At 40.2% G+C, this 72,089-nt stretch overlaps 1 protein-coding gene across 1 annotated transcript; it reads left to right on the plus strand.

The window, feature by feature from the left end:
* The first annotated feature begins 33,316 nt into the window (after positions 1–33,316).
* Positions 33,317–39,349, plus strand: DBX1 (developing brain homeobox 1). Its single transcript, XM_027852524.1, has 4 exons — positions 33,317–33,686; positions 34,465–34,566; positions 36,616–36,818; positions 38,969–39,349. Exons 1-4 carry the CDS (start codon positions 33,317–33,319, stop codon positions 39,347–39,349), a joined length of 1,056 nt encoding a protein of 351 aa, XP_027708325.1.
* The last annotated feature ends 32,740 nt before the right edge of the window (positions 39,350–72,089 follow it).

Raw genomic sequence — 72,089 nt, forward strand, 5'->3', positions numbered from 1 at the left:
AGAGTATAAAAAGTGGATTACAAATAGAGGCAACTTTAATTATGGGGGGAGATAATGCCATATTTAGAAGGAATAGAAGTATTTTGTTTTCTGTGGGTCCCAATCCATACATATTAGCTGAGAAGAAATAAACTATGCCTACTCAAATGTACCACATTTCAAGAAAGAAGGATAGAGTAAGATAGACAGATGTCTGTATTCCAAAATTCTGTGATTTTGAGATACAGGTATATATGTGTGTGTATTTATGCATAGATAGTATTATGTAATTTAGTATCATTAGTTTTGAGAAAACTGAGTTTTCCTTTTAAGAGAGGAATTTCTATAAAGAAATCAAATAAAAACAAAACAAAACAAAATGAAATAAAATGAAAAGCAAGTCTTTTTACTTGCTTTGTAAATGTCGATGAGGGTAAGTGTGAAAAATAAATGCTAATATTCACTACATACTACTCATTGACTAGATTCACATTTTTATTTTTATTTTTATTTTTTATGTCTCTTCATGAAATTTCTCCTAGGAAATTCTTGGCAATTTGACAGTCAATTTGGGAAGGAAGGAGAGACTAAAGGGTATTTTTTTTGGCCTAGATAACACTATTTTTCTCATCCCTCACTTAAAAATACACTCATATAGGACTACACCTTTCACCAATCACATCTTGTGCTAATCACCTACCTACTCTAATTAGGCCTTCACAAAATCAGCGCTTAATGTCGTTCACTACTTTTGGACTAACCTAATCTGGAAATCAAGGGACTTCGGAGGCTTTTCACCCTCAACAAAAGTCAGCAGGCATCCTGGCTAATATAATACCTAAAATCTACCAAGCACTCGGCAGAATAATTCACACCCCTGCTCCCTGAAACCCTTTGAAGCAAACAAACAGAAAAAGCTAAAAGAAGATTAAGATTTTGATCTCCATTTAAACATGTTAACAGTAACCCTATATTATTCCAGATTTTACCCAGCTGTTTAGGATCTTTAGTGAATTTGAACAAGAAAGCAAACCTGTTATAAGGATTAGGGGGGGGTGGTATAAAGGTTCAGAAAGGAGTCAGATCCTTTTCTCTCCTATATCTTTACCATGGCTTCTTTCTTAGCAGAGTTTCAGGACTCAGCCCATATTGATCTTCCCTTTCTCACTTTATTTCACCCATAAATATCTGACTTTCTTATAAGGTCCCTTGTGCTGGGTCTCTCCTATCTTGGACACTATCAACATCACGACAGGACACAATTGGTTCCTTTTAAGTGTGCACATGGCATCAGGGGTTTCATTTTGAACCTATTCATATTAATCCATGTTGAGCACAATGAAAGAGGGTTTATTTCTACGTCACCCCTTGGTGAAGAAGAAATGAGAAAAGAAAAGACCAAATGTCACTAAAACATTGGGGAAAGTTGCATGAATCAAGCAAAAAAAAAAAAAAAGGGGGAATAACTATGTTCAGTTCACCAAAGCTAATGCTTTGAGAGGTTAACAGACAGGGCAAAAAAAAAAGGGCCTGATGAAGAAGTTGGAGCTAACCTGCAGAGTGAGAGTTCAAACAGGTTTACCCCTTGGGGAAACAAGTATAAGGGGAAAAAACAGTGAAAAAAAAAGAGTAAGGAGAAATACGTAGCCCTGAATTCTCTCATGTTTATGCCTAAAAATGAATTTGTTGTTACATTCAGATTCAATTCATCTCTGCTTGCAGTAACCCGTAACATGATAACAAAAACAATAACTGATAGTATTTGTATGGTACTTCAAGGTTTGCAAAGCACTTTATGAATATTAGCTAATTTTATCCTCATAACAACCCTGAAAAGTAGGTGCTATTATTATATCCCCATTTCACAGATGAAGAAACTGAGGCAGACAGTGATTAAATGACTTGTCCAGGGTCATATAGCTAGTAAGAATCTGAGGCAAGATTTGAACTCAGGTCTTGGTTCCAGGTCTAGCCCTGCACCCTCTAGGACCACGCTGTTTAGTTGTCATTGAGTCGTTTATTTCAGTCATGTATGACTCTTTGCGACCTCATTTGGGTTTGTTTGTTTTGTTTTGCCATTTCCTTCTCCAGCTCACTTTACAGATGAGGAAACTGAGGCAAACAGAGTGAAGTGACTTGCCCAGTGTCACACAGCTAGTGTCTGAGGTCAGATTTAAACTTGGGAAGATGAATCTTCCTAACTCTGGGCCCAGCACTCTATCCACTGCACCACCCAGCTGCCCTAGCTGGTACAGTGGAATTATAACTGGTTTGAAGTGGAAGACCTGAGTTCACATCCTGCCTCAGGCTCAGGCAAGTCACAACCTGTGGGACTCAGTTTTCTCATCTGCAAAGGAGGGGTTAGCCTGGGATGCCCTCCTAACTCCATATCTGAGATCTTATGCCTAAGCTCCATTAAGAGGTTATTCCAAGAGATCAATTTATTTGTCCATGGGTTCATAAGAAATTTTCATAATAATTCATTTATATATGTATATATATATATGTATATGTATATATATATGTATGTATGTATGTGGTCAGTTTGGTCTTACAGATAGAGTGCTGGACTTGGAATCGGGAAGACTGTGCTTTTCAAAGGTGCCTATGACACTTAGTAGCTTTGTGACTTCCCATTTTCAAGTATTAAGGCATATTCAGAGAGACAGTATATCACAGTGGGTAGAGTAGGATGACATGGGTTTGAGTCCTTCTGACACATACTGGTTGTATGATCATGGAAGTGTTGCATTCGTGTAAGTACCTCATGGGAGAGGAAGTTCTCTTGACCAATACAGCTTGATACCTTAGAATCTAATCTAGAGAACTGAGACGTTAAGTGCTTTGCCCACGTAAGGCTTTGTAAGCCTTAATACTTGAAAATGGGAAGGATTCACGATTTTTTTTTTATTGTGCAGAACTCCTAGCATGGGAAATCCTTCCACGTCTGGCCACACTTAACAATCTGTGACTTAGTGAATACATTCTATGGAGTTATTCAGAGTCACAAAGCTAATAATAATGTCATAGGAACTTTTGAACAGGAGGGTCTTCCTGATTCCAAGCCCAGCACTCTATCCATTATCTATCTATCTATCTATCTACATATGTATGTATGTATGTATGTATGTATGTATGTATGTATAAACTCACAGGACCAAAAAAAGGGGGGATGGGAGGGAACCTGGAAAAGTAGATGGAGAAGGCAAAATTATTTTGATCATGAAAGGTTTGATCATGTCCTTTCCTCAATGCTGGATCACTTTCTGCAACAAGTTATCAGTATTTGTAAACACCAGCAATGCCTTCACATAATATATAATATAGCTTCAAGGCTGATTATATCCATATGCCCATCCATAACTTGGTCATGATACCGGTGTTAAGGTTAAGGACACTATTTATCTGCATGATGACTGAAGCCTGCCTAGAGGCAGCTACGTGGTTCAGTGGGTAGACAGCGGGGCTTGGAGTCAGGAAGACCTGAAGGCAAATCCCATCTCAGATCCTTACTAGTTGTGCGACCTTGGGCAAGTCTAATTAACCTCTGTTTGCCTCAGTTTTTTCAGCTATAAAATGGGGATAATAATAGCCCTACCTCCCCAGACTGTTGTAAGGATCAAATGAGATCACATTTGTGAAACACTTAGAGAAGAGTATCCTAGTACATAGTGATGTTGTTTAGTCATTTCAGTTGCGTCTGACCCCATTTAGGGTTTTCTTGGCGGAGATACTAGAGTGGTTTGCCATTTCCTTCTTGAGCTCATTTTACAGACGAGGAAACTGAGGCACAATGGGTTAAGTGACTTGCCCAGGATCACACAAGCTAGTAAGTGTCTGAGGCCAGATTTGAACTTACGAAGATGAGTCTTCTTGACTCCAGGCTTGACACTCTATCACTGGGCCACCTAGCTAAGGCAACCATCTTGGTACATAGTGGACACTTAATCCTTCTTTCTTTCCTTTTTTCCTGCCTTCCTTCTTCCAACTTCATGGTCTTTTGGCTTTGGCAATATTACAAATTGTACATGAAAAATCACATCCACAAAGTGATATATATTTCATCTTGAAAACAAAGCATGTATTATCAAAAACACAAAATTAAAATGTATACTTTGCAGCAATTTAAGCTTAAGCCAGACATCTGAATCTATCAGATACTTTCTTCACATAATGAATTCAGCTCCCAAAAAATCCAAACTATGTTCACAAAGAAAACCCACACAGAGATCAAGGAGCTAAGGCTGTTCTAGGACTCCCACTGGGTTATTCCCAAAGTCTGGGACAAGTTACCCAGGAAGCCTTTGGGATTATGCACACCCAGCCCCAAACTCCCTTTTTAGTACTCTACTAGTTTCCTTTTCCCTCCTCACAGTTAACCTTCTGGCCTGAGACACTTCTATTTCTAGTTTCTCCCCAGTAGGGGAGATCTTTAAGTCCATTTAAAGTTATATCTTGGGATTCCAACAGAGGAGTAGAAAGGAGAAGGCGAAGAGAGTCGGGAAGGAAACAAAGTCTCCTAAACAGCTGTAGTAGATTGAGTAAATCATCCCCACCTTAATATTTCTATTGGTATTCATCTCCTCTCCCTTTTTTATTGTAGTCTCCAGATCCTTAGCAGCAAGCCAAAATATGAAAGTTGGAGATAGGGAGATATAGGATTTCCCCAAAGCCTGCACTCCATGGATTATTTATGTACAAAACACTCAAGTATTTCAGGCTAAATGCCTTTGCAATGCAATGATATAAGCAGAAATTAAACCAAACGCCCTTGGCAAAGGCAGTTTCTGCTTGACCTTCCTGGGCTTCCTTTCTGAGAGGAGCCCCTCTACAGGGTTGGTCTAAATAATACGTGATTGTGTAATTGATGTAATATCTGATCTATTTATCAAACCCACAAGAGCTGAGAACTGCAAGGAACCTCCATGATCATCGCATAAGCTAACTCCCACCAAAAGCAGGAAGTCCCTTTCCAATGTCTCTGACAAAGAGACATCCAGTACCTCCCCTGGATGACTTCTGGGAATGAGGAATTTACAACCTGACGCAGCAGGGAATGGTGGACAGAGTGAGCCGGACTCAGAGTCAGTAAGTTCTGGCATCTAATCCTGTGAGTTTCTTTTGAAAACATTTTGAGTTCCACATTCTCTTCCTCCCCTCCTTGAGAAGGCAAGCTATTTGATATCGATTACACATGTAACATCATGCAAAACATATTTCCGTATTAGCCATGTTGCAAGAGAAAACAGACAAAAAAAAAAAAAGAAAAACAGAGAAAGTAAAAAAAAAAAAGCTTCCATCTGCATTCAGAGTTCGTCATTCAGGGATCTTTGGAATTGTCTTGGTCATCGTCTTGATTAGAGTAGCTAAGTCTTTCACAGTTGATCACTACAATATTGTTTAATCCTGTGAGTTTCAATCCTGATTCTGACACTTAGAAGTGGTATCATCAATGACAAGTAGCTTAATGTCTTTGAGCCTCAGTCTCCTCATCTGAAAAATGGGCATCACACCTACTTCCACAGGATTGTGAGGCTCCAATGAGCTAATGTATGGTATATAAAATACTCTGCAAACTGTGGAGCAGTTTATTATTACTTCTAGAAGCACACTATTCCATTTTGGGACAATACTAATTGTTGATATGTTCAGCAAACCAAACTTCCAAAAGGGCATCATTTGGATTAGAGATGGCCTTAGGAAAACAGAATCATCTAGGGTAGATTTTGTAATTTTTTTCTTGGGGGAGGAGTAGAAGAAGGGAGAAGAATCACTGACCTGTGATTTCACTGGCAGAGGGAACTCCAGAAAGAAAACTCTCTCTATCAAAGCACAGCAGCAACTGTCTGGCAATGTCTAGTCTTCGATAGTTGCCTGGGCATGGAAACTTTCAGTGACTTGTCTAGGGTCATAAAGCCAGTGTGTATCAGAGGCTAAATTTGAATTCTGGTCTTTCAGATTTCCAAGACAGCTTTCTATCCATTACGCAACACTAACTCTGCACACTTTAAAAATAAAACCATTTTTGTCTTGTTTTTCATGTTCTCCCTGGCATCAAACAAATATTGTTTAGTTGAGGAAAAGACTAAAGGCCGAGTGAACCCAGTAGCGCTGGTGGAAATTTTCTTCAAGTGCAGATCTGATGAGCTGACTCCCTATTCAACCAAGCCCAGTGACTTCCTTTGACTCTAGTATAAAATATAAACTGAAGCCCTGAACAACTTGATTCCAACCTATTTTTCCAAACTCAATGGACATTACTCCTGCTCCCACTACCATGTTTGCCAGCCCAAATAAACTTCTCTTTGTTCCTCACACACTGATAAGAACACTCCATCTCCCATCTCTATGACTGCACTGGCCATACCACATGCCTGGAATGCACTCCCTCCTCCCCTCCACCTCATAAAGTCCCTCTCTCTTGGCTTTTGAGATTCAGCTTGAACACTGTCTTCTACATGAAGTCTTTCCTTACTCCCCTCCAACTTTCCCTTGGGCTTTCCCTGCCAAACTACTTCGTATATATTTGTGTTTTTTCATCTTATGTTTATTCTATATATGTTTTTATATGTACTTCTTGTCCTCCCATTAGAATATAAGCTCCTTAGGAATAGAGACTGATTTTTTTCCTGGTACTCATATCTCCATCACCTAACACTGTGCCTGTATATTAGGCAGGCACTTAATAAATACTTGTTGATTGGGAATAACATGCTTCTCTCCTTTCAGAGTCTTACTGAGCAGGTAAGCATTTCAGAAAATAATATCTCTCTGGATGGAAGGACTAATTTGAATGTAAGATCAATACAATTAGCATAGATAGGGTTTTCCTGTCCTTCCAGATCATTTCCATTGGAATATTGGGAAATGCTCCAGCCCTGAGATCAGACCCCATCCCCTACATTTCAGCTAATTTATATACTCTCTGATGAAGGTCATATAGATATCATGCACAACTTCTATCAGCTTTGTTGATTCCTTAGCGGGAGAATGTTCAAGGCCATTGAGGGCTATTCATTCTTGGCAGATTGATTTCTCCAGGAACTTTGTCATAGTAACTGACGATTCACTGCCACCCAAGTGCATCTGAGGGCACAATGCTAACATAAATATTGTTGGCAATTCTGAGCATATCCCATTGTGGACACAGGGGTTCTTTACTTCTGCTGCTCGGTTTTCTATAGCTCAGTGCAGAAGACCATTTCCTTTGGAATCATAGGACTCATTTAGTGGACAGGCTGACTTCTGAGTCCTCTAGTTGGGTACAGAATGAAATGAAAAGATTTCAAATAAGTTTTAATCTGAAACATTAAAATCCTGATGGGAACCAGGTGTAGCCCAAGGAAGAGCAGAGGCTACCTCTCAGGCTTTTTAGGATGTGGAAACTGTGGAACAGCAAACTTTCTACACCTTAAAAATCACAGCACGCACTAACCACCCTTAACCCCCATCGAGCCCTCCTGTGGCTTATTTGGAAGGGATTGTCCTGGCCAAGCTTAGGAGACAAGTGGGTGTCCTTACTGATAGCAGCTATACCCACCCTGGAAGGGTTTATCCCCAAGAAGATTTTCTTTCAGCTTTTTCGGGTTGCAGAAGTCAGGTTTCTTGTTGGACTTGAAAAATTTAATTCAATCCCAATAACCTCAGCAAACATTTATTGTCTATTAGAAGGGAGGCCCACTAACCTTTCTAGAACTCTGCACAAGGTTCAGGGGATAGAACAACAAAAACAAATGCAAAAACCAGAGCAATCCCTGCTCTGGAGAAGCTTTCATTCTACCTGAAAATCGAGACAATCACATTAATTTCTCTAGTTAAGAGTCAATGGAAGCTGATGCCACCATGGGAATGTTAACTTCTGGTGGACAGAGAATGTTTGATTTATGCCATTACATCCCCAGGGCTTAGTACACAGGGATAGGCCTGGGCCAGTGACTTCATCATTAAGGTAGGCAGTTTCTGGTAAAGAAATTCTTCTATTAATGAAGATCATGGGCACCTTATCTGTAACATAAGGTCTTAGAGAACTGACTGGGATATTGAGAAGTTAAATGACTTATCCAGGGTCACAGAGCCAGTATACCTCAAAGACAAAAATAAAATTCAGGTCTTAACTACTTTGAGGCCAGCTCTCTATCTCCCCATGCTGCCTCTTCCTAGGACATAGACAGTAGTTAACAAATGTTTATTGAATTGAATTGGAAGTTAGCCCAGTGCAGGGGTGGGGAACCTGGGCCCTGGAGGCCACATGTGACTCTCTAGGTCCTCAAGTGCAGTGCTTTGACTGAATCCAAACTTCACAGAACAAATCCCCTTAATAAAAGGATTTGTTCTATAAAATTTGGACTCAGTCAAAAGGCCACACCCAAGGACCTAGAAGGCTATATGTGGCCTCCAGGCCAGAGGTTCCCCAGTGGTTTCACATAATGAAGAAAAAAAAGTTAACAGAGATAAAGAAGGAGTCATCTAAAATAGTTAACCTGTTACACGGGGATAGGTATCTGGGTTCTAGTCCTTGATCTTACTACTAATTTTGCTGTGTGTCCTGGAATGTTTGTATCCCAAATGCTTGGCACATCATAGGTGTGGTTGTTGAGTTGTTGACTGACCTCAGACAAGTATTTTAACCTTGTGAGACCTCTGTGAATAACAGAATGATCTCTTATTTCTTTGGGCTTGGGAAATTTAAGGTACTCCCTCTACCACCAGAGACTCATCTACAACCACCAGAAACTCATCTATAATTTAATAGATTAAGTCTTTAATCTAACAGATTAAGTCTTTGATTTAAGAGTTTTCTGAGGGACATAGATACTACTTGTTCAAGGTCATACAACCACTTAAAGTATCACTATCAGGAATCCAGGTCTTCTTGACTCTAAACTCAGCCTTCTAACCACTACACATGCTGTCTGTTTCATCTACAAAATAGAGAAAATTATATTTGCTCTAGCTGCAAAAAATGGCATACTACCAATCCCCACATCTCAAATTCATGATGATAAGGAGTCAATGTACAACTAGGTAGCACAGTGGGCCTGGAGTCAGAAAGAAACATTTTCCTGAGTTCAAATTCAGCCTCAGACATTAGCTGTATGACCCTGGGCAAGTCACTTAACCCTGTCTGCCTCAGTTTCTTTATCTATAAAATGAGCTAGAGAAGGAAATGGTAAACCACTCTAGTATGTTTGCCAAGAAAACCCTCAAATAGGGTCATGAAAAGTCAGATACAATTGAAAAATGACTCAACAACAAAACTGATAAACTAAAGAGTATTCAGAGGAAAGCAAACAGGGATGTTTGACCAAAGAAATAGAGAAAAGAACTGTGAAAGAAACAAGAGGTTTAGACAAAAGATAAGGAAGAAGAATTAGCTGCTTAGACAAGAAGTGCAAAACCTTACCCAAGTAACAGAATCCTTAAAAATTAGAATGGACAACCACAAGTTAATGACTCCATAAGAAAAATAAATGTTCAGTCAAAAAACTTAAAAAGTAGAAGAAAATATTAAAAATCACCTAGAAAACTAGTCAAGGAGAAAACATATATAAGAATCAACAAACTACCTGCCAAGACAAAAAAAAAAAAAAAAGAAAGAGCCTGGATATCATATTTCAAGAAATCATGGCTGGGCTTGGTGGTACATGCCTGTAATTCCTGCTTCTAGGGAGGGTGAGGCTAGTGGATCACTTGAGCTCTGGACTTCTAAACTATAACAGTGCTAAATCAGATTTGGTCCCAACACCAAGTCCTGCAGTGAGCTCCCAGTAACAAGGGGCCCCCAGCTGCCTAAGGAGGGGCAAGCCAGCCCAGATAAATGGATCAGGTCAAAGCCTCAATGCCAATCAGCAGTGAGGTGAACCTGTGCATAGTCACTATACTTCCAGCCTGGGCAAGATAGAGACCCAGTCTCAATTAAAGAAAAAAGTCATGAATGAAAATTGCTCAAAACTGGACTTCTAGGTCAAGTGAGAATCAAGATGGCAGACTACACCAATCCCCACATCTCAAATTATGAACCAACAATAAAGCCACTTTAGCTGTCACCACGGTCTGGGACACTCAGAATCTAAAAGAAGGTAAAAGCAAACAAACAAAAAACAAAAACCTAGAAACTGATGCTCATTGATCCTGAGTTTACTCAGTACCCCTCCTCTACTTCCCATGATATTGACAGAGAGACTGCACTAGCAGACCCAAGGATGCAACACAGGATTACATGCTCCTCAGTCTTCCCTCCCTTTTTCTAGTACTGTGGAGACCCCAACTTCAGGCTACAGAAATTTGCTTAGGCTTCAACACAGCAAAAATAATGAACAGAATAGAAAACCTTGAATCTGTAATGGCGAGCCTCATCAAAGAAACAAAAGAGAAAACAATAGACTGGGAATGCAAATACACTGAAGTGAAAGACAACCTAGAAGAGAAGCAAAAAACAATAACACTAAAGGAAAATATATTCACTATGCAAGCAAAACATATTGAGCTCAAAGACAGGATGTGTGCAGAGACAACCTAAGGATCATAGGCCTCCCAGAAGAACATGACGGGGCAGAAAACCTTAACAGCATAATGAAGGAAATAATAGAAGAGAACTGCCCATAACTTCTAAATATAGAAAGTGAAATTCCAAATGAAAGAATTCACAGATCACTTCCAGAAAAAATCCAAGACTGTAAACTCCAAGACATGTAGTGGTGAAATTTAACAATTCTGTTCAGAAACAGCAAATTCTGCATACCTTCCGGAGAAAAACCTTCAAATACAAAGGAAAAGACATTCAGATAATACAAGACTATTCTGCACTCACTAGAAAAAGGAGAAGAGAAAAGTATAATGTCTTCTGTAACCCAGAGTGACCTATCCTGCAAATCTGAGCTTAATTTTACAAGACAAAAGATGGATGTTCAATAATAAAGAAGAGTTGAAACATTTATAGAAAGAAAACCAGAAATGAAGAGATTATTTGCCTTTCAAATACCACAAACAACAGAAATTCAAGAGGAATGTATAAATGCATCAGGCAAGGACAGTAATAGCAAAAGAGTGACAAGAGAGAGAGAAACCAGTAAGAGATGTCTTTCTAAATGGACTCAAGGAAACAGAAGTGAAGGCAGAAATCTGGTAGAGGTAACAATGAAGGGGAAGACAGGAGGCATTACAGACAAAACCTGGTGATGACCTTACTTTTTTTTGTGGGACTACATTACAATATGGGAGAGTGCATAAAGGGAGTAGGGGAAGAACAAAATAGAGAAGTGTGAGTGATGTGCCAGGGTCAAATCGAGAGTAGTAATAAGGGGAAGGTGACCTTTGTGGTCTCAGAAAAAGACAAGCCCACAGGACAGTGGATGAGGAAGAAAACTGAAAAGGGGTAAAAAAGAATGAGTCCTTACTCTAGAGATGAGAAGGAGTTTCACTAATGAATGTTCCTATGGGTGAAGAGAGAAGTTTGGTGAAGGGAGATGAGGATCTTATACTTGATAAGGCCTGGTGATTAAGTGCTTGAAAAATCTACTTCTCCTGGGAGGGGAGCATTGGAACTTTTGGGGACAAGTGGCACCTGAAGGAATGGGAGAACATGTACACAGGGAGGAGATTTCCAGGCAAATGTAGGAGGGGGAAAAAAAAAGGTCAACAAGAGATGGTATAGATAAGTGGTGGGTTTCATAATCAGAGAGATGGTAAGGGAGAGACTTTAACACGAGGCAGTGTCCTCTCTGATACCTACAATAATTGGCATTGTCCTGGAAGTGAGACACAATGGAAAAGAGGAATCCATGAGGTGAGCCCTACAAGGCAGTGGCAGAAAGTGTCTAGAGGGGAAAGCCTAGAAGGAATACCTTGGAATCTTTGATTGCATAAAGAATACAGATAATTTTAGGGATCATGAATCAGAGAATAAGGGTTTAGAGAAAGAATTAGAAGATTGATAATGAAGAGAGTGAGAGAAATTCTTTTTGGAAAGGGATGCAAAAAAACAACAAGTTTAAAAACTAAGGAACAGAACTAGCTGAAGGAAAAAAGAAGGAAAGGGGTAATATCAAATGAGAAGGGATCAGTTAATGGAAAGAGAGGCAGTAGGAATGGCACCACCTTAAAAAAGATTAAAGTAACTGCAGGAACATAATATTGTGTTTACAACAGAAGAGGAAACTTAAAACTGAAAAACTGCTACACAAATAACATTAATGGATCTAGGATAAGAAGGGAAGTGATCAAATGGTAAAAAAAAAAAAATTAATCAAATTTCTCTGATGCGGATTTGGTATCCAAGACATAAAACACTACATGTGTATATGTATATATAACTAATAGCCACTCCCCAATAGATAAATAAACAAACAGTTCTCAAAAGAACTGCGAAGTATTCACACTATGAAAAAATGCTCCAAATCACAGTTAAGAGAAATGCAAATCAAAACAACTCACACCCTGAAATTTGTGCCCCCCCCCAAAAAAAGACCAAAAAATGGCAACAGTCAATGTTGGAGGAGTTGTGGGAAAATAGGCATACTAATACATTACTGGTAGAGCTGTGAAATAGTACAACCGTTCTGGAAAGCAATTTGGAATTATGAAAACAAAGTGACTAAAATGTCCATATCCTTTGAACCTGAGATTCCATTACTCAGCTTATATCCTAAGGAAGCCATCAATAAGAAAAAAGCCCCCTGTATACTCCAAAATATTTATAGCAGCACTTTTTGTGATAGCTAAGAATTGGAAACAAATTAGATGCTCATCAATTGGGAAATGGATAAACAAATTGTGGTACATGAATGTAATGGAATATTACTTTGCTGTAAGAAAGGATATGTGTGTTCAATATGGAGAAGCATGGAAATATTTATATGAACTGATGTAGAATGAAGTAAGCAGAGCTAAGAAAATATACACAATAACTATAACAATGTAAAAGAAAAGAATGACATACCAAAAAAATAAGTAAATTTAACAACATTTAAAAGATTAAACTGGACTCAATTCAAAAAATATGAGAAGACACCCTCAACCTATCCCTTTGTAGAGAGGGAAGGTCCACAGGTGTTACACATTGCACATGTTTTCATACTTTTTCAATGTATTTGTCAGTTGCATTGACTTTTTTACCTTCTCTTTAAAAAAATACTGTTTGTCACATGAGATGGATCTTGGGGAGGGGGGAATATATGAGATACTATGGTGAATATAAGAAACAGAAAATAGCCATAAAAACTTTTTTTAAAATAAACATAAAAAGGAGAAGAAGGCTTAGGACAGAGTCTTGGGATATATCCAGAGTTAGGGACTGATATGGATGATGAATAAGCATAGTAAAATGGGAAGGAGAGGTCATATAAAAGTCTGGATGGAAAAACCAGCATTCTATTAGCATAGCAACCAGTTCCCTCTACAAAGTGTTTGCCAAATAGTCTCTGCCTGGAATCCTCTCCTCAGCAAAGTCCACTCAAAGTATTTATATAAGAATTTAAAATAAATGATTCTTCAAAGAAAAAAAAAACTACTCAGAATGATTAGAACCAGAAGAGAAAATGAAAATACAGAGAATACACCAGTCACTTTCTGAAAGAAACAACAAAATGAAAACTTCCAAGAACATTAAAGCTGAAATTCAGAGCTCCTAGGTCAAAGAAAAATATATTATAAGCAGCCAGGAAGAAAAGATCCAAGTACCAAGGAGCCACAATCAGAATCATATAAGATTTGACAACTACCAATATAAAGGAAAAGAGAGCTTGAAATATGATATTCTAAAAGGCAAAAGATAAAGTTTTATGGTTAGATATAACTTTTCCAAACAAAAATTGAATATATTAAGGGGAAAGTAGACTTTTAATGAAATACAAGATTTCCAAGCATTCATGATACAAAGACCAGAATAGAAAGTATGAAGTTCAAACATTATTAAAAGGCACATGTGTTTGAGCAACTGGAAGGGAGTATCCATGGATGAAGTGTTTATAATCTAATAGGGGAGAAGAACCAAGTGTCCCCTCAGAAACCTGATGTCATCAAGAGTCATCAAGAATTAAATAAGACAAATGACCAAGATGATATTTTTAGAAAAGAAGTGGAAGGGGAAAAGTTATAAAGTAGAGAAGAAAAGGGGGAAAAGGAGGTGACAGTTTAGTGATAAAGTTGGAAACCAGGTTGCAAGGGTTGAGAAAAGAGTGAGAGAAGTGGAGGTAACAAATATAGACATTTTTTCCTAGGAATCTGAGAAAGAAGAGACATATGACTAGAGAGATAACAGGGGACAGTAACGTTCAGGGAAAGTTTCAGGATAGGAGGAGGCTTTGGCAGATTTGCAGGCAGGAAATATCAGTAAATACTGAGAGAATGAAGCAAAAGGAGGGAGAGAAGAGATTACTGTGAAGGTAATTTCCTCAAGAAGACAGAAGGGGGTGAGATCAAGAGTAGATATAGATTTGCTGAACTTGAAAAGGAGTAACACCTTTTAATAAGAGTCTGGAATATAGGAGCAGAGGAGGATTATGTGAAGGAGTAGTGAAATAGAGAGAAGGAGTGAAGATGGGGCTCAAGAGTAAGGTCTCCATTGTTGAAACAGTCCTCAGCTGTGAATGTGGAGGCATGGGTGGTATGGCAGAGAAGGCTTGAGGAGGGAAAAGAAGTTGGGAACAATAGCTGTGAAGACTGGGATAAAGAATAACTTAGGGAGGAATAAAGGCATTTCCTTGCTGCAGGAAGGGCCCAGTTGAGAATAGATAACATAACTCTCTCGTGGACCTAGTGGGCATGCTCACTTAACTTGCTCTAGTTCTGTTTTATAGGGAATTTTTCCCCTTTTGAAGGCTTGCCTAAAGGTACTGGGTGAATGTACAGCTGATTATTCAGATGTTAAAGGTATCTCTAATGCTTCCCAGAAGGTGACTAGGGATAATTGATCAGCTAGATCTGGGGGAAGTCAAGAATTGTATGCAGGCATGTATTTTCCACTATTCTCATGTTTTCATTTCCTCCTAGAAAAGAAAGAAAGAGAGAGAGAGAGAGAGAGAAAGAAAGAAAGAAAGAAAGATCCTGCCTTGCATTTCATGGACAGGAGAGAGAAAGTCATGCCAAACTGTAAAATCTGTGGACTGCCAAAGAAAGTGATACAGCCTTCACGTGGGCCTCTCTATGCTATAACTGCGACAATGAAAGGGCAGACTCAAACACGAAAGCTACCTTCCAGGACTTTAGGGAGTTAGGACTAAAGGACAAGTCAAAGCTGGAGAGCAGATTCAGAGGTGGCTGGACTGGCAGTTTCAGCTAGTAAGATGGGGATTTACTCCTATAATATTTTTGCCCCAGGAGATTAAAGGCCCTGGAACTCTGAAAAAAGGCACCAAACTACTAATTTTTGCCCCTACATTCCTTTTACCATCTGCGGAACATAGAAAGAGGTTGGGAAGAAGGTTCAAGAATTGGAAAATGGAGGAGGGGGTATAATCTGGCTGGACATTCTGCAGAGTTTTAGTTCTCAACAAGTGTCTTAATCTTTTTCTTTACAATATAGAAATGTGTACACAGATACCATGGTACTGCTTGTGCAAGGACATGAAATACAGAGATCTGGTCATATTAAAGGGATTTTCCCAGACACTTGGTGGTGGGGAACCATCTAGACATTTCCATAATTAAGAGCAATTTTCAACTACCAGTTAAGGCCAGGAGGGGGGAAGAAAGAGAGAGCAAAGAAGTCTAAGAGTTATCAGGTAAGTACCTTTGAAAGCCTGAGCTCACTGACTACCTGCTGCACAGTGCTGTTGGCCCAAGGTTGTGCCACCTGGTGGCATATATATACACACACGTGTGTGTGTGTGTGTGTGTGTGTGTGTGTGTGTATATATGTGTGTCTGCGTGTGTGTTATGTATATGTGTATGTATATATATGTATTTATGTATACATGCATATGTGTATGTAGAATCAAGGAATGTGTATGCAAGAAATGTAGAGTATGTGTGTGTCTCTGTGTGTGTATATATATATACACACACAGACACACACACACACACAGATTATCATTTCCTATCAAATTAATTAATTGACAGCCTGCTTCTCTGGGGATTGCAGAAAGCAAAAGAGCCCAGTGAGAATGAATATAGCTTTGACTGAACCATGAAATATATACTTACCACCTGAACTACTTGTCACATTCAAAATGGCATTTGCATTTTCTATTTAATGAATGCTAATCACATTGTCTGTTTACTCTTTGGGTTTATGAGCTATGAAGATAAACTCTTAAAGAAGTTTGCTGATGAATTATTTCCAAATGATTTTATTTCCCTCCTGAAAGACTGTCCAGTGAAAGTGATCACAAACCAAAGAATCCTAAACTAGTTACTACCTGGTAGAAGTGAGTACGTCCCTTTCCTCTGCCCTCATCACTTCCCTTCCCTTCTCAGGATGCCAGTGCCCTTGAAGTGTTGGACTTAAGGTAAATAAACATTTAACAAACTTACAATTATTATTTTGCCCAACACCAGTACCTCATTAGCAATTCCTATTATTTTTCCAAATTTTACTCAAGTTCTGGAAGATCTGAGGGATAGGGGCTACTGTGTCAAAGAAAGAGAGGTGATCTTTCTATTCACCCGACCATGGTAAAAGAGGGAGGTGATTAGCTAAAAAATAAAATCATAATTAAAATAGAAAGGAAAGCACCAGATTAATGAGTAAGAATTCTTGGCGTATGCAGCAATACAACTCAAACCTGAAATGTAGTTGAACTGACTAAATTATGGAAATACAACATATATTTTACATACCGGAGCTCACAAAAACTCAACAAGTTTATCATTCAATTAAAGAGCAAATTATTAAACAAATGGCTCTTTCCTGGTCAATTCTTTTTTGATACTTCCAAGATATTAAATTTCACTGATGTGAGTGATTCCTCCACCAAAACAAATCAATGTAGATATCTTCACAAGTTGCTGTGACCAAAAAAATTCATCACTTGATAGCCAACTTTTTGGCTATATGCCTGTCTATAAGGAGGCTGGTTCTCATATAATAGACCTATTCCCTGAGTTTTAATCTATGCAGCATCTTAGCACCTGTTAGAAATAACCCTACAGGGAAATATCTTTGAAATCCAGGGTCACCTGTGCAGCATAATAAAACAGAAAGGGCCCTGGATATAGTCAGAGGACCTATATACAAATTCAAACTCTGCCACTAACTACCTGAAATAAGGGTAGGTGGAAAGTATTTGTTCAAAGATCAGCAGATAGAGAAACAGAAGACTACCTGGGAATAAAGGAAATAGATTAGATGAAATGTTTGGAAGACAGGTCACACTGAGGAATGATACAGCTATCACAAGAACAGCAATTATCCACACACCTGCTGATACTCTCGTGACCAAAACCTCTTGATTTGCTTTAATGAAAATTCCACCTTTCAAAAGGGCGGACTTTCCATAAGTTAGTTCAGTTACATTTCAGGGTTGCTTGCATTGTATATGCTGGTGCCAGCCAAAAGAAATTCTATTCTGGATCTGATTCTTCCCAATAAGAAGGAACTGGCTGCTGAGTAGAGGAGAGGTGAATTAGAGTGGGTTAGAAGATGATAGAAAACCTAGAGGGAAATAACAACTCCCTCTTAGAATTTTTAACAGATGAAAGGCAATCTAGGTATAGTTTAACGAGCACCCAAGATTTTTAGAAAGTAAATTTTAAAAGGTTCAGAAGAAAAACTAAAATTCTCCAGGAGAAGTAAACATCGGTTTCAGAAATGCTTACGAATGAAATTTTAAAGACACAAAGGAAAAGTATGAGAATGAGTAATGAGAAGGGAAAATAGGATTTTGGTTAAGAAACCAAGGTGAAAACACAAGGTATTCACTAATAAACTGGATTTTTAATCAAATGATGGAAGCAAGGACAGGTAACAGAGCATAAATATAAGGACATGGGATGATCTTATAAACACAATTGTCAAAAGTACTTAAAGCTCAGAATGAGCTGTAGCTGATGAGGGAAGCTAAGGGCAACAAAGGCGAGTTTTAAAAAATATAATGGGGAAAATGAGGCTCAGAGAAGGAATAGGACCTTTGCTCTTGGATGGATAAGACAATAACTGATGACAGAGAGAGAGAGACAGAGAGACAGATAATTAGAGAGAGGGAGAAAGAGAATTTGAGAGAGAATTTGAGAGACAGAGAGAGAAAGAGAAATAGAGAGAATTAGAGGAAGAGAGAGAAAGAGAAGGGACGGAACAATGAGAGAGAGAGCGAGAGAGAGAGAGAGAGAGAGAGAGAGAGAGAGAGAGAGAGAGAGAGAGAGAATATTGCTCTTCAATTGTTATTTTGCTCCTATTTCGTCTACCAGGCAGAATGATCTTTGCACGGGAAATAACAGAACCAAAATGACTATGGCTAACAGGGTACTGATAACCCAAATTAGTTAGGAGATAACAATAGCACCTAATTGCCCTTGATGCATTCAAATCACCTGGCCCAGATGAACTTCCTCCTGAGATGCTGAAAAAACTGATAGATGTGGTTATTGAGCTGCTGTCAGTGATATTTGAGATACCACGGAAAGGGGCAGCTAGGTGGCACTGTGGATAGAACATGGGCCCTGGAGTCAGGGGACCCGAGTTCAAATCTGGCCTTAGACCAGACACTTGACACTTATTAGCTGTGTGATCCTGGGCAAGTCACTTAGCCCTAATTACCTCACCCCCCCCCAAAAAAAAGAGATACTATGGAAAGCAGGAGAAGAATGTAGTTTGTGCGAGGAAATACTATGAAATCAGGCGAAACAGCAAAATAATTTAATTATTTCCTGGAAATAGGAACTGAGCGGCTATAATTCAAAGACTGTTCTAAATAACTAGAACTGAAACATTCAGTCCATTCAATTACCAAGATATATGAGTGCAACATTTTCCCTTTCTGAGCCATCCTAAGACTTGGAGATAAGAATGGTTTTTACATTTTTTAAAAAATATAATAAAACATTATTTAAAATTCTGGAAAATAAAAACATTCTTAGCTCTCAGGCAGCACAAAACCAGGCATTTGGACTTGACCCATAAGAGGTAGTGTTCTGATCCCTAGTCTATTTGGCCATGTCCTGATAAGTCAGAATAATGAATCCCCTGAAAGTGGTCACATTTTTGCAATTAGAACTGCCTATTTCTATTGATCTGAAGCCAACTATTTTATATAATTACATAATTATTCATGTAACTGTAACGTTGAATAGTGAAAATTCAATTACATGTGGTCAGTTGAGGGGATTCATTTATTTGCACTAATTGGGACCTTGGCTCAACTAGTCACTACTGCTTAGGCAACTAGCTAGTGGCATATTGGCTAGAGTAGAGTGCTGGACTTCCGAGTCAGAAAAGACCTGAGTTCAAGATCCGACCTTATTGACATTATCAATAAGTCTTTATCAAGTGCTCACTATGTGCTATGCTAAGATACTATCTGTGACCCTGAGCAAGTCACTTTATCTCTGTCAGCCTCAGTTTCCTCATCTGTAAAATGGGGATAACAGCAACTACCTCATAGCATTATGAAGACTGAATGAGAAAACACGTGCACAACAGTTTCCAAACCTTAAAACACTATGTAAATTCTAGCTATATTGTTATTATTACTGTTACTTATTATTGTTGTTATTAATATCTATACATGTATAGCACTCATGCCAAGTCACTCCAGCCTTCCGTGGGATTGTCTGCAGTGTTGCCAGAACATGACTCAAAGGGGTGAGGATTGAGATGGTGCTACACAGGTTTCACCCGTCCTATACTCATGCAGGGGATTTTTTTGAACCCAACTAAAAATTTGGGTTCCAATTCTTTCTACTAAATTTTACTTTATTAGTCAAGTCAACAAGTGCATACTAAGGGGCTGTACTAAGCAATGAGGATTCAAAGAAAGGTAAGAACAGTCCCTAGCCTCAAGGAGCTTACAATCTACTGGGTGGAGACATGCAATTAACTATGTACAAAAATATATACAGAATAAATTGGAAGTGTTCTCAGAGAAAAGCCACTAGCATTAAGGCAGACTAGGAAAGGCTTCTTGGGGAAGGCAGGATTTCAACTGAGATTTGAAGGACGCAAGTGAAGCTGGGAAGATTCAACCTTCCATTTAGCTTAGCAAATTCTTTCTGGACTGTCACAACTATATCATACATCTCTGCATGCATCTTAATGTCCAATATAGATAGGTCTTACCCATTATAGAATGTAGTTGATATTTTTTAATTCAAGTGTACTTTTGAGTTCCATTTCTTTCAACTAAATTTTACCTTACTAGGTTCATCCCATCCCTTTAGCCTGGCAAACTATCTCTAGACAAATGTAAGTTTATTATACTTTTCTAATTCATACAGCTTAGTGTCCAGTATACTATGGGCAGGAGAAGTGTTCAATAAATCCTAGATAAATTCTAAAATAACTTTACAAATGGAATGAACTGCAATAATTTTCTGAACCTAAAATTGAGCCTAAATTTTGTATTAAATGGTAAAGACTTTTTCAAAATATACCCTATTAATCAGGTGACACGTCAAAAGAGGCCACGTACTTTCTAAAATTGCTGGAATGTTCTCCAACTGAACCCAAATCAGGTTGATATTTCATTCCCTTTAAATGCTCAGCCTCTCACTGAACCAGACATAGCCAGCCACCTGAAGAGAAGGGATCCAAAGTTCAAAAGATAGCAAAGAAGTAGTTTTTTTCCCCCATGAAGAATTTAAACTATTTACGTGAACGGATTCTGCCCCTGATGCTAGCTAGCACCACCTCTGCCCAGAAAACAGTTTCCGGAGCCCCGAGGAGATGCTTTTGCTCCTCTGACTTCTCACACACTCTTCTTTCAAATGAATTTAAAGCTTTTTTTGTCCAAATCCCTGGAAGGGGAAAAAAAAAAGTAACCACTCTGCAGTTTTTCTACTATTATGCAAATAGATTAATCAGCCAATGCTCCAGTGAGAATTAATTTATATTTGAATCAAATGAGGCCCGGATGCTTTCTAAGTGAAGCCCCTGGCCAAAGCTTCAGCTAGGTAGCAACCTCATATTATTCATTTGATGAAATGGGAACTGACATAAATACCATGGCTCCCTTTCAATCCGATTACCCCGTTACCTCACATCAATGCTACCCCAGCCATCAAACTCTGGCGTTGTTCCTTTCAGAAGCCACTGACAACTTCTCCTTGATAAACAAACACCCACGCTGCCACCTCATACCCCCACTCTTAACCCATCATCCCTGCTCAATGGGCCCTATTCGACAAGGTATTTTATTTTGTTTGTCAGAATCAAGGACTAAAAAACACAGTTCGAAATATGGCCTAGCCCAAGCAGTTCATTCAAAGCTGGCCTTTCAGCATGAGTCAGGGAGAGACCCTGGAAACAACACCCTCAAAGTGTCTCCTCTTTAAAGGACATTATCCCCTCAAGACTCCCCCCCTCCCCTCACTCCTATGAACTCTTTTTTAAACAACAACAACGCGTACACACACAAAACCCCACAGCCAAAGCTGCACAGGTTTTGCGGAGCTGCTCTGACCTGAAATTCAGACAAACTGAACCTACATTTTCCACTGCGTCCTTGTACTAAACACATGTTGACAACCACTAAATTCTTTCCCATTGCTCTGCAAACAAACTTTTTTTTTTAAAGGTCCCACCCTCCCCTTTAAAACTGTGGACATTTAAAAAGATTGGCTGAACAGTCCACCAGGTGGGGGGAAGGCCTTTCTAAGCAGGCAGCTCTGCTTCAGGAGCTCCTTACCTTGATAATTAGATTAGCAGGGAAAAAGCAAACAGCAACCAAGCAAAACCAGCCCCATATAATTTATTGTACCAAATTGACAACAAAATGTCTTGAATGATGGCTACAAAATCTGCATTTGGCAGTCCTTTGCATGCTGGAGATGTAAATGAAAGAGGAAGAAAACAAAGCTACCTTTATTAGGGGGGAACCTCGAATAATAAATATTGGAGTATTTAGTCCATTTCAGAGGGAATGGTCTGGTCAGAAGTTCTATGAAACCTCGAGCTGGGGCTGTCAACATGGTTATGAGTTTTATTGTTAATATTCATTCAAACATTTTACTCGTGTATAGCCATCTGAGATAGCAGAGAAAGTAGTCACCCACTTCCCTGCCCCTCCCTTCCCACTCCTTGCTAAGCACCTCAGATTCCAGGCCTTCTCTCTGAATGAATTCTCTCTCTTCTGTTTCTCTCTCTCATAGAATTCCTTACTTCCTTCAAAACAAGCACCCCCTTTCATGTGAAACCTGTATTGATCCCCCCCAACTGACTGCCAGTACCTCCCCTAACCACCTTGTATTTATTGTATACTAATTCTGCATTTATTTATTCTACACAAACTTAAATAATGAGTGACTGGCCAAGAAAGAGGCCAGTCTCTACGAACACGTACAGCATTCTCTGCCTCATGAAATCCCTAATGTGGACCTTAGAGTATGCACAAGTATTTTATGTCTGTTTTCCGTGTACTTATTATGTGGCAAAGAAGAGCATTTCATTCACTTTTGCTGTTGTTCAGTTGTGTCCAACTCTTTATGACCCCACTTAGGGTTTTCTTGGCAGAGATACTGAAGTGGTTTGCCATTTCCTTCCCCAGCTCTTTTTACAGATGAGGAAACTGAGGAAACAGGGTTAAGTGACTTGCCCAGAGTCACACAGCTAGTACATGTCTGAGGCTAGATAGGAACTGCAGAGCCAGAACTGAGTGTGCCTATAACAAAGATTAACTGTCAAACTGGTCTCTATTTCCTGGCTACATTTAAGTGAGGAGAACAGGCTATAGGCTATATGCCTCTATATAGGGGGTATGGGGGAGTCCATCTCCAACTTGGGTCTCCATGTGGCTTCCTAAATTGATTATGTCCCTGTTGTATCTGTTCTTTTCTGTACTTGGATGAAGGAGTATTTGAGACAAAACAATCTTGTGAGATTTGAAAGATCAGAGGACCAAACTTCCAGTGGCAGGAATCTATACCAGTGCCAGTATAGTCCTGTGGAGCAGTCTACAAGAGCCCTGAGGTGAGACATGAGTTGTATTGCATCTGGAAGTAATTTTGGTAAGCAAATACTTTGTAGAAAACACTTGAATTTTGAGATCACTCTCCTCAGTGATGGAGGTAACAAAGGGGAGAGAGAATGCTCCAGTTTGAGGTGGGAGAAAGGAGGTGGAGATGTGTGTGTGTGTGTGTGTGTGTGTGTGTGTGTCTGTGTCTGTGTGTCTGTGTGTGTTTGTTCTTACTATGTCTTCTCAGAAAATATCTCTTTGTAAAAGTTAATTGATGTTAATTAGTAAAATGCTATGGAGGTGTCATATCACTAATACTAATAAATACTAACTATAACTGGTGACTAATATTGCAGAGAACACTGGAATGTGAGCTCAAGCTAATGACCCATAATTCCTAGGTTTCCCTACCAACCCCAAGGAGGAGATAGCGAGCTTTGCCATTGTGGCCCAACTCATCCGTAAGATTAACAGCTGGAATAAGGACCCCTAGAGCAGAAATGTCAAACATACAGCCTGCCACACTCCCCAGTGCTACCTGAACCAGATTAAAATGTAAGTGGAAAATATTTAACAAAATAAGTGAAAATACAACAGAATATAATGTTAATAAGTGGTTTTCTAAGTCAATATGTGGTCTACAGGGATTCTTATATACAATTTAGTGGCTGCCGTTTCTTTTTGAGTTCAACACCTCTGCTCTGGAATCTATAACGACTACACTTACACGTATACAATTTGTCTCTACCAATAGATTGTAAGGTTCTCGAGAGCAGGAATGTGTCATTAGCTGAATTTGTATCTGGAGTGTCTAGCACGGCATCGAAGGTGCTTGATAAATACTTGTTAAGCTCTGGGTGGGGCAAGCATCTCAACATTAGTTCTTGGCCTTCCCACCTTCCCCTTTGCACCTTCCTCAAGGTCTTACCAGTTACCATAACATATATCTGTTGGCTACCCTCTCTAGAGCTACTTTGGAATCTTATGACATTGATACAGCACCTGAGGACCAGAGACCTGGCAAGCATAAACTGAAACCTGGCCTAAGGCCTTCCCTCCAGGAAGTCTTTCCTCTTTCCTTTAGTTGTTACTGCCCTCTTCCTCTTCTCAAATTACCATCTATCATGGTATTTCCTCAGACAGAATAAAATCTCCTTGAGGGCAGGGCGTGTTGCATTTTTGTCCTTACCACCTAATAAATACATGCTGATTAACTGGATTGTTTATATGTTGTATCCTTCTTGAAGGCAGGGATATTTTTTGGTTAACCCTAGCATTCAGCAAGTGCCTTCTACACAGCGTCTCCCTGACACTTGCCCCATTTCACATAGAAAGCTCTCTCTGTGAAATGAAGTAATGTCATGTAATGATAGGACAGCTGGATGGTGCAGTGGATAGAGGGCCAGGCTTGGAGTCAGGAAGACCTGAGATCAAATCCAGCATCAAACACTTCCCAACTTTGTGACCCTGGGCAAATCTCTTAACCAAGTTTGCCTCAGTTTCCTCATCTGTAAAATAAGCTGGAGAAAGAAATGGCAAACCACTCCAGGATGTTTGCCAAGAAAATTCCAAATGGGGTCACAAGAAGTCAGACAGAACTCAATAACAACAACAAAACAACAACAATGCTCTCAGAGGCTATGTCCATGTCTGTTTCTGTCTGCATCTGGTTTTCTATTTCTATGTCTGCCTTGTCTGTCTGTACTCTAAATCTGAAGTTTCTATTTTTCAAAATAACCAACCTCATAAAAATACCTCCTATATAGCCCCATTCCAATGCCACTAGAATGTGGCATTTACTTTTAAGTCTTTTAAAGTCTTCTTTTTATATTTTTATCAAGAATACCTAGCACAATGCCTGACACACAGTAGGCTCCTAACAAATGCTTCTTGATTAATTGAATGCATTATTGAATGCATGGCAGTGACTCTGAGTTGCTGAAGGGTATGCCAGCAGAACAAAAGTACTGAGATAAAAAACCAATCACCTAAGTTAAGAGGGGTAAATCACCAGGTTGGCAGCATCTTTTCAGCCATAGCAATCCTTGGAGACTCTATGCTTAATGAAAGGCACAGTCATACCACAGTCACACCACAATATCACAGATCAATAAACCCTAAGTCTCAATTAAACTTTGATTACAAGTGTTAATATGTGAGTTTTAATATATACTCTCCTGGGAAAAGCTAAATGTGTAATTCAGATATTTATGAAACCTGAACACTTTCACTGTCTCTCGTTTGCTAATGGCCAATAATCAAAGCCTGAGTTAATAAGCTTATTAATCAATCAAAATTATACAAATCACGTGCAATGGGCCTACCTTAGCACTAAGTGCTATGAGGGTTGCTAAGGAAGATTTAAGCTCTTCTAGGAGCATACAGCATAGCCAAGGCAGATAAGACATTTATACACATGAACTAATTAGAAAGCAAGAAAGCATACAAGCAATTGAATGGGAAAGGGAACAGTGCATACCCAAAATCCAGACAGAGAAGTTATGAGAAGAAAATAAGCATTTATATAATATCTACTATGTGCTAAGTGCTGTGCTAAGTACTTTTAAGGAATATTACCTCATTTGATCCTCACAACAACCCTTCAAGGTAGGTGCAATTATTATTATCCTCATTAACGATTGAGGAAATTGAGGCAAACAGAGTTTAAGTGACTTACCCAAGGCTACACAGATAGTGAGTGTCTGAGGGTGCATTTGAATTCAAGTATTCCTGACACTAGGGCCAGTGTTCTATCCCCTGTGCCACCAGCTGCCTCTAAAGTGAGCTCAAAGGTAACTAGAGTCTACAAATTCATATAATCACAGATTCTGTTCTGGCTGGGCAGGACCTCAGAAATGAACTGTTTTTAACTAATTCATTTTCTACGCAAGTCAGAAAAGGCTTCACAGAATGGTAAGATGAGCTAGTCTATAAAGGATTCATAAGACCATAGAAAGGTAGGAAAGAGGCAGGAAATCCTAATGTTTATTTGAACTGAAATAAAGGGGTAATGTATTAACACGCTCATTGTTCTTCCATTCTGTGGGCATAGCTCCAATATTCTTTAGGCATATATGTTCTGTGATTACAGTTTTTACTACTTTGCCATAAAATAACTAATTGTACCAATATAACTATCACTTAATCAGATACTGAATTCCCTTAAAATCTCCCCTCCCCTCTTGCCATTCCAGTGCTACAAGAGTGACAATTGGGAGTGGGTGGGGGATGCCTAAACTTTTAACAACCTTCAAATATCCTTCTTTAGCTTTTCTCTCTTTGAATACTGTCTCCCACCCAAACCCCCAAAATGGTATGTTCCAATCAGGCCTATCCTACCTGGTAATGTTTCTGTCGAAACTTTCCTCTAGTTCCACTCAAAACTATGCCCATTATCAACTAGGTGTTAGGAGAAAAGTGATGTGTAAACTAATTCTGTCTAGATATAAATGGTTGATAACTCCTTAAAAAGGGAAGGGGAAGTACACAAGCCTCTGAAAAGGGTATTGCTAATTAATCCCACTGAATTTCTAATTGGGACTGTGTCCTTTGGCTCTTCTGCCTTTCTTTCAAAAGAAGTGTGTGTGTGTGTGTGTGTGTAGTACAATACAGTAAATAGTAAATTTGGAGTCAGAAGAGCTGGCTTCAGATGCTGGTTCTACCATTTACTTGGCCTGGGTAACTTTGGGCAAATTATTTCAACTCGTTAGGTCTGTTCTCTCATTTGTATGATGAGACTAAATAAGTTTCTGAGATCCCTTTATATTCCTACAGAGAGAACTGGTCACTAGGAAACTACTAACCAGACATTTTATTATTTTTCTTTTTGGTCTTCCATCTTGGACCAGGGTTAGGATTAAGTCCAACACTAGGATGGAGAATGTGAACATCCAAGTTTGAGAAAGGAAACGGTCTAAGTAGTTGATACACTATAATGTTAATATAGAACCCTGGTGAATTATAAACAAAATTGTTGTCACCAATGGTTCTATGTGTGTTCAAAAGCCTTCCAAGTAGGGGAAATGAGAATCTCGCCCACCCCCCATACCAGCTTGTGAAGTACACTTCACCAGACATCAATTTCCCCTCCCAGGAGCCCCAGCCCCTCAAGATTCAAAAATGAACTCTGCAAAGAGGCATCTGGTCCCAATCAATGAATCATCAGGGACTGGGAAAAAGAAAAACTGTAAAGCCTCCAGCCTATCAGGGCATCTCCTGCCTTTCCCCACACAAAAGTAGGCTATTTAGTGTAAGGAAAGGTTCCTTCTTTCCAACTCGGTTGTCAACCGACCTTACCTTCTTCTATATGCACCGTTTGAGTACCAAAGAGTCTAGGACAGAAAATCAATAGTTCCAGCTAGGGGTGAAGGGACCAAAAGCAAAAAACAAAAAACAAAAACAACAGAAAGATGGTTTTCTGAGTAGTACCAAAGCTAGCAACCTTTCCGAAAGGCTTGGGGTGAATGGAGAGAACATGACATTTCTCACTTGAGGCCTGATCACCCTGGCCTAGCTGGGGTGAGGAAAGGAGTGGAAGCTGGATAGTTCGTTCAGAGGTGTCTTTGCTCACCTCCCACTTTCATCCCAGGACCTCAGACATAGCTAATCTAAGTCTACTCAACTTTGTTCTTGGCCGAAAAGCTGGTCGTGCGTCGGGAAAGGGAGATGATTTGGGAAAGTACAATTTGAGCCCTTCCTTTCCCAAATCCTTGTCCCCTACTCTGGGCCCCCCATGCATCCCCAAACTAGAGGGAGGGAACTGCCATTTGTAACTGTAAAAGTAGATGTAGCCCTAAGGTGGGGCTAGGGAGGTAGAGACTACCGGCAGTGAGCGACTGGAGAACCTGCTGCTCACCTCGGAGGGCTCCCTGGGTGATCACTCTAGGTGACATCAGGCTGAAATTCCTTCTAAGAAGCCTAGCGGGTGGAAGGATCCAAAGAAAATCGCAGGGATAAGAAGTGGATCGAGAGAGCACGCCAATTTTCATGGTTTTAGTGAACACGACCCAAATATGAGTTAAAAAGGAAACTTTCACCAGAAAACGAACCCGAAGGCGGTCGGGTAGTAGCTTCTCTGCCATGGGAACAAGCAAAGAAGAACCAAGGATGAAAAGAAAAGGGGGGGGGAGGGCGAGAATCGGAAAGAGACTTCAAGGGTTTGAAAAGAAACAAATCCTAAACCAAAGGCAAGATTCACCTCCCGTAACTGCCTCACCTACCCTGCGGAGCCAAAGAACGTGCCAACTCCCCCGTTCCCACCCCCAAATTAATTTTAATTACATAGGACGTGATGACATCATCTGTTCTCAGTTTCCCTTGCGCCCCCCCATTCCCCCTCGCCTGCCCCATCCCCTCCCCCCCTTACCTCCCCCACCCCCAGTTCCCCAGGGGGGCGCCGTCGGGGCAGTGAGGCTGAAAGCAGGAGCAAACGTAAACTCTTCTTCGCTCTCCGGCGCCTAGAGTACCCTGCGCACTCTCACCGAGATCCTCTTTCTTCGCGTCTAAATAAAAACCCACACACGCACGCACACACACACAAAAAACACAACACACAGTTAACCACCTGTCAGGGCTGAGGATACAATAAGGCTGTCCCCAAAAGAGCTTTTCATGCATGCGTAATATATTTGTTCAGCTATTCACTTAATGAAGCTGATAGATGTGATGCAAAACAATGCTCAAGTTAATCTATTTAGTAAAATGTTTTGAGACTTTCAAGCTATGTTAAGGAGGGTAGTGTTCGGGGACATTCTCATTTAAATGCGCCCATCTCCCCTCTTAGGCTGCACAAGGGGGTTCGAGCAACCTATGTGAATATAATTTCTTATAAATGTGTCTTTAATGGGTTTAATTCACCCTTGCCAGCTGTTTTGGGAGCTATTTTGTAAGAGCAAAACAAACGTTTCAGGCTTGGAAAGCTAGTTAAAATTAGTTTCGGTCAGCGAGGCCAAGCTATATTTCCTGCAAACCATCTGCTTGATTGGCACAATAGAAGGATTTTCAAGGGAAAAAAGGTGGGGGGGCGGAGAAGGTTCCAGGACTAGGGGTGGGGGGAAGAATCCAGAAGGAGCCTCGGCCGGCCAATGGGTACTTACTCACGGCCTATTCGGAAGGTGAACGCCCTAGGTGTCTTAATATAGCGGCTCTCTGCGCAGCCCCGGCTTGCAGTCAGGTCCTGGAGCAGCAGGCACCAGGGAGAAAGTTCGCGGAGGCCAGAGCGAGGCCACAGCTCCCGGGCGTGCGCCTGCCTGCCTCCCTCCTTGCGCTGGCACATGCCGCGGCACGCACAAGCTGGGCGCACGGAAGCGGAGCAACCACGGCCTTGGCCTCGCCCTGGCCAGAGAGGAGCTGACTTGGGCTGAGCTGGGGCCAGGAGGCCATGCTTCCCGCCAAAGTTCTAAGCACTCGCTTTCCCTCCCAAACTGCTTGGTGAGCAAAGGAAAAAAGCAGACGGGCTCTTGCGCCCTGGCAAGGAGCGGGGTGGGTCTGGTTCTGCTTTCTACTAGCTTTGCTTTCATCCCCTAGAGAGTGGCGCCCCCGGGGGCCACGGAATGCCCTAGGCGGTGGCCTTCCAGCAGCTGCAACGGGCTGGAGCGAAGCCGAGCCACAAACAGACAAACCGTGCCCCGCTCGGCCCGAAGAGGAGGAAAGAGGGCAGGAAAGGGGCGACTTCTGCCGCCCCGGAAGGCTGCCGGCACTCTTCAAGGAGCCCGGACGTGTGGGGCCCGCTGGGGACCTCGGGGAGGAGGAGGGGCGCCTAGTGGAAGAGCTAAAACAGGTAGCCCGAGGTGACCCGTCTAGCCTCCACAACTTCTGTGCCAGATTTAAGACGGCTCTACTGGGCTAAGGGTGGGGCTGGGGGTGGAGAGCGCAGGCAGCTCTAGTTTCTCATTCAGCCGTTCTCCGACTCTGTTTTGGGAAGCTTACACCTTGGGAGCAGACCCGAAGCCTAGAACTCACCGGTTCACCTACGCAGGCAGGCGCCTATCCAGATTCTGTACTCCCAAGATTTTTGTCCCTACTACCTCCCCAACTCCTAAAATATATGTGTGTGTGTGTGTGTGTGTGTGTGTGTACATACACATATATATGTATATACACATATATTTTATATATGTATATACACATATATTTTATATATGTATATGTCTAGAAAGAAAAAAAGAAACGACAGTCCTAGGACAAAGAATTCGAGTGACTTCTCCGTAATAAATGTGAAGATAACGACATTAAAACGAATGGCAGGAAGCACAAAACCCCACGGGCACAGGTCAAATGCCATTAGTCACAGGTCTTAGCTGCAGACGCCGGGGCTCGCGGCCCTATAAAGGATCGCTGACTTTGAAAAGAAATGTGCAAGGGGATCACTTAAAGTGAGATCCTTTCGTCCAATTTCTTGGTTCCTTATGATCTCTCCCCCTTTCAGAGGCATCAAGCCGTCTCCCAACCCCCAACCTTTTTTTTCTCCTGCTGCCTAAAGAATTCTTCATGACGCTAAGTAACCAGGTCCACGTGGATCGCAGCATGTGTTTGACCCAACCTTCCAAAAAATGTCAGTCGCCCCTTTTAAAAGCAGAGAAATTACCAGCAGTTGGTCTATAGTGAGGCAAAATGCTCACGGTGTATATGGAAAGAAAGGAGTAAAATTATCTAAATGGGAAGGAAGATGACGTTAAGGGGAGGGAAGTGTGGAGGAACCCCAAAACTCCAGAAACTGCCCAAAGAGAATGCTATCACACACCCCACTTTATTGCCCCTCCACCCCACATCCCCAGAGGGGACACGTTTGCAGAGAGTTCTGGGTCCTGTCCCGAGTCTTCTCAAATTTCACTCTCTGTATAGTTTCCATAGTCTCTGCCCTTCTTTAGGGGCTGAAGTTTGGACTTCTGAAAAGTAATATCTCATAGCAAAAGCTTTCAAGACGGCCCCGGGTATTGCCAGCTCTAAATTTTCAAATAGAAAAAGAGAATTCGATGGCCCCCATGCAAAAACCAGAGTAGGAGGTCTTGCTCAGATGAGATCTGATTGCCCACTGAGTTCCTGGGGAATTTCGTTGGGAAAGCTTAATCCGGAGCCCCGTTTCAAGCGCAGGTGTTTCAAAGCGATTTCTCTTTCGTCCTCCCGCTGCAGGTCCTCCTGAGTTTCTTAGAATGTTGTCCCTGGTTTTACTGCAAAGCGCCACAAGTAGGAAACTGTCGAATTTCTTAAAACAGATATTGCTCCTCACCTCACTGAACCCAACCCCTAAGTGTGCCTCGGATTGCATTTATTCGTGCAGTCAGTCCTTACAGACAAACATCCAACAAAATATAAATCTTAAAAAAAAAAAAATACCCCCCTTCTCTCCTTACTTTTCTTCTTCGCCCTCCAGCCTCCAGCCCTGGGCTGAGTCCAGTTACCAAACTGCGCACAATATCACTTTTCATCATGAATTCTGGTCCTCAGAATCCTGCACTAAATAACTTTTTAATTTGATTCCAGAGAGAGCTTAAGCAGGCTGTCTTCCTTGCCTAATGTGATATAAATCGCAGATGCACTTTTATTGAATGGTTAAAGCAGCGACATGGAGATAATCAACACAAAACGCCCCGAACAAAACCATCGAGAGAAATAAAGCTGGTTAATAAGATTTTTGAGAAAGCTTTGTGTTAAAAAGTAAAAAGGGAAAACAGCTGAAGGTGACAGTTAGTTCATGGTTAATAGGATAAGAGCCCTACGGCGGAGGCTGCACACTTCTCTTGGTTTACGTTGAGCCTCACTAAAGAACTGAATGGTACATTTAACACATCTGTTATATCCTCTAACAGGGAAATCAGGTGAAATAAACTTCAACAGCTCCTATCACTAAGCTACCGGAGAGCAAAAGCGTTGGCGCTGGGGAGAATTCCATTTTCCAACAAAAACACGATGAGAATGGCCCGACTCCCTTAGACTAAGTTAGGAAAGGCTGTTGTATTCTTGCTCTGGACTTCGCCCCCTCCCCCCCCCCCCCCCCCCCCCCCCCCCGCTCCCCGCGCCTTTTTGTGAAGTTGGAGCCTATTACATGCATTACTGAAACTTAGAGAACAAATATACATATATGGATTATATAGGAGAGAAGCATATTCAAGACACTTGAAAACAGCGGAAAAGGGCCTGTCCACCAAAAAGAAAGAAAAAGAAGTATGTATTTGAACGCAAAACGGACAGGGCCACTTTTGTATCAGGAAAAAGAACTAATCCTTGCAGATTCCACCACAATTGATTTTGGAAATGGGCATTTTTGTTGGAAGGGAATTAAGTCCCACTGTTGTAGAATCTTCGAAGTATACTATTCTGCTTTTCAGAAGTTTAGGCTGCACTGCTCTTCATCCCAAGAACCTCCAGCTAAGCTTGGAATGCTTTGCAAATTTCCTAGTAAGCTTGAGAAGGTTACACGTTTTATGCAGCATTGTGGGTAAATGAGCTAGATTTATCAAAGGTCGTCCTTCTCCGTCCAACATCCAAAATAGCCTACCTCCCTATCCCGAAAATATGCATTTAAAGGTTTTCTGTAGGGGTAGCATTTTCGACCTATAATACCCTACACACATTTATCGCACTCCCCGTTTCATTTCTGGTTTATGCTTCTGCTGGGATGAGAGGAGGGACTGTGAAAAAGTTTACTTAACATTTCTTAATTTGTGTTTTTACAGCTCCCCCCAAACCTGCAGATAAGTCTATATGAATATTTATTTATATTCGAAACTCAGCAGGAGGGAGCAGCAAATAAATTTAGTGCTTTCTTTAAGTAATTCCTTTTCTATGAGGCAAAAATAATGTCATTGGAAACTTTTAAATAGGCATTTAATTAGCCTGTGTTGCTTCTGAACAAAAACCCTGCTGGGATCCTTTGGAACACTGTATTCCAAAGAGGCGGTCAATATGCAAAATTGATGACTACACGTTCTTTGTTACCAGGCCATTGTGCATTGCTTGCTTATGAAGTCTAATCCAATCATAAATTGCACCCCTGCACCAATCAGAGCGCCCAAAGCCCTCGATGAATGAAGCTCAAGTGGAGAACTTTGTTGAACCTCATTGTTCGAGCTGTCACTTTTGAAAGAGCTTTAGCGGACTGACCACTATAAAACCCAACATCTAGCAGGAAGGGCCACGTAGACCTCTTGTCACCCTCGCTAGCTGGATCTTCCCTCAAGAAGTTTGCAAAGGAGGAGAGAAGTGAGGGTGGGAGGGGGAGGGAAGAAATCTCCGGTTGGACACGTTGAATAAGATTGTTTCTTTTTTAAAAAGAAAAGAAAGAAAAAGCTGCTGAGATGATGTTCCCTAGCCTCATTGCTCCTGCAGCAGTATACCCAAATCTCCTGAGACCCACTCCTACGCTAACGCTGCCTCAGTCTTTGCAGTCTGCCTTCTCTGGCCACTCCAGCTTCTTGGTGGAAGATCTGATCAGAATCAGTAGGCCTGGGAGTTACCTGCCCCGGAGCGTCCCCCAGCCCAGCCTGTCCCCTCCAACTTCAGGAGCCACCTCTGCCATGACTGACACAGTGCCCTCAGACCTAGTCAGCTCCTCCGCCTCCAGCAGCCGGCGAGGGTGCTCCCCGCAGACTTCTGCCTCTCAGGCAAACGAAGCCACTTTCCTCAAGTTCGGGGTGAACGCCATCCTGTCCTCGTCTCCCAGAACGGGTAAGTGACCAACAAGTCCAATAATTAAGGACACATTCGAGGTCCCGACTCGGTAGAAGGGTGGAGGATGTGGGGAGTCTTGAATGATTCCTCCTGTTGATTTAGTGCTTGAGCCCTCATTCAAAGACAAGCTTTGCTTCCTCGCCTCGTCCACGTCAGTTTCGCTACCAGTTTTCGCTACTGGGTTATTTCAAGAGCTGGGAGGTACCAAGAAACCTTAAAGGACCTGAGCGGAGCCTCACCCTGTACAAACCGGGGTCTCTCCTTATACTTTACAAGATCTTGAGCAAAAGTAATGCTACCAGAGCCCCGCTGACATCTTCTTTCTTCCATTGTCTTTTCTCGGGGTCCTGGCGAGATGGTCCTCTTTCCCATACTTTTGAGCAAGTGATGATTTTTAAAATACAAGATGATAAAAATTGATGCACTACGTGATATGATCCCTCCCCTTCCTGCTCCAATCCTGTTTCTCTCCTTACAGCCCATACGCAACCCTTCGGAGAAGGGAGGGGAAGGTGCGATGACAAACACGAATAAATCCAGAAAGCAGTTTGATTTAATTTGTCTATGTGTTGGGGGTGGGGTGGGGTGGAATTGCAGGATCCACGACATATTTAATCACGTCATGCCTTTTTTTTTCTCTTAACAAATACACTAGATTATTAAATATTCTCTCTTCTCCCCTCCCCCTCTCCCTCCATTTCCTCCTTCTCTTCCTCCCACCCTCCCTCTTCCTCTCTTTCCTTCCTTCTCTCTCTTTCCTTTTTTTTTCTACCAGAGACTTCCCCTGCCTTGCTCCAGAGTGTGCCTCCTAAGAGTTTCTCCTTTCCCTATTTCGAAGGATCCTTCCAGCCTTTTATCAGATCATCTTATTTCCCAGGTAAGTTGCAAACTTTTCTTGATGAAAATTAACTGGATTCTCTTACGCCAGCCATCTCGTTCTTTTCATATCCCTAAGTAATATTTCTCCGTCCATTCCTGGAGGTTATGCTCTGGTTCAGAGGTTGGATGGAGTACAACATTCAAGAATCAGTCGCGCCAATTTGATGCCCTATTTAGCACAAGCAGTGACTGCTTGACATTTTGCTCCAATTCCCTGCTCTACAAATTAGCAGGAATTGTCATGGTCCAAATTTGAGGCGGTTCCCTTCTCACTGAGAAGCTGTTGGCATCTCTTCACGGCCGCCGTTTTCCCACAGAGTCAGTGCACTTTGCCATGATTCCCAACAAAGGTTTCAGCACCGAGACCAATTGGTCAGCTCCCTCTGGGCAGCCACACACAGACCCGGCACTCACTCTACCATGCTGCTGATAGACACTTACCAGCCATGGGCTAATTTCCCATTAAGGGTCATTCAGTGTTTCAGTATTTTCACAAGACCACATGGAGTGCTCCGTTGTGTGGGGTGTTTGGTGTAGTCAGGGGGATGGGGGGAGAGATTCCCCCAACCTCCCGCCCCCCATTCTGCTTTTTTCCAGTATTCCTTCCTACTTACAATCCCCACCCCCACCCCAAACAAAATAATATAAAAAGAACACGGAAGATAAGGAATAAGAAGCAAGTAGATGGGAAACTCGTGGTAAAACTCTCCTCTAAAGCCTTCCTCCAGATGGAGGCGCCGCCACACCTTGAGCACAGAAGCTGCTAGTGCGCACAGGTCTAGACTCAGAGTAAAAGGTGAAAATGGAAACTAGCTTTTCAGTGGGAAATGGCTAGCTATGGGGGAGGGCAAGCACGCAACACGGATCTCTCGATCTCCTAATACGACCAAAAAGAACAGCGATTAATTTTTAAAAGGGGGTGGGGGAATTCAACACTCCCCCAAAAAACTTTCATTCATGCTGGAGATAATGGAATCTGCTCCCTTTCTGCCCCATCTCAATGCCTTAACAATAACAACTTGAGGTTTATAAATAGCTTTTCATGTCCATTTAATGAAAATGATTCGGGGAAGAGAAGCCCCTGCCATCAGTATTCTCCCAATGGTCTTGGCATGCAGTTGTGTTTAGTTTGAAAGTGTAAATCTCTTTTGTTCCAATAATATATGGCTTTAGCTGCTTGTCCTCAGCCTTTTTCTGTTAGTTCATTACTACACAATTACCATTCACGCTTCATTAGAATCTCTGTCTCTCCTCGGGAGGGTTTTTTTTTTAAAGGAGAAACTCTCTCCTTTTTATCATGCCAATACCCATTGGGAACCGGTCGATGTGCTAATGAGCTGCCACTTTTCATGTATTTGGACAGAATTCTTTCAGTTTTGTAAAGGAGGAGGGAGGAAAGATTAATATTTTAAAAGATGAATACAGATTGATTTAAAAAAAACCTACATCCCCGGAGAATCCCCTCCCCCCTTCTATTCGTGAAGGCACTTCATTTTCATCTGAAGAATGCAGAAACCACGGAGCTGATAAAAGCTTCTCAAAATCCAGGGGTTCAGGGCTAAGGGAAAAGGCGGTTTTATTTCACCTCTATCTTAGCTAATGCCCTCGGCCTTTTTTCCTCCTTTCTTTGAAATTCAAAACAAAACAGGCTACTATTGAAACTATTTTATACGTTTCAGTTGTCGTATCTAATCCTGGTTATTACGGTTGAAAAGGAAAGTTATTTGGGCGGAAAGCGCTTTTCACCATTGCAGGTTTATAGGTGCTGGGCCTATTCACTTGGGATATATGTCTCGAGGGAAAGAAAAGAAGAGGGGGGAGAGAGAGAAATGGGGGTAGAAAAGGGAGTAAAAAGAAGGAGATAGAAAAAGACACGAGGATTGAAACAGATGAAGGGAGGAATGGGGGAAGAGTGAATTGTAAGCTGGGAGAGGGGACAGGAAAGAGAGAAAGAAAATTTTGACTAGCTGGTGTCCAGGAAGCACCTCACTAGTGGTGATCCTGCTCTCTAACTCACTTGCCACTTTCCTTCCCTCACTCCTGGCAGCATCGTCTTCAGTGGTGCCCATCCCTGGCACTTTCTCCTGGCCCCTGGCAGCTCGGGGCAAACCGAGACGGGGAATGCTTCGACGAGCTGTGTTCTCTGACGTGCAGCGGAAAGCGCTGGAGAAGATGTTCCAGAAGCAAAAGTACATCAGCAAACCTGACAGGAAGAAGCTGGCGGCCAAGCTGGGCCTGAAAGACTCTCAGGTGAGGAGGGGCAGTTCTTTGGTCCCTACTGTCCTGTACCCCAAGTCTCCTTCTTTCATAGGATCAGAAATCCAAAGCTGGGAGAGACCACTGAGATCATTTAGTCCAATCTCCTCATTTTACAGATCAGCAAACTCAGATCAAGGAGATTAAGTGAATTACCCAGGGTCATACAGGTAGTAATAGCCCAAAGTAGAATTTGAACCCACATCTTCTGAAAGCACCAGTGGATTGAACCCAGGTACTCAAATCTCAAAGTTGGTGCTTTTTCCTTGAGGCGTAGTGATGCAGTGGAAAGAGCTCTGAGTTTGAAGTCAAAGGATCTGGGTTCAAATCTCAGCCTTGCCAAATACTTATCTCTGTGACTTCAGAAGTCATTTCACATTCCTGGGCCTTGGTTTCCTCAACTGTAAAATAAAGGTGTTGAAATCTAGTCATTAGACTGTTCTAGGTACCTTCTGCCCCTAACCCTTTGACCTCATGATTTGTTATTATTGTTCCATCTCTCCAACTCTATGTTACTTTGTCCATGGAGTTTTCTTGGCAAAAATGATCCCATGATTACTCTGATCCCATCAATTACCCTTCCTATAGTTTAGGGCCCCACACCCAAACCCCAGCGATTCTTACTTCAATCAGCAGGGCACCTGGAGCTGAATGATTGAAGGCACCCAGCACTTTGAAGAGCCCATCTTACCCTGGAGATGCACCAAGAAACTAAACCTAGGGGGTCTTTCGGGGTCACTGGCAAAACGCTAATTGGGAATATTTTCACTTAGGTAAAAAAGAAGAGGGAAGAGAATGATATGCTTATTTGGAGGTAGTGAGATCCAGGTTTGAAGTTTCACTACCAGCAATGCTCTTAGAGAGGGTGGGTCAGCAAGGAGATGAAGTCGAGGTGGAGGTAGCTTTCCTAGCTCTTTCCAATGCTTGTTTTGGCTCTATTTGCTGGTTCCTGCCACCAGGAGCAGCAGGAACCCCAACTCCTTTCTCCATCCGATGAAGAAAAGACCTAGAAACAAGTAAGGGAAGTGGAGAATTAGTGGCAAATCTGGCTTACTGGCTAGCAGTATTAGAGTATCAAAGTATTAGAGAAACCCATGACATGGAGATGAAGTGAGATGCTCTACAAGCCCAAGTTCTAGTCCTGTCTATTTCACTAACTAGTTTACTAATTAACTTACTAACTAGAGCACTGGCCCTGAAGTCAGGAGGACCAGCCTCAGACACATGGTACTTACTAGCTATGTGACTCTGGGCAAGTCACTTAACCTCAAATGCCTCACTCAAAAAAAAAAAAAAAAAACTCTAGAGGGCAGCTAGGTGGCACAGTGCATAGAACATCAGCCCTGGAGTCAGGAGGACCTGAGTTCAAATGTGGACTCAGACACTTATTAGTTGTGTGACTCTGGGCAAGTCACTTAACCCCAATTGCCCAAAACAAACAAACAAACAAAAACCCCTTAGACCAGTGACAGAGCTAGACCTGTTTTTCTTCTGTGCAATGAGTACTGGGTTAGATAATCCTCAAGGTTCTTTCCAACTCAAAATAAAGATCCATAGCTTCTTTATTCTTCCTTTCCTCCCCCTTCAATTCTAATCTTTTCCCCTCTCCTTGAGATTAGGAATGTGTGGGGGGTGGAGGTGGTGGGGATTGGTGATTGCAGGGGGAGGGGGGAAGAAAGCAGGGGAGAATAGTCAAGGTCCTCCTGCCTTCTTCATCTTCCCTCTCCCAGCTTCTCTCCCCACTGCCCTCCTTCAGGTCCTCTCTTTCCTCTGTACCTTCCCCTTCTCCTTTCCAGCTCTCCTTCTGTCCCCTCTCCAGCCTCTCTCTCTCTCTCTCTCTTTCTCTCTCCCTCCCTCCCTCTCTCTCTCACTCTCTCTCCTTCTCTCTCTCTCTCTCCCTCCATCCCTGCCGCCCTTCTCTCATCCCACTTTCCAGTTCCTCTCTCCCTCCCTCCTTCCTTCCCTTTTTCAACTCTTTCTCCATGCTCCCTCTCTTTCTCTCTCCCTCCCCCTTTTCCCAGCTGTCCCTCTTTCCCTTTTCTCCCCCTCTGGAGAGATATCTCTAATGACCTTCCCGGAGGACTTCTGCCCCTCCGAGGAGCACAGCCTAAGTAGCCCTCCCTCTTCACGTTCTCGTCCCGTAGGTGAAAATCTGGTTTCAGAACCGTCGGATGAAGTGGCGGAACTCTAAAGAGAGGGAGCTCCTGTCTAACGGAGGCTGTCGCGAACAGACTTTACCCACCAAGCTCAACCCCCACCCGGACCTCAGTGACGTGGGCAAGAAATGCCCAGGAGACGACGACGAGGAAGAGGACGAAGAGGACGAGAGCTCAGCCCTGGGGCCCGCCAGTCCTCGCCATTCCCTGGCCTTCCACCGCTCCTCACAGCACCTTCACCTCCGAGACAGGCTAGCAGGCCAGCTGCCTCCTTCCCCATCCCACTCTAGCAGCCCCAGTAAACCATCGGACTTCTCAGACTCGGAAGAGGAGGAGGAGGAGGGCGAGGAAGAGATCACAGTTTCTTAGAAAGCCCTAGCCAAAGAGGGGACGATATTGACAAATAGACGGGGTTTCTTAAAGTGCTACCACATCCAGAGGTGGAGGTCCCTCCCCTTCGAGGCCGCTGTACCACCTCCAAGTAGCCTGCCTCCCCCCTACAAGTATCAGTCAGGAGTTTTCCCTGTCTTACTAGTCTCTCCCCACAGAAAGAAAGCCTGCCATTCAATCCTACTTTCCACAGAAGATAGGGAGATCTATTTTCTCTTAGGAGACTCTCTCCTCCCTACTACTTTCTCAACCTCAAACAATAACACAAGCTTAATTAAATTCTGGGCCCACAAGCAGAGTTGGAAAGGCCCCTATAATTCATTGTTAATTGCAAAACATATTAATCTCTATGGGTTGGGGAATGGAGCCTGAAGAGGAGAAGGGCTCTTCCAGTGCATCTGCGAGATTTCAGAAGCAGATTGGGATGTAGTTACTTACACCTATTGTCCCACTCAAACTTAACATCCTCTCCGCTCCCTACCATATCCATTTGTGCCTGGGTCCTTCCTTTCACAACTGCATGGGTAAGCACAGCACAGTAACTGGGATGGGGGGGTTGGAGGGTGGTGGTGGCAGAGCAATGACTACTAAGGCATTCCCCACATCAAGGATTGAGATCCTTTGTATCAGATTTCAAGTCTGCTCTGAGCTGAGAAATACATTGTCTAATGGGAGAGAAAAGGTAGTTTATATTTTTATATAAGTTTAATTTTTTTTATAATTTATGCATCCATATTATATACGTCAAGCACTCTCTAACCAACCCCCTTTCGTTCCCTGGGTGGCACCACCTCTGACTGCAAGGCTCCTTGGTTCTGGGTGCAATGTGAAATGTGGATGGAGGGAAAGGCCAAGCCTCTGACTTTTGGCCAAACTTGGCTGTCTTTGAACAGCCTTTATGAACTGTACACAATTTTGTACACATGTGCTGTATGGATATTTTATACCAAGGTTATTGTGAATGACACGAAGGAAGGACTGACTAGATTCATTTTTTTTGTGATGGCTTTTAAACTAAAAAAAAATGAAGTAGCTGTTTAATGGTATAACTTATAAAGAAACACTTTTATTTTGTATTTTACTCTGTACAGATTTTAAAATATGTATGTATATATAATAAATGCAACAAATGCCAAATAAAAATTAGAATGTTGAGATTACAGGGGAACTCACCATTTGTATCAAAACAGAACTTTATATTATAGACAAAGCAGTTGTGTGGTCTTGGTTGTCATTTAATACCCCCCATCTGAGTTTCCTCATCTGCAAAAATATTATTATTAGGAGATTGATCTAGACTAGATAACCACTAAGTTCCCTTCTAACTCTAAAATCTGATGATTCTATCTCCAACAACATAACAGTAGCAAATGAAGACTGGGAGGATCATCTCTTCTCTTTTAAAGACTGAAATAACATATTAAGTGAAACAGATGAAAACAGATTGAAAGTGCTCAAATTTACCACAACTTCCTGTCCTCCATTGAGAACATTGCTCACCCTTTAAAACCTATAGAATTTACTTTGATTCTCTTACCATTTTAGAATATGGGGACAGCTATGGTTGGGACATCAATCCAATTGGATCACCAAGGGAACTGTCTCCAGTGTCATTTTTAAAAATTATTTGTTATGATAGTATACGAGGAGACCTCTCAACTCAACCTTTTCTCTTGGTGATCTCATCAACTTCCATTGCTTCTTTTATCACCAATATGCAGATGTCTTCCAAATTTATGTGTTCAGCCCAGATTTCTACTCTAAATTTTAATGCCATATTTCTAATTATCTGACAGATTCTCACCCTGGATATCCTGCCAGCATCTCAGATTCAAGGTGTTCAAAACTGAACTTATCGTATTCCCCACAAAACCTGGCCTTTCACCTAAATCCCCCAATTCTGTTGACAAACACTACCATTTCTTCACTCTTGAAACTTCATAGACATCTTAGACTTTACCTCTTATTCCCACCCTACCCAAATCCAACTAGTTATTCAGTACTATTTATCTTACTTGCATGTCTCTAGGTTCTATCTCTTCCTTTCTTTTCCCTTTTCAACCACCCTAGTCCAGGTATATATCAAATTGCAGCCTTCTGAGTTGACTTCCTGCCTCCCATCTCAATCCATCCTTCACAACATAGCTTAAGTCATCTTTCTAATTCACTATTTTGATCAAGTTACTCCTCTGCTCATAAACTTTCATCAGTTCCCCACTGCCTACTGAATCTAATATAAACCCTCTATTATCTGGCTGTAATGTCCCACTTCAGACTTTTCACACATGATTCCACTTTGCATTCAGTTCTAGACAAATGTCAACTCCCTATCCCCACTTTTTATCCTGAACATTCTTCTCTCCATGCCTGTACCTCTGCAATCTACCATGTTTATCATGGACTTCTCTTTCCTTTCCATTCTTTATCTCTGCCCTTTGCAATCCCTTTTTTACTTCAAGGCCCAATTCAGGTCTTACCTATTCCATGAAGCCATCCCTGATTTCCCTAACTAAAGTGACCACTCCTCAATCATAATACCCTCCTTTGCACTTACCACATTTGGCTTTTATTATATTTATTTATTTTTTAGTTTTTAATGGTAATTTTTATTTATTTTTTTGTTTTCAACATTTACTTCCACAAGATTTTGAGTTCCAAATTTTCACCCCATCTCACCCCTCCCCCCACCCCAAGATGGCATGCATTCTAAATACCCCTTCCCCTAGTCTGCCTTCCCTTCTGTCTCTCCCCCTTCTCTTATCCCCTTCCCCTTCAATTTTCCTGTAGGGCAGGATGGATTTCTGTACCCCATTTCCTGTATTTCTTATTTCCCAGTTGCATGTGAAAACATTTTTTTAAACATGTGTTTTTAAAACTTTGGGTTCCAAATTTTCTCCCTCCCTCCCTCCCCACCCACCCTCATTGATAAACCAAGCAACTAAATATAGGTTATATATGTGCAGTTATGCCAAACACTTCCACAGTAGATGTGCTGTGAAAAACTAATTCTATTTCCCTTAATCCTATCCCGTCCCCCCATTTATTCTATTCTTTCTTTTGACCCTGTCCCTCCTCAGAAGTATTTGCTTCTGATTACCCCCTTTCCCAATCTGCCCTCCTCTCTATCATTCCCCTACTCTCTTGTCCCCTTCCCCCCCATTTTCCTGTAGGGTAAGACAGATTTCCACACCCAATGGAATGTGTATGTTATTCCCTCCTTAAGTCAAATCCTATGAGAATAAGATTCACTCATTCCCTCTTACCTTCCCCCATTTCCCCTCCACTTTAAGAGCCTTTTCTTTTCTGTGTTTTTTTTTTTGTGGGATAATTTACTCCGTTCTACTTCTCCCTTTCTCCTTCTCCTAGTATATTCCTCTCTCACCCCTTAATTTTATTCTCCAGACATGACCCCCTCATTTTCAACTCACCCTGTGCCCTCTATCTGTAAATATATATCTATATACATACATATAATTTTTTTCCCTTCCAACTACCCTAATACTGACAAAGGTCTTATAAGTTACAAATATCATCTTTCCATGCAGGAATGTAAACAGTTCAACCTTAATAAGTCTCTTATGATTTTCTCTTTCCTGTTTACCTCTTCATGTTCCACTTGAGTTTTGTATTTGAAAATCAAATTTTCTATTCAACTCTGGTCTTTTCATCAAGAATGCTTGAAAGTCCTCTATTTCATTAAATGATCATTTTTTCCCCTGCAAGATTATACGCAGTTTTGCTGGGTAGGTGATTCTTGGTTGTAATCCTGTCTCCTTTGCTCTCTGGAATATTATATTCCATGCCCTGTGGTTCCTTAATGTAGAAGCGGCTAAATTTTGTGTTATCCTGATTGTGTTTCCACAATACTTGAATTGTTTCTTTCTGGCTGCTTGTAATATTTTCTCCTTGACCTGGTAATTTGGTCTGGAATTTGGCTACAATATTCCTAGGAGTTTTCCTTTGGGGATCTCTTTCAGGAGGAGGTTGGTGGATTCTTTCAATTTCTATTTTGCCCTCGGGTTCTAAAATATCAAGACAGTTTTCCTGGATAATTTTCCTGGATAATTTCTTGAAAGATGATGTCTAGGGTCTTTTTTTGATTATGGCTTTCAGATAGTCCAATAATTTTTAAATTCTCTCTCCTGGATTTATTTTCCAGGTCAGTTGTTTTTCCACTGAGATATTTCACATTGTTTTCTAATTTTTCATTCTTTGGGATTTGTTTTACAGTGTCTTGATTTCTCATAAAGTCACTAGTTTCCAATTGCTCCACTCTAATTTTTAAGGAAGTGTTTTCTTCAGTAATCTTTTGGACTTCCTTTTCCATTTGGCCAATTTTGCTTTTTAGGGCATTCTTCCCCTCATTGGCTTTTTGGACCTCTTTTGCCATTTGGGTTAGGCTATTTTTTAAGATGTTATTTTCTTCAGTATATTTTTGGGTCTCCTTTAGCAAGCTATTGACTTGTTTTTCATGATTTTCTTGCATCACTCTCAGTTTTTCCTCTACTTCTTTTACTTGCTTCTCAAAATCCCTTTTGAGCTCTTCCAAGGCCTGGGACTGATTCATATTTTTCTTGGAGGCTTTGGATGTAGGAGCTTTGACTTTGTTGTCTTTTTCTGGTTGTATGTTTTGATCTTCTTTGTCACCAAAGTAAGATAATATAGTCTGACTCTTTTTGCACTGCTTACTCATGATCCAGGCCAATTACTTGAGTTTTAAACTCTTTGTTAAGGTAAAAGTCTGCTTCCAATGTGAAGAGAGTACTGTCCCAAGCTGTGGGGGTTTGTACAGCTGTTTTCAGAGGTACTTCTAGGGACCTGTAAATTTTCAGTTCTTCCAAGGTGGTATGATAAGGGGCGAGGTGTTTTCTCTCCACCACCACAACAAGTTCCACCACACCAGTGTTCCTCCTCATCCCAGGACCGCCCCTCAGAACTGTGACCCAGATCCAAACACCAGTAAAACAAGAGATTCCTGCCTCAGCCCTGGCAAAGAGATCCCTGCAAACCCCCTCTGATCAGCCACTCGATTCCCTCTCAATCTGTGGGCCGAAGCTCAGGAAAAAGCTGCTGCCCCGGGCCGCGCTCAAGACTTGCGGCTGAGACCTAGCTCCTCTCTCACCACAGTCACAGACTTTTTCCACTGACCTTCTAAGTTGTCTTTGGCATTCCTGGGTTGAGAAGTCTGGAAACCGCCACAACTGCCCGCAATTCAGTCCTCTGAAGCCTGCTCCAGAGTCGACACCCACGCGGAACTGCACTTCTCTCCCAGCCCAGAGCAATATACCTTTCTGATCAACCATCCAGGCTGTCTTTGGCTGGAAATTTGTTTCACTTTGCCTTTTGTGGATTCTGCTGCTTTCGAATTTGTTTAGAGCCATTTTTTTTAGGTATTTGGAGGGTTTTGGGAGAGAGCTCAAGACAGTCACTGCTTTCCCTCCTCCATCTTGGCTCCACCCCCGGCTTTTATTATATTTAGAGTCCATGTCTTGAGCCCGTATTAAATTGTACGGTTCTTGAAGGGAAGGCAGGAGAGCTGGATTTGGGACTGGATGCAAAGCTGACCTTTACATGACCACTGCCTAATCACTTCATCTCTCTATGTCAGGTTCCTTACTTGGACTATTGGTATAATGACATCTGTAGCACCTACCTCATAGTTGTGAGAATCAAATGAAATGAAGAGATTTGCAGACCTTTAACTGCTATATAAATGTCTGTTGTTATTATTATCGAGGGCAGGTATCATGTCTTATTTCATCCCTCCACCCCCAGTACTTGGCAAATTCTAGACAAATGTTTGTTGAAGTGAATTACTAAACTGAATGGGGGAAATAAGGAGTCAGAAAAGATCACAGAGGTCATCTAATCAACCTCAAATAATTCATCTATTGATTATATACTCTAATGGATCAATATTCTTATAAATGTGGGTATTTCCTAGAACAGGGCAGATAATTACCCCTCCACACTTTCTCCTTTAGTAAAACTTGGGCACTTCTCTTCTCAAGAATTCTCCATAAAGGATCCAGCCCATGTACTAGAGAACTTCCTCCAGGTTCTCATCTGTAAAATGGGGACAATAGTGCCTATAGTACTCAAATCATATGGGTTATTCTGTTGTTGCATAGGTCAAATGAGATAACATAGGTAAAACTCTTTACAAACCTAGGGCTGCAAGATATATACAGAGAAATTGTAAGGTAATATCAGAGGGAAAGGCATTAACAGCTAGAAGGGGTGGGGTACTGGAAAAGGCTTCTGTATAAGGCAGTGTTTGAGCTGAGTCTTGAGGGAAGCCAAGCAATTTAAGAGGAAGAAGTGAGGGGGTCCAAGATTCCAGGAACAGGAGATAGAATAAAGTCACAGAGTTGGGCAATGGATTGTGTTGTTTAAGAGAAAATAATAGGACTGCATAGCTGGATCATGGTTTGTGGAAGATGTCAAGAATGTAGGAAGGGGCCAGGTTATGAAGCCCTTTAAATTCCAGAAGATTTTATATTTGATCCTGGAGGTAGTAAGGAGCAACTGGAACTCACTGAGAGAGTGCTAATGTAGTTGGGACTTGGACATTAGGAAAATTACTTTGGTAACTGAGTGGAGGAAGGATTGGAGTGAGGAGAATTTTGAGGCAGAGAGAACAATGAGAAAACCACTGGAGTAGTCCAGGTGAAAGGTGGTGAAGGCTTGCACTAGGGTGGTGGCTGTGTGAGTACAGAAATTTTGTAAAGGTATAAATGAAGAGATCTGACAACAAGTTGGACCTGTGAGTTGAGTGAGAGAGGAGTCAAGTAGGATAATGAGATTTTAAGCCTACATGACTAGGAAAATGATAATGCCCTTGACAGCAATAGGGAGGATCAGAAGAGGGAAAGACAATGAGTTCTGTTTTAGATGTGATGAATTTTAGATGTTAATGGAACATTAAGTTCAACATGTTCAAAAGGCATTTGGTGATACAGGATTGGAGCTTAGGAGAGAGAACAGAATTGGGCATATAGGTCGAGGAATCCTCTCCCTCTCCCTCTCCTTCTCCCTCTCCTGCTCCCTCTCCCTCTCTCTTTCTCTCTCCCTCTGGGAGATCTGGAGACCCATCTGAGGGATGAGTCAAAGGGGCAAGAGATTGGAGACTAAAGGATACTTTATTTTTTTAATGAATTAATTAATTTTTTAACATGTGTTTTTAAAACTTTGGGTTACAAATTTTCTCCCTTCCTCCCTCCCTACCCACTCTCATTGAAAAGGCAAGCAACTTGATACAGGTTATATATGTGTAGTCATGCAAAACACTTCCATAGTAGTCATGTTGTGAAAAACTAAGTATATTTCCCTTCATCCTATCCAACCCTTCATTTATTCTATTCTCTCTTTTGACCCTGCCCCTCCTCTGATTATCCCCTCCCACAATCTGCCCTCTCCTCTATCAATCCCCTGCTCTGTTATCCCCTTAACCCCCCTATTTTCCTGTAGGGTAAGACAGATTTCTCTACCCAATTGTGTATGTTATTCCCTCCTTAAGCCAAATCCTACGAGAATAAGATTCACTCATTCCCTCTCACCTTCCCGCATTTCCTTTCCACTGTAAATGCCTTTTCTCGTCTGTTTCATGTGAGATAATTTACCCCATTCTACCTTTCCCTTTCTCCTTCTCCCAGTATAATCCTCTCTCACCCCTTAATTTTATTTTCCAGATATCACCCCTTCATCTTCAACTCACCCTGTGCCATCTATCTATCTATCTATCTATCTATCTATCTATCTATCTATCTATCTATCTATCTATCTATCTATCTATTTATCTATCTATTTATCTATCTATCTTTATATACATACATATAATTTCCCCCCCCCCACTTCCCTAATACTGACAAAGGATTCATGAGTTACAAATATCATCTTTCCATGCAGGAATGTAAACAGTTCAACCTTAATAAGTCTCTTATGATTTCTCTTTCCTGTTTGCCTCTTCCAAGTTTCATTTGAGTCTTGTATTTGAAAGTCAAATTTTCTATTCAGCTCTGGTCTTTTCCACAGGAATGCTTTAAAGTCCCTTATTTCACTGAATGACCATTTTTTATCCTGAAGGATTATACTCAGTTTTGCTGGGTAGGTGATTCTTGGTTGTAATCCTATCTTTTTTGCGCTCTGGAATATTATATTCCATGTCCTCTGGTCCCTTAATGTAGAAGCTGCTAAATCTTGTGTTATCCTGATTGTGTTTCCACAATACTTGAATTGTTTCTTTCTGGCTGCTTGCAATATTTTCTCCTAAAGGATACTTTAGAGTTGAATTGATTCACCAAGGGTTTAGGACAGGGAAGGGAGGAGAATATAGCCAGTGCTGGGGTGAAGGCCTGGGAAAAAACAGAAGGTAAAGTAATGGAGGTCACAGAACAGGATTAGGGGTCCTAAGGCATAGGGAAAGATGGAATGATAAAAAGATGACCAGATAAAGGAATTTTGGAATTCATCATTTAGTGTACACCTATCAATTATTCTTCAATAAAAATAAATGACATTCAACAAACATTTACCAAGTACATCTTCTTTACAGACCATTAAAGTAGGTAGCGATGGTGAAGGATGAGGTACAAAGGTTAGATACAACATGACCTGAGCTTTCATAAAACTTACAGTCTATTAGGGCATACTCATCAATTATTCCACAAAATTCAATAAAAATAAATTAGGCTAATGTGGATGATGACAATGCCAAAAGTCTTGATGCAGTTTTGTCTTAGCAGCTTAAAACTGCACTAATACTTTTGGTACAACCTATACATAATATTTTTTAAATGCATTAGAGTCAGCAAAGTCCAGCTTGTGATCCAAAGGGGAAAGTTATGACCAACAATGGAGGTCAGAGAAGGCTTCTTGGAGGATGTGGCACTTGAGATGGGTTGTAAAGCATGGATAGAAATTCAATAGATGAAGAGGGGCTGGGGTGGATTCTAGACAAAGAAAATAGCATGAACAAAGGAATGGAGGCTGGAAAGCTCACTGAATGTCTGGAGCACCGAGAGTAGCCTCATATGGCTGGAGTTGAAAATGTCTGGAGGAAAGTAATAGGGAAAAAAAGAAACTGGAAAGGTAGAGTGATGCCAGGTTGTGTAGCATTTGAATGTAAAAGAAGAAGAATAAGAAGAATTTAAATGTCACTATTGAAGCTATAGGGAGTCACAAATGGTTTTTGAGTAGAAGGAGTGATGCCATCAGGTCTAGCAATCAGAAAGACTGTTTAAGCAGCAGTATGGAATATTGACTAAAGTAGGAGAGAGAATGAAGAAGACCTGTAAGGATGTTATTTCAATAGTCCATGAATGCGCTATTGAGATGGCAACAGTGAGAATAGCAAGGGATGTTTAGATTCAAGAGATGTCATGAAGGTGGAGTTAGAAGGACTTGGTAACTGATTGACTATAAAGATTGGGAAAAGGAGAGTCAAATATCCCCCAAGTTTATATGCATGGGAGACTGGGTTAATGGTAGCAGAGGGAAAAATAGTAAAGTTGGGAGGAACTGATTTGGTTTATCATGAAGGGTGAAGTGAATTTTAAGTTAGTTTTAGCTATGTTGAGTTTGAGAAACTGGTGGAACTTCTAGAACCTAGAACCTAGAAGAAATGTCAGGATTGAAAATGGAAATTTGCATGTTATCTGCAAAGGGCTGGGGGAGTCATGAGAGTGAATGAATTTCCCAAGGGAAAAAGTATAGAGAAAGAACATGGCCTAGAGAAAACATTTAGGGAACACCCATGTTAAGGAGTCCAGGGAAGGGTGTGGAGCCCATGAAGGATACAGGAAGGAAGTAGTGAGGAAGGAAAAATCAGAAGACTACTGAGTTTCTGAAGCAAAGGAAGAAGAATATCCAGTAGAAAGGAATGGTCAACAGCCATAGAGAAGTCAATCAGAATGAAGGCTCTTCCCCCCAAAAGTTTGGGATTTGATGATGAGGAAGAGCAGTTCTAGTAGACAGTGGGACTAGAAGCCTGATTTCAAGAGTTGAAGTGAACACAGCGAGGAAGCAGAAACAATGGGTATCAGCAAAATGTTCAAGAAGCTTAGCAGTAAAAGGGAGGGAAGAGATGAGATGTTACTTAGAAAGGAAAGAAAGGCCAAGGGAAAACTTTCTTAGGATGGGGGACCTCTGTGCATATTTGTAAGCAGAAGCAAAAGACCCGGTAGAAGGAGAACAATGAAAATTCATGAGTTCTCTAAAGAATTTGACAGTATTTACTAGCTCTTCCTTCTGTATACTCTCTTCCCTGAATTGTTGTAACACTGCTTTCTTTTTTTTCCTCCTGTCAGACTGATCAGCTCTCAGTTTCCTTTGGAGCAACATAATCCATCCCCATCTCTACATGGGAATGTATGGGCTCTTAACCCATTTCTCTCCTCTCTAACCACTCCCTTTTGGTGATCTTATTAGCTCCTACGAGTTTAATTGATCTCTATGAAATTGACCCCCCCCACACACATACATACCAAATCTACACATTCAACCCTCATCTCTTCATCAGAGCTCCAGTCTCAAATCAGATGTTTCCAGAATCATAGATTCTCTTCCCCAATTTTTGTCAAGTGCCACGCTCATGCTGATAGTCCCTCAGGTTTGCAATAAAGTTGGTAAGAGACAAGAAGATTCCCGGATTCTTTACTGCTCCTCATGTCCCATATCCAATCAGTGCATAAATCTTATCCATTCTTCCTCCTTAATACTTCCATAGTCTGCACCCTAGATCACTCCTTCATCATCTTTGGCCTAGACTTTTGTAAAAGCTTCTAAATTTGTCTCTCTGCCATCAGTCTCCTCCCTTGACATTCCAACTTCCAGTTGCCAAATTGTCATTCCTAAAGCATAAATGTGACATCTGTGTTGATTTTTAGTGCAACCTTTTAAAGGAATACAAAATTTCTCCTTTATTTTATTTTTTTTTTGCTTTTTGGTGAGGCAATCAGGGTTAAGTGACTTGCCCTGGGTCACACAGCTAGGAAGTGTCAAGTGTCTGAGGCTGGATTTGAACTCAGGCCCTCCTGACTCCAAGGCCAGAGCTCTATCCACTGTACCACCTAGCTGCCCCCAAAAATGGTTCCTTTTTAATAAAAAGTTTCTGGAGTTTCTTGAGTAGGGAAGTGTCATACACATGAGTATGACACTTCCCTACTCAAGAAACTCAAGAGATCTGGAGCTGGAAGGAATCTTAGAGGTCATCTAGTCCAATCTGCTCTTTTATAAAAGAGAAAACTGAGGCCCAGAGAAATTAATCAACTTGCCCAAGGTCACAAAGGTAAGTTGTTAAGCCAAGATTGGGACTCAGGTCCCATGACTCCAAGCTCAGTTCTCTTTCCACTGCACCACATTCCTTCCCCTCCCCTACTGACTCTAGGATAAATTTATGAACTTCTCCAGTTGGCATTTCAAGCCCTTCACCATCTGGTTCTTAACTGTCTTTCCACCCTGGTTTCTAATTTGTTAGGGGAAATGGAGACAAGGGCATTTTACCACTCTTGATTTTTCCTACTGGGCATCATTTAAATGCTTGTTGAATTCAATTGAATTAAGTGCAAGAGAAGGGATGTCTACTGGGATTAAGTTCATGAGCAAGTGGAAGGTAGTAGAGGCAGAGGGATTAGCCTTAGTGAGGAGTAAATATAGCTCTTTTATTGTGCCCAGAGGGAAGAAGGAAAGTGTTCTCCTCCCCTCCATCCCCCCACCCAATGCTGAAAAGTTTCGAGAAGCAAAATTCAGTAAGTTCATCATGAATGACCCCAATCTTCTCAATGAGCCAGATATGTACTAGGTCATCTGCTAAAAGTGTGGAGGTGGGATTGGAATTGGGAAAGAAGAGAGAAAGGAAAAGTTTGGAACAAATGTTGTGAGATATGTGGATAAGAAGCAAGAAAGATTGCTGAGCAGTACTTATGCTCCAAGAATCTGTATGTGGATGGATTCCACTTGATTTCATGATTTTATTGAGATGCTCTTAAGCTTTGGATCAGGAGAAGGAGAGTCGAGTGGTAGGGGATATAGATTCAAAGGTGAGAAGCAACAGAAGCTCAGAGAGGAAAGGGATTCTAAGGAAGAAGATATCCTAGAGGACACTGAGGGTCAAGATGAAGTAGAAACAAGTAAAGACAGAGTGAGGATGATAGACTGGGAAGATAAAGCTGTGTTGACACCACTGCTAGGTCTATAGAGATCAAAGGAAGAAGAAAAAGACTCACATGTACAAAACTATCTATAACATGTATACTTGTTTCAGCAAATGTGGGGGGGGGAATAAGCATTTATATAGTACCTACTGTGTTTCAGGCCCTGTGCTAAGTGCTTTACAAATATTATCTCATTTGATCCTCACAACAACCCTGGGAGATAGTATTATCATCCCCATTTTACAGTTAAGAAAACTGAAACAAATAGAGATCAAATGACTTGCCCAAGGTCACTCAACTATTAATAGACTGAGGCAAGATTTGAATTCAAGTGTTCTCTACTCTAGCTCAATATCATATCTACTGGGTCACCTAGCTGCCTCTAGAACTGGAACCAGAAACTAAGGGGGTGATCATCAGTTGGGAAATGGATAAACAAATTATGGCATATGAATATGATGGAATATTGTTTCAGCATAAGAAATTACGAAAAGGACAGTTTCAGGAAAACCTTCTCAGGAAAACCTGAGAAGATTTGTATGAATTTGTATGAATTAAAGTAAGCAAAACCAGGAAAACTATTAATACAATAACAACATTATAAAGAAAAACAATTCTCAAAGACATAAGTAATTTAATAGTGGAAATAGTCAACCTCTACTCCAGAGGACTGATAAGAAAGCATGCTAAATATGTATTTCTTTATTATGCATATTTATTAGAAGTGCTATTATTGTTTTTTGTTGTTGTTCAGTCATTTTTCAGTCGTGTCCAACTCTCTGTGATCCCATTTGGGGTTTTCTTGGCAAAGATACTGAAGTGGTTTGCCATTTCCTTCTCCAGCTCATTTTACACATGAAGAAATTGAAGCAAATAGGACGAAGTGACTTACCCAGGGTCGTATAGTTAGCAAGTTTCCAAAACCAGATTTGAACTCAGTAAGATAATTCTTCCGTACTCCAGACCCAGCGCTCTATCCATTGTACCATCTAGCTGCCCAGAAGTGGTTTATATTTCCTTTTATTTTCTGTAGGTGGTGGGTTTGGGCCAGGTGGATGTGTTAGGGACCTAAAAGAAGACTAGCCGTAGTATTGCCAGTAAGAAAAAAAAATAAAAGAAGAGAATCATTGAAGCATTTAAAAAAAAACAACTTCTTGTGCATGTGTGACAAAGCCAAAAGAAGGAACTCAGAAGGAAACAAGTGAACAAGACAGTTTTAAAAGTAACACTGAATTTACTAAATTCTTAAAAAGTAAAATAAACTGTATATAGCAGAAATTCAGTTTTCCACATAATTCACACATAATCTTCACTTGCTATATTTTGTATATGGAAATGATAATTTTTATTGAGTGTTCCTGAAGTCCAGAATAATTTTTTTTAATTGAAAGGTAAGGATAGGTTAAGTCAACAGATGGTAAGGCAAAGAGCAGATTTTTCATGGGTGAGAGGGAAAGGTGGAAGGATCACAGTTGTTAATATAAGAGAAAAATTTCTCTTCTCACACCACAGCTGCCTTACTCTAGGCCAGTTCCCATTATCTCTCAGTTGGATTAGGGCAATCCTAATTGATGTCTTGGAATATAGGATGTCCCTTCTTTAATCTGTCCACACAGCTGCCAGATTGATACTCTTATACACATTGCAGTCTAATCATATCGTTCCTCTGCTAAAGAAGTTTCACTGGCTCCCCATTTCCTTTGGAATCCATTATGTGACAGGGAAGACACTGGCAAAGGACCACCCAGAATGGTGTGCCTGTGTCAAAGAAAGTGCTATACTCTATGAGCAAAGCAGAATTGTAGTAGCTCGAAAGAAACGTGATATAGACAAATTTAGAGACATCTGCCCTCCAAATGTTCATATGGACTATTTGTGTCCAACCTGTGGTAGAGCCTTCTGAGCTCATATATTAGTCTGCTCAGCCATAATCAGATACACTGTACCTTGACTCCAACATAGTGATGTCATTTTGATCCTCTTCAAGAATGAAGGAACCCAACCAGGATGCAAGGAGAACTCTTCTTTTTGGCACTGATGACTCTTCACCACCTTACTTATGTCTATACTTCCAGAGTTTATATACTTGACACTCTAGTAAAAATGGTCTATTTGCTGTTCCTAATGCAGATCTATCTCCTACTCCATGCCATTGTACAAGCTGCCTCCATGCCAGGAATAATCTCCTTCCTCACCTCTACCTCTTGCAACCAGTAGTTGACGTCAAGCTCAGCTCAAGTGCCATTGCCTTCAAGTGTCATTTCCTGATTCCCCAGTTGTTACCCCCCCCCACTACTATGTACTTTTTGTATATGTGTGCATGATGTCTCATGCTACCTTCCTTGATCAAACATAAGCATCTTGAGATCAGGGACTGTCTCATTTTTGTCTTTGTATCCCTAGCATAGAGCACCATACCTGGCACATAGTAGACACATCATAAATACTTGTTGATTGATTGATTGGACTCTATATTTTGTACAATTGTATTAGATGTGTGTTTACAATGGTATGTGGCTGAAATCAACTGAAGGAGTTTGGTGGAGATGAGAAAGCTGGGAAAGCAGGAGATCAAGTTGTCAACAGGAGTCATCAACATGAATAGGGAGTGGGGAGGAGGAGGGAAGGAAACACAGTTCCAGTTTATGAAGCAAGTCTGGAAAATGAGGCTGGAGCTACATTGTAAAGGGCTTAAAACACCAGGCTAGGGAATTTGATGTTAAGATATGAGTTAATATTGATGGCCTTCTCACATTCATGATGTTTGCAACCTGGATCTAGCTGCAGGAATGTAAAGCAAAGGTCACTGATTCTGTCCAGATTCTTTCAGGATTGCTAAACACTTCCTTGAGGTTTGTTGCATGACCTTAGCACTATCTACCAGGAAACATGGTTAGAGTTTAATGGCATTTACTAACTTAAGGGAATTTCTGGTGGGGGTGAAAGGTGAGAATGGTTGGGGAAAAAATCTTGACTGTTCTGTGCTACCCAAGTATGGTTATGGGCCTGACTAACAAAAGAAGAAGAAATGTGGTGATTAGCCCAAACGTGTTGATTAGGCACACACCAAGGTAGTCACATAAAAGAATGATAACACTCCCTTTGAAGAGTCTTAGAAACTGGACGGGAACAGCTCAACAGAGAAGAATCAAACAACAGAGGGAAATAGCAGAGAAATGGCAGGACTGGAGGGCAACAAAGGATAACAAGTTGTTGGGAAATGGAACTGGGGTGCTTCTAGGACACAATCTGAGGTTCAGGAATCATCTGAGGAATGTTCCCTCTCCTGGTAGTAGTGAACGAATTTGTGGATGATTGTAGCCTTTTTGTATGGGAAGATTTTACCTTGTCTTTTATGTTACTATTCTGTCCTAGTGTCAGATGGGAGCTGTTCTACACACCAAAAGTGTTTCTTTTTAATATGAATTCTCTCATTTTCATTGTTTACTCCTCTGCCTAAAGCCTTTCATACATTCACTATATTCGAAGATTTTCTCTTCAGTGTGCATTATCAGATAAGAATAAAACATGCTTTGTAGCAGAAGTTTTTCCCATACTCATTCTTTGCAGCATGGATGCTGTAATGGCTGAAGGATTTCCCACATTCCCTATATTCAAAGGATTTCTTTCCATTTGAATTCTTTAATGTTGAGTAAAGTATTTCTTCTCGAAGACTTTCCTACATTCGTCACATTAGAAGGGTTTCTCTCATTTGAATTCTTTGTTGATAAATAAGGGGACATCTTGTGACTGAAGGCTTTTCATATTCATCATATCCACCTTTTAATGAAATCTTTTCCATATTCATTATGTTTATATGATTTTTCCACAGCATGTATTGTAAGGTCTGAAATGCCAAAGATCAAACTCTTGGAGTTGATTTAAGACATCAGGCACATTTGGTGCTACTCTTTCTTTTCTTTCTTTTACAAAATTTATTTATTTATTTTTAAACTTTTTTTTCAGTTTTGAATTCCAAATTCTTTCCCTTGCTCCAATCCTTCCCTTACCAGGGCAAGAAATTGAGAAGACAAGAAATGTGAAATCAAGTATTCCATATTAGCCATGTTGAAAAAAATAGCGAGAGAAATAAAGACAATGAAAAAATTATACTTCAGTTTGCATTCAGACTTGATCATTTCTTTCTCTGGAGGTGGATAGCATTTTTCATCATAATTCTTTCAGAATTCTCTTGGATCATTTTGTTGATGAGAATAGCTAAGTCATTCACAGTTGATCATCTTTATAGTATTGCTGCTACTGTGTATAATGTTCTCCTAGTTCTACTTCCTTCACTTTGTATCAGTTCATGTAAGTCTTCCCAGGTTTTTCTGAAACCATATTGCTTATTGTTTCTTATAGCATAATGGTATTCCATCACAATAGTATACCTCAACTTGTTCAGTCATTCCCTAATTGATTGGCATCCCCTTAATTTATAATTCTTTGCCACCACAAAAAGAGCTGCTATAAATATTTTTGTATATATAGGTCCTTTTCCTTTTCCTTTGATCTCTTTGGTTTGTAGATCTAGTAGTGGTATTGCTGGGTCAAAAGGTACACACAGTTTTATAGCCCTGTGGGCATAGTTCCAAATTGCTCTCCAGAATGGTTAGACCAGTTCACTACTCCACTAACAGTGCATCAGTGCCCCAATTTTTTCCACATCCTCTCCAATATTTGTCATTATCCTTTTCTGTCATATTAGCCAATCTGATAGGTGAGGTGGTACCTCAGTTGTTTTAATTTGCATTTCTCTGATGCAAAATGCTGTAATTTGCATTTCTATAATCAATAATGATTTAGAGCCTTTTTTTTCATATGGCCATAGATAGTTTTGATTCCTTTTTCTGAAAACTGCCTTTTAATATCCTTTAACCATTTATCAATTGGGGAATGACTTGCATTCTTATAACTGACTCAGTTATATATATATATTTGAGAAACTGGGCCTTCATCAGAGAAATTTGCTGTACAAACATTTCCCCCCAGTTTTCCTGCTTTCCTTCTAATCTTGGCTACATTGGTTTTGCTTGTGCAAAACCTTTTTAATTAAATGTAATCAAAATTATCCATTTTGCTTCTTCTGAACCTCTCTATCTCTTGTTTGGTCATACATTTAGTGCTACTCCTGCAAGAAACTTCACATTCATGTTTCCCTTCTGAGATGGAGTACTGATCCTTGAAGACATCTCCTCAGAGAAACCCATTTTGGAGTCAAGATTTGGGTGTTTTGGGAAACGGGTCATTGTATTTTAAGAAGGCATCATTTCTCTAGTTGAGAACTTTACTGTGACATTCAAACCTTCATCTTTACTCAGAAGTCAAACTTAGGCAGTATCCTACTTTATCAAAAAGCATTCACAGAGTTGTTAAGAGAAATACTTCAAGGTTCTGTGATTTCTTCAGTGTTGGTATGCTCTCCAGCAACAAAAGATCCAAACCCTTTTATAGTTTACAAAGTCATCATCAGGAGTTGCTGTGGTCCCTAAATTCCTCAACTTTAAGTAAAGCTGGTGATGAGTCAAACTAGCTAAACTATTTCTTGGAAACTAAAATCTGTCACCTGAAACTTTTCACCTGTTTCCTTGTATACATTTTTTTCAGGTAACACTGTGTTGCTCTTGTCCTTGGCTGCTGCATTTGCTCATCCGTCTTGAATTTTTGTTTTCTAGGGTGTTCAAGAAGCAAATAATCTCTTTAGTTCTAGTTTTCTAAAAATGTTTCAAGCACATTTTTATTATTGAATATCCATCTTTTAAAAATTTATAATTAAGCTCAGCTTTGCAGGATAGGTCATGCTGGGCTACATCCTGAACTCCATTGCTTTTTGGAACACATTATTCCATTCTCTCCTGTATTTTCTAGTGGGTTCAGAATAGTCTTGTGTTGTTCGTATTGCCTTTCCTTTATATTTGAACGTCTTTCTCCTGGTCATTTACAGAACTCATTGTTTATAAATTAATATTTTAAATATAACCACTATCTGTCTTGGATTTTGAAGCCTTGATTTATTTTCTGGAGGTAATCTACAAATTCTGTCAATTAATATTTCATTTTCTGTTTTCAGAAGTCTTGAAAAGTTCTCTTGTATTGTTTATTGCATTATGGTTTTCAGGTCTTTCATCTAGTCATATTCTCCTGGAAGGCCCATCATCCTTAGGCTCTCTCTGCATGTCTTGTCTTCAAGGTCAGTATGTTATGCTTGGATAGTGAGCATATTTTCTTTTAGTGTTATTGTTTTTGCTTCTCTTCTTCTAGATTGTTCTTAACTTCTGTGTATTTGTGTCCCAAGTTATTGTTTAGTCTTTTGTTTCTTTGGTGTGACTTGCCATCACAGATTCCAGTTTTTCTATTCTGCCCATTATTTTTGCTGTACAGGCCATAAATTCTGCTCTCACAGTTCTCATTTCTCTTTTGAACTATGTGGGTACAGCATGTTGTGGTTCCATGTTCTCTCGACATTCCCTAGGTTCTCCTGTCTCATTTTAATTTTTCAGTATTTATTCATTGATATAAAAATTCATTTACTAGATCTAGAGACAGTATTTCCTACTGTTATTAATGTTTTCTCTGTTGGTTTATCTGTTTATATTCAAGGTCTTTGAGTTTTCTTCCCCTGAGATCTTTGGTACTTCCCGTCTTTTTTCCCTTTTGTTTTCTCCTATTGCTCTTTTTCTGATTCTCTCCTCTCCAATGGTGGTTAGTCTCAAAGTGCCTCAGTCTCCTTTCACAGTAGGAAATTCACAAATGACTAGCCTAGGTCTCTGCTCCAAGTGACTTTTGGGTCATCAGAACTGAATATTGTGTTTTTCCTTCAAGCAGTGAAATGCTTTACAACTCCCCTCTCCCTCCAAAAAAACCCCACCCATGATGTCCTGTTCCAGTGTCCTGTCCTGTTCCCTCTGTTCCTTAGTTTTCTGGCCCTACACCTACAATTCAGAGCATGGCCTTGCTGGTGCCATGTGGTTGATTTCTATATTTGGAATATCTGAATCTCTAGGAGGTATAGGGTATGGTATCTATTTCAAGCCCACACATGTTCCCTGCCCTTTTCCCTTTGTTCTTTTTTCTGTAGGTAAGAAAACTGCAAAGATAGTTTGCAAAATCCAGTGCTCTCTGCCTTGGCACTAGGTGTCTTTCATGGCCCCAGTAAACTTCCATGTCCTGGAGTGCTGCCATCTCAGTGCTGGTTGTTTGAGATAGACCAAGTAATTTTCTATAGTTTGGAGCTGGGGTCTCCACAGCACTGGAAAAAGGAAGGAGGAACCAGAGTGTAGAGCTGAGTTTTGTTGTAATCCTGTGTGTCAGGTCCTTGAGTTTTGTTGCAGGTCCATGAGTTGGGTCCTTGGATCAGCTAGTGCAGCCTTGCTGCTGGCAGTGGGAGGTCAAGAGCAGGACAGTGCTGAGTGAGCTCAATGAAGACATGGTTCATGGATAAAAAAAAACACTTTTCTTTTGGATTTTGAGTGTTCTAGATCATGGAGATAACTGAAGTTGCTTTATCTTTGGCAGATATTTTCTGTATTTGTGAGATTTTAGAGGATATGGGAATCAGAAAAAATGTCTAGTCCTCCCTCTTGTTGCTTGTGTGACCTGTATATTAACTACCATAGACACTGAATGAATAAAGATGTAGTTCATTTAGTGGGCAATGAAGAGAAGCATTATGGTAATGAGTGGACTGCAATATCAACTAAGAATCTCAAAGGAGAAGTAACATGAATCATATTACTTAAAAAGGACATGGAATAATGTTGTTGTGAAAAGGCTATATAGTCAATGTGCATCACTGGTGCACATTAGTATTTATCAAATTGTTAAGAAATTTAGAGCAAAGTTCTCAACACATTTGGCAGACATCTTATGGAGAATTTGTAGAAGGACCTGGATAACAGTTACCCAGGATAAGAAGGCATGGGGCAGGTTGGGTTCTGCAGTGTTGGTAATAGTTCTCACATTGATGGAATCACAGACACATCGAAGTGTGAAAGTAAGCTTATAGTAAATGGTAATCCTCTATTAATTGGCTTCTCTTGATTTTTTTAATCAATAATTTACAGAAAAGCATATTTTTTGGTGACTTTATTTTTTACTCTACTGATTTGCTAAATTATCTTTTTTACCTCTATTTATCTGCTCAGTATCTTAGGTTTTCTAGACATATCTCTATCTGCAAATAGATAGTTTTTGCTTCTTTGCCAAGTCTTATTCCTTTAACTTTTTTGTGTGACTTACTGCTACAAGTAACATCTGTAAGACTATTTCTAACAGAAATGGAAACTAGTGGTTGACTTTATACATGCTTTGGTGAGAATGCCTTTGTGTCTCCAGTGTGTATAACATACAATAATTTCAAGCAGATCTTTTTTTTTTATCATCATATAAAGTCGTTCAGTTTTTACATTAAAATTTTTACCCAAATACAAATACATGCTCTGTTTTTATAAGACTTTCTCTTCATCTAATTATAAATTTTTTTTGCTTATATGATTTTTGTATAGTCTTGCAGTCCAATTAAAAACCAAACTTCACTATTGCTGATAATTTTAGTTGTGTTTATTGTGTTTACAAGTATTTTGTTTTATATATTTTTCATCTGTATCCACTAATGGTTTCTTATACTTTTTAAAAAAAGAATGGGCTAAAAAGCTTCAAGATTATTCAGAAACCTAGAACTTATATATCATGAATTCTCTCTTAAATAAGAGAGTAGAAGAGGAGTTTTAAACCTTTTTTCTGTTATAGAAACTTTTTGCAGATTGATAAAGTCTATGGACTCCACAGAAAAAAAATGTTTTTAAATATATAAAATAAAATACATAAGATTACAAAGGAAATAAATTGTTATTTTGAAATAATTATGAAAATATAATTTATATAATATAATTTATATAATAATTAAAAAAAGAAGTTCATAGATCCTCCTCCCTAACATCCCCCTTCTCTCCTCCCCCTAAGTTAACAACCTTTAGAAAAAGTGTTGGGCATAGTGAAAGACTGGGACAAATTACAACTAACAAACAAACAAACGAATGAATGTATAAAATAAGTGAATAAATGAATGAATAAAACTTACTGTACCTTAACAGATGAGAAATACCTGAGTACTTATGGGGGGGAGGAGGAATCATATCAATATCAACTTTATGGAGTCAGATTATCAAGAAAACTAGTATGAAGAATAAAAAATGAAAAGATGATGCATGAAATGACAATGGCCCCAGCCTGATCTATTTAAATATGCTCCTAGCTCTAAAAAGATGGGAACTGGATGAAAGAAAACAAATACACTGACCGAGTTCATTGTAATTTCTTTATGAAGTTTAACTGATATAAAACAAATCATCATAATGAAATTAGACAAAGACCCCGGGAATAACATTAACCAACAAACACAATCTGTTCACCAAATTGAAAGAGGTGGCAGCCAATGTCAACTTTTAGTTTAGAGTTCAAGTTCATTGCAATACATCATGGAGGAGGACTGTGTATGGGAGATTGCAAGTCATATTGCCTTGCAAAACAGTGAAAAGCAGCAGAGGGGAAAATCTCAACTGATCTGTGCCTTTTCATCATGTCCCATTCTGGTTCATGTCTTTCCAAAAATATTCCATAGATCTACCCAGAATTCTTGCTCTAGGATAGTCTTTTGTAGATATTGCTGCAACACCCAATCTGGCTATCTGGTCTCCCTCACTCCTGCTACATCACTGGCACCCCATTTTCTAGCCATAGCACTACTTAACAACATCTGTCACATCACCTGGGTACAAAATATCAATGACAGTATGCTGCAGCAAATGTAAACTCCCTTTAACTTCTACTCCTTTATTCTGGCCACCATGCATCCCCAGGACCAATTAATTAATCAGCAAATATTTATCCAGTGCCTGCTGTATGCCAGGTACTGTGCCAGATGCTGGGGACAATATACAATGAATGAAACAAACCCTACTCATGAGGAACTTGCATTCTAGTAAGGCAGCTAGGCAAACCTAGAGGAGAGAGCGGCTTCAGCCAAGCCACTGGAGAGTGAGGGAGAGTGGGAAAGGAAGGAGAGAGCCTCTATGACTTTCTCTTCTCTCGTTGACTAGATGATGATCTTGTGAACTTCAAAACATTGGAAGATTTGCAACTTCTTATCATCATTCTAGCAAAGACCAGGGAGAGCAGTGACTGCTGGAAGCATCGCTGTCAGAGCCTGAGGACAAACCAGACAGGTCGAGGAATAACAGCTTCGAGGCAAGCAGCAGAAAGCCCTATGATGGCGAAGGGAAACATCGTGAGGACTCCACAAAGGGAGAAAAGGATTTCCAGAAACCAGAAGTGGTGGCACTTTGGGAGTTTGATGTAAGTAGCGCTATGTCATCAGCAAACAGGAGCATCTGGAGGAACCTTCCATCTTGAGAAAATCCCGCTGTTATTTGTATTCTGCTGAACATCCTTCATGATAGCAGGAAACTTCTCCACCAGATGAGTGACTATAAAGATGTGATCTTCTGTAGAATAGTGCTGGTGAAAACCTGCCTGTTCCATTTCATACCTTCAGCAAGGGATGCCCTCACCTTGGTCAGATTTTGGGGGAGATGGGAAAGCTAGTGGCTGTGGCCAGATAATGCGACACCAAAGGGGCAGCCTACTGATAATGAACATCTCTGAACTTAACTTTCTTGGTCCTCAGAACTTAGGCCTAGTCCATTGTTGAGACTGCACTTAGAAGACTTTGCAGAATGATAGAAACTGCCAGGGCTCATGGGTGTCTGTCACTGGCTTTTAGAACACGGTTCAAATCAAGGCATCAGACTGGGTTTAATGGAGACTTAAGAGACATTGTTTCAGGAAATTAAATGGGAAACAAAGTGGGCTGGTCATGGCTTCAAAGGAAGAAATAACGGAGGATATACTGAGTTCTTCACTAGAACCCAGGAAGTGTATAAGAATTCAAAGGAAGGCCCCCAACATGGTACACTTTGGATCTATGGGATGAAACATGAATGTAAATCAAAAGGATGAGTTGTGGACAGGTTGTGATATAGGAAATACATACATCGGTAAGCAGCTAAGTGGCACATTGGAGAGAGTAATGGACTCAGAGTCAGAGAGACCTGAGTTCAAATCCATCTCAGACACTTACTAGCTGTGTGACTCTGGGCAAATCACTTAACCTCTCTCAGCTTCCTCATCTACAAAATGGAAAGAATAATAACATCTACCTCCCAGGCTTGTTGTGAGGATAAAATGAAATAATATTTGTAAAGCACTTTGCAAACCTTTAAGCACTAGGTAAGTCCTAGTGATTCTCTTCCTCTTCTTCCTCCTCCTTCTTATCATCATTATCATTATTATCCTGGTTCTTGAGCTAAGTTTCTTCTTATCTTGTTTGGTAAAGTGTGACTCCAGGATAATGAATTCATGAATTATATTGTCATTTATCATACTGCACAAGGTGTGTAATAATCTGGTTGGGACTGGTTCCTTCAAAGGAGTGAAACAAGAGGACGTTTAAACAAGTTCAACCATCATCTTAGCAACAAAGGATTCTAGATGTAGAGTTGAAGGAGATCACAGGGTCCTATCTCTAAAGCTAGAAGGGCCCTCAGAGGGCATCTGGTCCAATTTCTTTATTTTTACAGATGAGCAAACTGAAGTCCAAGAAGTGACTTGCCCAAAGTCACACAGATAGCAAATGGTGGTGCTGTAGGTAAGATTTGAACTCAGGTACTCAGACACTAATTAGCTGGGTGACCCTGGGCAAACCATTTAATCTCTATCTACTTCATTTTCATTATCTATTAAGTTGGGATAAGAATAGCACCTAGTTTCTAGGTTAAAATAATAGTTACAAAGTGCTCTATAAAACTTAAAGCACCATATGAATACCAGCTATTGTTATTATGTTTGTTAACAACCTTGTCAAGTCAATAGTAGAAGTACTATTTTTACCATATTACAGTGAAGGAAATTGAGTCTCAGAGCAGAGAAGTGACTGTCTCAGGTCATCCAGTTAGTAAATGGCAGATTCAGCGCCCAATACCACAGTCTAATGGGCATAACTGAATTAAGGAGGTAACAGCAACAAAGGAGGTATGTGGTTATGAGTATGGAACAATGAATATACTGTCAGACTTGGTTAATGAGTTGGTTAGTTTTGCTGAACTGTTTTTCCCCCTCTATTCCTTTTTTATTCTTTGTCCTCTGAGGAGGTTTGGAATATTTGGAAATGCAAATGATATCATCACAAAAGATGTCAATAAAATTTTAAAAATTCAAGTTTGATATGATTCACTGGTTAATCAATCTGATCCCCAATATCGGTCTGTTGATGTTATCCGTTTCCCATTTTGTTAATTTGGGTATCTTATACTTTTATTAAGAGTTATCTTTTCTGGGGCAGCAAGGTGGCACAATGGATAGAGCACCGGCTCTGAAGTCAGGAGGACCTGAGTTCACTTGACACTTACTAGCTGTGTGTCCCTGGGCAAGTCACTTAACCCCAATTGCCTAAAAAACAAAAACAAACAAACAAAAAAAGAGTTATCTTTTTCTTTAAAACTGTTAAGTTCATTAACATAGAAATTTGTAGTTTCTGATAACTTCCTTGTTTTCTTTTCACTTCCTTGTGATTTTCCCTTTTTACCCTAGTTTTAATACTTGAGGTTTTATTTCTTCTATTTTATTATGTTTCTGATCATTTATCAATTTTATTGGTATTTTAAAAACTAGCCCTTGGTTTTATCATTTCAATTGTTTTCTTTTTCAGTTTTATTAATCTCTGTTCTTATCTCAGATATTTTTTTTCTTGATTCATTGTTTTGTTCTTTTCATGCTTTTTTTTTCAGAGCACAGACTCATTAAATTTCTCTCTTTCTTATAAACATAGGCATTCAACACTATAAATTTACCCCTGAGCACTGCTTGGGTTGTATCCCATAGATTTTTATAAATAACATTTGTCTTGTCATTATCTTTGATATAGTCTGCAATTGTTTTTATAATTTCTTATTTCCCCCAATCATCACTTAATAAATAATTTTTTTATTTTCCATGTGGACCTACATTTTGAATTCATGGTAACATTATTTACTTCTAGCCTTTGTTTCAGTCCGTTGCAGAAACAAATTAGCCAACAATGCTAAAAAATCATTAAAATGTGCCTCTTCTTTGGCCAGATCTGAGATTTTATTGATATAGAGAATGCCAAGTGTAGATACTCTTTTCATTGATACAAACTGGCAACTTCTCTGAAATGTGTAGTCTCAGAGAGTTGTCTAGGGCACTGAACACTTATGTGACTTGGCCACAGTCACAGACAGTATGTAAAAAAGGCACTGGGACCCATGTTTTCTCGTCTTCATGTCCAGCTCTTAATCCCTATACTATGCTGACTCTTAGGCTTTTATCAAAGGTATTTTTAGTCTTATACAATGTTAACCTGAGACAGTGGGCAAAAGGAATGTGGAAGGAGTGGAAGGTCAAGGGAAAAGGGGTCAATGTTGGGATCACTCTCACTTGAGAGACAAGAATACAACTAGTTCTTTAGAAGGGTGATTCGGGCCTTGGAATGAGATGATCAAGAGGATAGATGCCAATGCAAGATGAGCCCTTTAGACAGGATGTCTATATTATTATCTCTCCTTCCCTCATCAGTCTGAGGGTCAGTCCCACACATCAGGTAGAAGAAGGCCAGATGTTTTATAGTGGCTTGCTCAAGTGTGCCTAATCAGTTTCCAATCTCTGATATCATGGGCAGAGAGGGACCAATTATCAATGAAGCCAAAAGTTTGCAAGAAGATTGTAGATATTGAGAGTGGGTTCACAAAGAAGGAGTAGGGTTAGGGTACCAGCAGGAAGAGCAACTTGTATGATACAGTGATAGTATCTTTTGAAAATTGATAGGCAACCCCCCCAAACCCCTTCAAGACCAGAGGTTTTACATTATGACCCATAACTGTTATATGTAATATACATAGATAGATGTGTGTATATGTATAATATATATACATACATAAAAAATTTTGCATGTGCATATATGTATATATACATATATAACTATTTTTAAAAAATGTACTCTTACCTTCTTTGTGATCTAGTATGTAATTGATTTTGTGTACCTTTGATAAACAAAGGAAGCTAAGCAATGAAGTGGATTGAGTGTTGGACCTGAAGTTGGGGAGACCTAAGTGCAAATCTAGTCTCAGACACTAGATATATGACCCTGGGCAAGTCATTTGAGGCTCTATTTCCCTCAGTTTTCTCATCTGCAAAATGGAGATAATAATACTTCCTTTATCTCAGGGTTGTGAGAATCAAATGAGACAGTGTTTGCTATATGCACTTTGCAAACCTTTAAGTGCTAATAAATGCTAGCTATTATTACATACTTGAAAAGGTATATTTTTCTTTACCTTTTTCTTTCGATTTTATTCTATACTTAAAGCAAGCTCTACATAGTAGGGACCTATAATTTCATAGATAATCCTCTTTTTTTCTATTCTACTATATATGTGAAAATTCCCACGCTGGTTGGTGTTTGTTAAATTCAGAATAAAAATAAATTTTAAAAAAAATTGACAGGTTGAAAAAGAAAGCCCAATCAAAATGAAATCAAATAAGGAAAAATGCAGAAATCTATGCCTTTAGGGCTCAGGTGTTGGAGGCACCTGAGTAAGGCTAAAAATTATTGGAGGTTAGCTTTCTGCATTTTCTAATGATGGGATAATGATATTTGATATTTCTAAAGCACAGGATTGACCATGCCACTCAAGGAACTACAGAGGATTCCTCTTATTTCTAGGATTAAAACCAGGGTGCCTGGATTGACAATTGAGGCCATTCACAATGTGGCTCCAATCCAGCTTTCTACTCTAAAGAACTGAAAAACTGTGCTTTCCTCTACACTTATGAAACCAGCAAAGAGTCACCTATGATCACGTTCTGACCATTTCTCCAACCCCCTTACTATCTCTGGGCTGAGAATTCCTAAAGCTGCTGCCACTGCTGTCGTACTTATCTCTAAGGCCCACAGCTGGTGTTGCCATGTGCCAGGCCAGCCCCCTACCCTGTTGTCACAGAACTGTCCTGTTAGTCGCCTAAGTTGTCTTTGGCTTGAACAATGTCTCATCATGACCTTTTGTTGTCTCTGACACTCCAGAATTAGATTTGGGGCATTATTTTAAAGTTGTTTGATGGGGAATATTGGGAGAGTTCAGCTGAATTGCTGCCTGTACTCTGCCATCTTGGTTCTCTTAATGTTCCTTCCAATGTTATTGCTTGTCCCTAAAAGTCATAAGTAATGATCAGGTTTGACGTATCTTGGGAGAGTCCCCATCATGTCCTATATATATTCCTTAGTAATGCAACAGATTTTTTCTGTTGTTCATGAATTGTTAACAAACAGCTGCCTTGATTACCTCTGGAATAAGTCACCAACCACTGCTACTCTACTTTTCTCCTGCTATCTCACCTAGTGGCCCCTGTGGAAATCCAATTACCCAATTAGATCTACCCACTTCATTTCTCCCTGCTACACATCTCTAAATATTTTCCTGTACTTCTGTGGTTGCTGGGTACCGTGTCCCCATCTGAAGGAATCACGTAACATTTATTGGACAGCAAACACGCACAACCACCCAATGCAAAAGCAAACAAAATGCAATCCACAAGAAGAGATCCAATCATCTAACTGGGGCTACTTACCCTGTGTCACTTTTCTGCTGACATTCATGGATCTCCCTCTGGATTCCTTGGTCACCAGGCATTCTGTTTCAACCGTGGAGGGATAATTTTAATATATTTAGTAGATAAAGGCACACAATACATAAACACACAAGATTAAATCCAATTACCTAATAGGATCTATGCTCTTTGTTTCACTTTGTCCTTATCTCTCTATGCCTCCCTCTGTGTCTCTGGTTGCTAGGCTCTGTGCTCCCAGTAGATGTTGGCAGGCAAGGCTTAATTTATTTAGCATATAGAAGCAGACACAAGCACACTGGACACACAGATTCAAGATGAAGTACAATGATTTTTGCAATAATAACAATCATCATCATCATCTAGTTTCCTTAAATATAATTTTTTATGATATGCAAGGACCATCACCAGATAATGAGCCCCTAATAGCTGATGCCACCACCATTCCAGGGCCACCTTTATTGCCAATAACTCCCTTTCCATAAATCTATCCTCTCTCTCTGCTAAAGCATTGTCTCCTAGAAGATCAAAGTCAGCCTGTCATAGGTTCATAGGATCATGGACGCACAGGTGAAGGGAACCTTTTGAGGTCATCTAGTCCTATCCACTCATGTTTCAGATGAGGACACTGAAGCCCAGAGAGATTAAATAATTTTCCTCAAATCTTCTTTTCATCTTATAAATGGTCTCTTTAATGTATTATTTTTTTCTTTAATTTTTTGGTTGAATTTATTTATTGAGCTGTCTGGTACTGTTAGTTCTGGCTTAGTCTATCTTTAAAAGCCCAATTTCAGTAACTCTAGGAATCTGTCTAGGGACTCCTTTTTCCCTCTCCCTCTCCCCAGTTAGTAATGACCTTTCCACCTTTATACTTGACAACATATTTGTACTCGTTGGTGCAATGGCACGAATGCTATCTTTGGAGTCAGAGGACGTGGATTTGAATCCTGTGTTTGCCACCTTGCTATGTGAGTGACTTTGGATCAGTCCCTTCAACTTTTTCAACTTCAATGTCCTCAACTGTAACATGAGAGGGTTGGAACAGAGGACCTCTGAGGTCCCTTCTAGTTCTAAATAGATGAACTTCTGCAGTGAACTATGGCTATCCATGTATAGGAAGGCTCATATCATAGGAAGGAGCACAAATGGAGATGGACCTAGAGGGACCATGCCATGGATCATGCACCAGAGTTCCCCGGACAACTTTTAGGGACAAAGTGTCGCTCATTACTGAAAGGCCATAGCATACAAAAGCAGACTCTAAGAGGTCTCTTGGTCTTCACTGATTCCATGGCTGTGGAAGGGGGTAGGGTTGGATGCTGCATCCAGAGCAGCATAGTGTGAACATCCACTTCCTTTGAATGGCCAGGAAGCATAGTAAAACTCTGAGACTTCAAGGATAGGTGCAGAGGAATGCCTTCCAGTCTTGTTCCTCCACCTCCATCAATACTCCTCTTTCCTCTGTGCCATGACCCCAGATAGCTTTGAAGGAAGAAAGATCTTTTTGGATCTCAACACAACATGTTAGCAATCCCATCAAGCTTTACTATGGCTTCATCCAAATCATCGATTAAGAAAATATTGATCAGCACAGAACCAAGGACAGATTCCTAGAGTTTGCCACTGGACACTTCCTTCTATATTGACATCAGTCCATTAATACCTACTCCATGGATCAGATCAGTCAATCAACAAACAATTATTAAGTGCCTTCTCTGTATCAGGCATTGTATTAGGTAATGGGGATACAAATACAAAGAATAAAACAACCTCGAGTCAAGGAACTTACGTTCTAACAAGAAGGTACAATCAGTTATTCATTCATTCATTCCACTCCAAATTCATCCGGTTGTGTTTATCATTCATCCCATATCTCTCCAACTTGTCCATAAGGACTACATGAGATGTCTTGTTAAAGACTTCGCTGAAATCCAAATACATTACAGCTATAGTATTCTCCGGATCTACCAGTCTGGTTACATCATCCAAGAGGAAATTAGATTCGTTTGGCATGACCCGTTCTTTATGAAGTCAATTTTATAATTATGTATTCACTTTTCCAGATCACTTCTTTGCTTTATAAGGGACTACAAACCATCCCCTTAATGATAACGTGTTCTAGAATCTTAGAATAGAAGTCAATTCCTTTGGGCCATAATTTGCAGTCTCCAGACTTTACCCTAGCACACTTATTGGATTTTTTTGGAAATTGGTACATTGCTCTGTCTCTGGTGCTATGATACCTCTCGAATTCTTCAAAGTCAAGACCAGTGACAGCACTTCATCCAATTCTATTTCCTCATCCTTTCAGTGTGCTAGGGTAAAGACTTTAGACTTTTTGTTCCTGATAATGCCAGTAGAACTTACTTAGGACAACTAGATATTGTCTTACTGTTTCCTCACCTATCTTGAGTTTTCTCTCTTTGTTAATGATTTTCTTTCTGTTGTTCCCAGTCCAAAGGCTTCTTGGAAGAGAAAAGAAAAGCAAAATTAAAGCTGAGTCGTTCATCCTTCTCAGCAACATACATAATCAGCACCCCATACACACTGGCTATGGTCCTATTATTTTGATCCTTTTCATTTCCTCAGTGTGGCTACAAAAACCCTTTTTGTTGTTTTTAGGATTAATTGTCAACATGGAATTTGGTTTCTTAAAGGAACCTTTAAAGTTATCTTTAAATACTTTAACTAATTAAATTTAATTAATTAAAAATGTTAAATACTTTAAAAGTAATCTTCCATATTCATCATCAGCTACAAAACTGGTACATGAATACTCTGTGCAGTCACATTTTTCTCCTTTTTTCTGAATCAGAAGCATTTCTACTTATGTATTTAAACATTTTTATTATAAACTTGACACACATTGACAAACATGTACATTTCTTCATACAAAGAATAGAAAAAGAGTCCTGGATATGAGTGTGGCATAGTGGAGAGAGTACTGGACTTGGAGTCAGTAAGATCTGAGTTCAAACCTTGCCTCCCACGCTTTTTGGTGTGAGACCCCTGGTAAGCAAGCCACTTAATCTCACTGAGCCTTCGTTCCCTCAGCTGCAAGATCGATGGCCTCTAAAGTCCCTTCTAGCTTGAAATCTATGATTCCATGAAATGGAATCTTATCTATCTATATGTATTTTAAAAATAATAACATATTTCAACATTAACATCTTATTTCCCACAGTTTCCCTTTTGAACTTTATTCTGCTCTCTTCTGCATTTTTTCCCAATTGAGAAATTTATTTGAATCCTTTTGCTGTATTTAGAGGAATGTTTTAGGCTTCCTGGAGGTGAAACATGGTTTGTGCTGATGATGCAGGACTCTGGAATTCTGGAGTCATGGAACTGCTTAATTGCAGGCCTTGGAAACTCACTGGCAGCAAGTTCTTCCACTTAAATGGCACAGCTTGTCTTCTTTTGAGAACCACTATGTCATATCTTTTGATCTCAGCTTGTGTCTTTGACATTTCTCTGTGGTGAGTTTCCCATTCACCTTGTACAAGAGTAACCCTAAAATATTAGACGAATGGATTCTGACTATTCTTTTTTCTGTAAAATAATACTGTCCTGGAAGTCTAGGGAGCACATTAGATTGTGTTGAGCTTTCTTCTCCTTTTCTATCACAAGCTCCATGATGGAATGGTCATGTCTTCATGGTTCCCGTTATTTCAAAGTGTGGTTCCTTCTTCCTAGGTCGAGTCTGGTCTAGAACTGTAGCTTCCCTTGTTGCTTCCTTTACCTTTTGAAGACGGTAATTATTGTTAAGTCAAGTCATAAATTTATCAGCACTTCTATGTTGCAGAGAGATGTCTCCAGTAGGTATCTGCAAAAATTGAAGACTCCCATCACTACAACATTGTGCTTCTATGTTCATCATGTTATTTTTTCCCTCAATTCCTTATTAAACATGTCTTGCTATCCAAGGGGACGTGTAGTTTCTTCTCATGCTGATATCTCTTCTTTTTCTTGCCCCACTGGTCTTCAGCTAAGTCTATGATGTTACCCCTTGAGTTTCTGGATTTTTTCACATTACTGTGTTCTCTTAAGGTACAGTATTGTTCCATCATTCCCTTTTATCAATCATATTCCTTTTGAAAAAAGTACAAAATATACTCTCCCAGGGCCATATTCTAGTCATGAGTTCCAACTCACTAAACTTCAATGATACCCATGAGGTCAACCTTTTCTCCTCAAAATGGGTTCTCTAGTTCACCTTGCTTATTATCCATTTTTTGTGCATTGATGTATAGATATCTGAGGCTATGGTTACATTTAGGTAGTACAGTAGATAGAGAGCGTGACCTATAGTTCTGACCAGGAGTCAGGAACACCTGAGTTCAAATCTTGCCTTAAGACCTTTACTAGCTGTGTGACCCTGGGCAAATTATCTATCTGCCTTAGTTTCTTCATCTGTAAAATGGGTATAATAATGACACCCATCTCTAAGCATTGCTCTAAGGATAAAATGAGATATTTGTAAAGCACTGTATGTATTTTCAGGTACTATATAAAGGCTGGCTATTATTTATTATTATTCTTGGGTATAATTTCCTATGAATTATTTGTCCTCTCTCCTGCTACTCTTCTTTTGTTGTAACTGCTACTTATGATTTCTCTTTCCTGTTTTCCTCTTCATGTTCCACTTCAGTCTTATATTTGAAAGTTGTAACTGCTACTTTCTATGATTTCAGGCTTAGCAGATGTATGAAGGAAGTTTTTTCCCCTCTTCTTCTCTTTTCAGTTTAAAGTCTTGATATCTGATTTGCAAAACACAAATCAAACATGCTTTACTGGTCCTTTTTTGGTGTACTTCATCCCTTGACCCATTATCCCAAGTCATTTTCATATTTTCAGCCATGATTCAGAAATCC

Source organism: Vombatus ursinus, unplaced genomic scaffold (assembly GCF_900497805.2).
Source record: "Vombatus ursinus unplaced genomic scaffold, bare-nosed wombat genome assembly UNPS02009770.1, whole genome shotgun sequence".
Lineage (NCBI taxonomy): Eukaryota > Metazoa > Chordata > Mammalia > Diprotodontia > Vombatidae > Vombatus > Vombatus ursinus.

Bases quoted from the DNA above. Each gene is read 5' to 3' on its own strand.
- DBX1 (XM_027852524.1), top strand. From the start codon at position 33,317: ATGATGTTCCCTAGCCTCATTGCTCCTGCAGCAGTATACCCAAATCTC. The intron at 33,687-34,464 runs GTAAGTGACCAA...TTTTTCTACCAG, and splicing joins GTCCTCGTCTCCCAGAACGG to AGACTTCCCCTGCCTTGCTC. The intron at 36,819-38,968 runs GTGAGGAGGGGC...CTCGTCCCGTAG, and splicing joins TGGGCCTGAAAGACTCTCAG to GTGAAAATCTGGTTTCAGAA.